Source organism: Myotis nattereri (assembly GCF_964212035.1).
Source record: "Myotis nattereri genome assembly, chromosome: 3".
Taxonomy (NCBI): domain Eukaryota; kingdom Metazoa; phylum Chordata; class Mammalia; order Chiroptera; family Vespertilionidae; genus Myotis; species Myotis nattereri.
This window is the reverse complement of record NC_138077.1, coordinates 149,410,076-149,482,164: the sequence shown is the minus strand read 5'-3', so window position 1 is coordinate 149,482,164 and position 72,089 is coordinate 149,410,076. Positions and strand designations below refer to the sequence as shown.

The window sequence follows — 72,089 nt, the reverse complement described above, 5'->3', positions numbered from 1 at the left end:
TTATTTGTCCTTTTCTATCTTTTTTCACCCACAAAACCTGATTAATAAAATCTCTTAGAAATGTGTGTCATCTGGAATGTACCACAGTAATAGTAGATTTGCACTTTTCAAAGCTGAAACTAGGTGGATGTTATTCCACCTTCCTTTAGTCTTAACAGCGAGAGTAATGACAGGGAAGTGGACTCACGGGGTCCATTGACCTGGATGCCTCCTGAAAGAGTTTTGACTTTGGACTTGCTAAAGATGTAGGAACAGAAGTTAGCAGCTTGTTGCACGAATTCGGGGTCCAGCTGATCATCATGCATTGTCTCCAGTAGGCGTAGCTTCCTCCAATCAGTGGGCTGACAAAAGATAAAGCATTTCTTCTTTGGGAAGAACTTTCGGATACAAAGTCGGGGCAGGTTAAAATTTTTATCTTTGGGACTGGTACCTGGAAAAAGATAAAAAAGGGCTTTGCTTAATATAGGGGCTTGGAAACTTTTTCTGTAAATGGTCAATTGGTAAGTATATTAAGCTTTGCAGGGCAGGTGGTTTCTTTTCCAAGTATTCAATTCTGCTATTAAAGCATGAAAGCAGCCATGGACAGTCTACATAGTATTCATCCAGTAAAGCCTATTTGTAAGACAGCTGGCAGGCTGCATTGGCCATCATTTGCCTGTGGGCCATAGTTTGCAAACCCCTGGCTTAGCGCATTGTTAAGCTTTAATCTATTTTCTTTAAATAAATGCCCATTCTACTCCATATTATTTGGCTAATTACAGCATCACAAGCCCTAACCAGGGAGGTAAAAATCAATCAGATCACAGTGCAGGGAAAGGTGAAAGAAAAAGAAACTTGTTCTTAGAAGAGAGGAGAAGATAATTGAATATCAAATCTATGAACTTAAATATTAAACAAGCATTAATTCTTAGAACTAGTCAGCTGAGAAGAAGTAGAAAACTATACATGTAAAAACATTAAATCTATACTAATAAAAGGGTAATATGTTAATTAGACTGGGAGACCTTCCGGGAGACCAGCCAGGAAGGGCCAATGAGGGCCATGAGGCCAGCAGGGCAGGGCAGCTGGGGGCCATGAGGCTGGCCAGGAGGGTATTTGGGGCCATGTGACTGGCAGGGGAGGGCAGTTAAGGGCCATCAGGCTGGCAGGGGAGGATAGTTGGGGGCCATAAGGCCAGCAGGGAAGGGAAGTTGGAGGCAAGTAGGCTGGCAGAGGGGGGCAGTGGGGGTCAAGTAGGCCAGTATGGCGGTGCAGTTGAGGGCAAACAGGCCAGAATGTAGAGTGGTTAGGGGCAAACAGTAGGCAGGCAGGTGAGAGGTTAAAAGCCAGCAGTCCCGGATTGCGAGAGTTATGTCTGACTGCCGGTTTAGGCCCAATCCAACAGGGCCTAAACCGGCAGTCGGATATACCCTGAGGGATCCTAGATTAGAGAGGGTACAGGCCAGGCTGAGGGACACCCCTCCACCCCTCCCCCATGCATGAATTTCGTGCATCGGGCCAGTAGTAGAAAAATAAAAGATGATGGATTCTAATGGCTTGTGATTCCCAATAATCAGTTCTCAGTCCCCTTTACCTTGCTTGAGTTTGAGTGAAATCTGCAGGTACTCATCTGCCAAGATGGGTTGCCCATCTACTTTCAAATCTAGGGAAAAATCCCTCAGTGTCCACACAAAATCTGGAAAAAAGCTCACAAAGTTAGCTGAATCCTCAACCTCATTTGCATCAGGTGAAGATTTTGCCCTTATTTTATTTGTCAGCTCTGTCACATAGCTGAGTAGCAAACTAAGGAAAAATGGTGTAAAAGTACAGTGCCTCTCATCCCATATTAGTCCCACATATTCCAAACCTTTGTTTTGGCTTTGCTTCTAACTCAAGTGTTAATTATTCCTGTCCTTTAATTATTTTTCATACTTTCTATTTTTGTGCTTGATTCACCAGGATTAACATTCAGGAAGTTGGTATTTAGGTACTGTCTCCCCTCTGATTTTGATGCTGTTCTGGACCACAGAAAGGATACTGCAGTTGGTCCATGGCCTGCTGGTTTATGGTCCCCATGCTATTGTAGACAAAGGTGCTGCTCAGCAGTATTGCCAGGGCAAAGATCCAGGAGTCATTTTGGTTGTCACCCTGGAAATCAGAACACATTTGGGCCAGGATTATGTTTTATTCTCATGGCACTTTCCAGATCAGCAGTAGCAAACAGATGCTCATTTAGTTGAGTGGCTTTTTTTAGATTAACATCTTATAAGAGGAAAACAAATCCAAATGAAAATGGTTGTTAGTAGGACTTGGACTTTGAATAGTCTTCTGATTAGAATTTGGTTACACTGATTCTCACTAGGTCCTCTTATGACCATTGACAGATAATTGCAAAACAAACAGTCCAGATTGGTGGGCACTCTAAAGCCTTAAATGTAATTTAATTTTCTCTATGTTTTCACAGCAAAATTGACTTATGTAAGAGTAATAATGCTTACAGCTATTTTATCTAGTCATTATTATTCACCTAACACTTTCCGTTCTTATTAAACAGTCAAAACAACACTATGAGTGACATATAGATCGTTTGCATCGGTTTTACAGTTCAGAAAGCTGAGGTTAAAAGAAGTGAAATAATTTGCTAAGGCCACTGTGTTAATAACAGAGTTTAAATTAAAACTTCAGTTTAGGAACTCTGAACATTAATCCTTAACTAAAGTTCTCTGCAGGATAGGACTCATCGCTGATTTTGTTTGTGGTACCTTTATGCATCAGTGTTAACTGGCTTAGCTTATAGCCTCTTGTTAACAATTAGAATACTACCTAATGACCACTATGCTCTTCTAGGATTCTGCCTTATGTTTTCATGATCCCTGATTGCAAAACTTGGTCTCTTAGCACATAAACAGAAATGAAAAAAAAACTTAAGGTTTACTGCCAGCTCTTATTTGAATAAAAATTAAAATATTAATAATAAAATTTTTAAAAAATAAAAATAAAAAGTATTAAATAGTGTATACAATACTCAGAAATGAAGGGATAGTCTCCAAATTGAATCTTCAATACTTACCTTCTCTACATCTCCCAGCCCCTCAGTGTCAAGCAGAACTAGGGTGTAGTTTGGTTCCTTAGGGTGAGGCACACACCACATCCAGATGCCTTTGGTGTGAGACTGAACCGTAGAGCCCATAGAAAAGCCTTCGGGGCGAGAGGAGAGAGAGAGGGAGTGGAGTTTTCATAGCAGATGTGTCTTAAAATGGAGATAAACATAAACATAATCAAGGTTAGGGGAGACCACAGGAGTAGCTTGTCTGGTGTGGCTCAGAGGTTGAGCATCGACCTAAGAACCAGGAAGTCATGGTTTAACTATGGGGCAGGGCACATGCCCTGGTTATGGGCTCCATCCCCAGTGTGGGATGTGCAGGAGGCAGCCAATCAATGATTCTCTCTCATCAGAGCTGTTTCTAACTCTCTCTTCCTCTCCCTTCCTCTCTGAAATCAATAAAAATACATTTAAAAAAAAAACCCAACTACAATCAGTATTGATTTTACAGAGAAACAGGGAAATTCCAATATCCAATACATAAAGACATTCAACACCTTTTATTATAAAAACATTAACAAATTAGGACTAGAAGTAAACTAACTCAATGTAATAAAAGCCATATATGAAAATCCTTCATCCAGCATCACACTCAATGGTGCAAGATAGAAAGCTTTTCTTCTACAATGTTATTCAAATGAGTTAAAAGACCTACATGTAAAAGCTAAAACTATAAAATTCATAGAAGAAAACATAGGGGGAAAGCTTCATAATATTGAATTTGGAATGATTTCTTGGATATGACACCAAAAGCATAAACAACGAAAGAAAAACAGATAAGTTGGATTCAAAATTAAAACTTTTGTGGGTCAAAGGATACTATCAACAGAGTTTCATAGGAATCCTATGGAATGGGAAAAAATTTTTCTCGGTTAAGGGATTGATATCCAGAATATATAAAGAAGTCCTGCAATGCAACCCCAGAATACAAAAAACCCAACTTCTACTAAAAATTGAGCCAAGGACTTGAACAGACATTTCCTTAAAGAAATATGCAAATAACCAATAAACACATAACAAAATAATTGACAGCACTAGCTATCCAGTAAATACAAATCAAAACCAAAATGATACACTATTTCACACCCATTAGGATGATCACTATCAAAAAATCAAAATAACAGCCTGGCCAGTGTGGCTGGTGGTTGAGTACTGACCTATGAACCAGGAGATCACAGTTCAATTTTCAGCCTGGTTTGCAGCAAGCTTGATCCCCAGTGTGGGGTGTGCAGGAGGCAGACAATCAATGATTCTCTCACATTATTAATCTCTCTCTCTCTCTCTCTCTCTCTCTCTCTCTCACCCCCCTTGTCTGAATTCAATTAAAACAAACAAACAACAACAAAAATCACCACACACACAACAAAATAACAGGTATTGGCAAGAATGTGGAGAAATTAGAATCCTGGAAAATGGTAGAGTTGCTGTGGGAAATGATATGGCGATTCTTTAAAAAATTAAACATAGAATTCTAGGAAAAGAATATAAATTATGCTTTTAAAAGGGAAATTAAGGAAAGTGGGAAGAGACAGTGAGTTGACTCTTTGAGACCACAGTAAGGTAAGAGCATGACGGTAGATTAAAAGCTTGCTTTCAAAATTCCTCCCCACCTCTACCCTGCTCTTCCTGTAGCACCATACTCAAAGCTGGGAGTGTGGGTAGACAAAAGGGATCTGGCAGAGCTTAGCTGGTGCCCCTCACCTTTTTGCTGCCCTGCCAGCTTGTTCATCAGGTAGGATTTGCCTGTGCGGTAGAGACCCACAATGGCCACCACCACAACAGGCTGTGTAATGGCAGACAGGATCTTCAAAGCTTCTGGATTAACCACTAGTTGGGTGTTAGTGTTCTCAATGAGGCACACCGGGCCTGGCATGTGGATGTCTGAGGCCATGTCCAGGGTGTCACCTTATCTGCAAGCGAGGAGATGGGATGGATTAGAATTTCCATTCTAAGCAGATCAAGAACTTTCACCAGGTTATTTTGATCCAGAAGGTAGAGTCATAAAATTCCCCGTGGCAAAAAGTTCTGTCAGTAGTGAGATGGATGAGGGAAAGATTTGGATTCTTTTAGCAAATGATAGAAGTGCAATTGAAGGAGTCCATTAAAAAACTATTGGTATGACAAGGACATCAACATTTAACCACTTTCATGAACAAAATTTTTAATTTACCATAGAAAACTTCTTTTTAGATTCTCATTAAAATTTTCACACTAGAACACGGTTGGTGTGACTCCATGGTTGAGCGAGGGCCTATGAACCAGTAGGTCAGAGCTCAATTCCAGGTGAGGGTACATGCCTGGGTTGCAGGCTTGATCCTCAGTATGGGATCCATAGGAGGCAGCCAATCAATGTTTCTCTCTCATTATTGATGTTAGCATCTCTCCGTCTCCCTCCCTCTCTCTAAAAATCAATGAAAATATATAAAAAGATTTATTTTCTGTACATTAAATATAAAATAGAATAGGGTTTAGAGAGTAGTTTACATCCAGCCATGTATAAGAAATTTAATATTTATTTGTTAATTAATTCTACTATGAATACCAACTTTTGGGAATAAATGTTTCATCATTAGATGTATGCTCTTTGGATAATTTTCATAGTTTTTGTTGTTGTTGTTGTTAATCCTCACTGGAGGATATTTTCCATTGATTTTTAGGGAGAGTGGTGTTGGTGGTGGTGGGGGAGGTGAGACAAAGAGAGAGAAACATCTATGTGAAACAGATACTCGGACTGGGCCTCCTGCACATGCCCCCACCACAACCATTCAATCCACCCTTCATCCAAGGGTCGACACTCTAACTGCTGTGCAAAAACAGGCAGGGCATTTTTCACAGATTTGAAATGTGTGTTTTTCTACTAGTTGTGCTTATTTTGCAGAAGTGAGGGTTCACAGAACTGTTTATACTGCTATTCTGGAAGCGAAACCAATATAACGCACATTTACAAATTTGATAAAAATGAATGACGGCATGAAAAATGTGAGTAGGGACCTGCCCACAGCCTTGATATGGGCTTGTGCGAGCAAGGGGCCCAATACTTCAACTTCATTAGCTTCACAAAAAATTAGCCTTCAACTAAAAGGGGGTAAGACCGCACAACTACAAATACTGAATGTTGCCAAAAACCATGTTTGTGTATATATGTGTGTGGTGTAAGGGAACAAAAGACTATGAAATATGGATTAAAAGATCAGGAGGCAGAGCAGGAGAGCCCAAGTTGTTCGGTGAAAATATATTTCCAGTCATACACTTGTAGGTTTTCTGTTTTGTTTTGTTTTTCCATTCGGTTGAGGAGAAGGAGAAGCAGGAAGAAGACAGGAGGGGAGAAAACTGGGGAGAAAGAGGGAGAGGAAGAGTTGTAAAGAGAGAGAGAGAGGGAGGGTTGTCAGAGAAGCAGGTGATGAGTAAAGTTCATGCCAAGCCAAGGAATTCAGAAGTAGTTTCCAGAAAGCAAGAATAAACCCGCTTGAGAGCACAGAGAGGTCAGGTACACAAAATGTTGGCTTTAGCAATGCAGGTTTCTTAAAAAGAAAACTTTTTAGTACAGTAGTGGGGCCAAATTCTACTTGTAAGGGGTAAGAAAGAGGTTGGCCCTAAGAAATTGGATCTGGTTGATTGGAGCTATTTTTTATTTTATTTTATTTAAAAAAATTGTTATTTTAAAATTACAGTTGACAATTAATATTATATGAGTTTCAGTGCACTACATAATTGTTAGACATTTGTATACCTTAAAAGGATCCCTTCTATGGGTCTACATGTCAGCATACGTAATTATAACAATACCTGAGGCCTGGTGCACGAATTTGTCCATGGGTGGGGTCCTTCAGCCTTGCAGGCAATTGGGACCAATCAGAGAGTCTTGCCCAGTCCTGATTGAGGCCAATTGGGGCTGGCAGGTCCAGATAGGGGCCTGGAAGGTTGGCCAGATTGGGAAACTGCAGGAGGTTGGCTGGCTGGGGGAGGGGTCATGGGAGGTTGACTGGATGGGGGTGGGGGGCTGTAGGATGTTGGCCACCCAGCTGGGAGAGGGGGGGACAGGAGGTTGGTAAGTTGCGGGAGGTTGGCTGGGGGAGCACATTGACCACCAGAGGGCAGCTCCTGCATTGAACCTCTGCCCTCTGGTGGTCAGAGCACATCATAGCGACCAGTTGTTCTGGTTGTTCTGCTGTAATGGTTGCTTAGGCTTTCATTATGTGGACTAGTGGCCCAGTGCATGAAATTATTGCACATAAAAAAGGGGATTAACTGGAGGAAATATTTTAATACTGCTATTTGCCCTTTATCTATAATAGAAGTGTCAGAGATGAAAGAAAATTAGTAAAATGTATATGAAAATCTTCCTCCTATCAGAGTACGGGGCGTGCCGCCAGACCCAGAGCCAAGTCCCCGCCAATCTGCGGCACCTCAAAATTGTGTGAGAAAAAGACCCAGCCAGCCCCACACCCCTTGGGCAAAATCCAGACCCGGCTAACCCCACCCTTGTCAAAGCTAGATGAGGGGCGCAGCCTCAGGTCCCCTGGCCCAGCACTGGGCCGGGGGGTGCAGCCTCAGGTCCCCCGTCAAGCCTAGTCAGGTGGAGAATGCATCCTCAGGGCCCCTGTCAAGCCCTGTACCATGAAGGCACAGCCTCAAGTCCCCCATCAAGCCCTGCTGGGCAGGAGGAGAACCTCAGGTCTTCCAGCACACCCTCAGGTCCCCCGGCCTGGCGCTGGGATGGTGGGCATGGCCTGAGATCCCTTGGTCCAGTGCCAGAGAGGGAGGCACAGCCTGAGATCCCCCATGAAGCCCCTGGTGGTGGGCATGGCCTGAGGTCCCCCGTCAAGCCCCACAGTGTGGGGGCTGCAGCCTGATGTCCCCTGTCAAGCCCTTCCAGGTGGGGGCATGGCCTCAGGTCCCCCGGCCTGACCCTGGGTCAGGTGGCACAGCCTGAGGTCCCCTGTCATGCTTCACCAGATGGGGGAGGTGCAGCCTCAAGTTTGTTACGGGAATGCAGGCTCCACTGTGGGTACAGCTATCTTGTGTTACAGAAACCCCGCCTCCGCTGTGGGCACCCCCATCTTTGTGATGGCATGATGGTCAATTTGTGTATTCCCTCTTTATTAGCTGGGATTATTGACTATATTCCCTAGACTTTAATTTACATCCCTGTGACTGTTTTGTAACTGCCAATTTGTGTTTCTTAATCCCTTCCCCATTTTCACCCAGCCCCTATCCTTCCTCACATCTGGAAATCAGAACCTGAGTTACTTTTAAGTGAGTAATCCACTTTGAAACAAAGCTCATCTATATGGCTAAAATGTATGGTGTTTTTGTGAATCTTCATTTTTCACTCTGAGTTTCAGGTTTTTCTTCTTTTTTAACAGTGACAGGTGGCTATTTATGCTGCATCTCATTTTCTAAGCTTCTTTCTCATGAAAATAACATATCTGTAGCACATTCAGAGTGTCAGCTGCAGTCAGACCAGAACTGAGCAAGTTCCATCAAGACAATGGTAATTTAACTGTGTCTGCAGCCAACACAGTGTTGGCAAAAAGAAAGACAATTGTAATGCATTTCAAACTCTGAGCTTAGCCCCCTGTCTGCTGCTGCCTAATTACTCCAAGCACAGTAGTGACACTTAGGGATGAGGTGCCACCAGATATCACGGGGATTGCACCTCACTGCCTGTCCCACGCGGGCTCTGCTGCAACTTATCCTCATGCTCATCTTTCCTTGGAAAATGAACTGACCCTTATACATACCTCCCACCTGCCCCAACCTTACCCTGGACTCCCTTCTCAGAGTACAGTCCTTTAGAGGTGGAGAGTAAGCTGCTTTGATGAGAAAATAAAGTTCTTACCTGTTTTTTCCCCCCTTAGTGTAGGCTGGAGTGGTTTGTTACTTCTCTGCCTTTCACTGGATGGTTGGGCTTTTATTTAAACTCCGATGTGACATGGCTGTCCTGACCTCCTAAAGTACTGGATTAGAAATGAAGGATTTAGAGGAATGTGAAACTGAAAGCACTGAGTAAAAAGCAGTGACTCAACAACCATGAGAGGAATCTCTGCAGGCTATGCAAACGGGAGGGTACATGGATTTTACAGGATTTCGTAACTAGTCATGACAGGCCAGCAGAGGACATTTGGCTCAGGCGGACTAACGAGAAATCCCAAAGGAGAAAGTGGCCGCAGCCGCATTTCATGGAACAACATGCGGTCACCCTATCCGGCTCAACAGGAGGGACTCACACCCAGGGCGAGACAGCAGGCCAAAAAATAACAAAGGCAGCTTACAGCCCACAGCCTCAAGGGCCAGCACTAATCCGGTTGAAGGACAACAGACTCTAGCTAATCAGACTAGAGCTCTTATATCCCCCAGCCTCTGCACCTTGCAGTTGTGCACATAAAATTCAACCCTGAGGATAGCGGAGACTGCCTGCTAACCTTCCCTGGTTGTGGCTCCATTCCCCCATTCCCTCTAATAAACTTCCCTCCTGCTTGCTTGCTGTGTCTGCCTAATTCCTTGAGTGCCTCTCATCTTACAGTTCAATTTGACAAAAGCTCCACTGCTGGTTCCTGGTGAGTGTGGTCCACAAGATGTGGCTCCCTCTTCCCTCTTTCAAGCAGGGTAAGGTATGTCGCTGGGAGAGGCAGGCACCAGTATTTCTCATCCCCTGCAACACTGAGTTGCAGACACTGGAGGCTGGGGTTCCTAACCAGCACCCAGCCCCACACACAGAGTGAAGGCTCTAGCTGATGCACAGCAGGCTGAGATTGCCTGGCCTGCTCACCCTCCCTCTGGCTGACTTGTAGGAAGGAGTTTCCCAGCTGGGAGAGGCAAGTGGGGAAGACCAGAGGCTACCACCCCTGTCCAGGGGAGGAGCAGTGGCTCAGAGATATTTGTCCAGGGAGAGAGGCAGTGCATAGTCACAGAGATCTCTGAAGTTCTCCCCCAAAGAACTGATTTTATTGAAACATTGCGGGGATTTGAGGAAATTTTATTTCTAGCAAATTGACTTTACAAACAACACAAAAGGAGGTTTTTAGGGAGGAAACAAGTGACTTCAGATGGTAACACAAATCCATGTAGAAAAACAAAGAGAAACACTAAGGGAATTGTGTAATGATAAAAGACAGTATAAATGCAGGTTTATTTTCTTTTCTCCTCTTAACTGGTTTAAAAAGCAATTGTATACAACAATTGTATTACAGGCCCATGACATACTTAAATGTAATATATTTCCCAATATGACACCTGATAGTAAGGTGAACTCATAGGAATAAAGAGAACCAGAAATTGTAAGTCAGAAAGTTAATATAACAAGCCCTATACATTTATTCTTTCTCCTTCAGCTTCTTTCAAGGCATAAAATTATATAAGTTAATAACTTTCAAAATATATTGTTGAGGCTATTCCATATATAGATGTAATTTGTAATACATATGTAAAAATAGGATTAAAGGGGTAAGAGGGAATAGAGCTACAGGAGTAATAGTTCTGTATCTCACTGGAATTAATTTAGCATATATTCAAGGTATATTCTTCTTCCTTTTAATTTTATTGAATTTATTGGGGTGACATTGGTAAATAAGATCATATAGGTTTCAAGTGTACAATTCTGTAATACATCATCTGGATATTGTATTGTATATTTACTACCCAAAGTCAAGTCTCCTGCCGTCACCATTTAGCCCCCTTTATCCCCTTCTACCTTTCCATACCACTTTACCTCTAGTTATCATAATACTGTTGCCTGTATATATGAGTTTTTTTCTTCTTAATTTCACCTTTCTCACTCAATCTCTAAATCTCCCGCCCTCTGAGAACCTGAGAGTATTATGCTAAGTGAAATAAGCCACTCAGAGGAAAACAAATACCATATGATTTTACTTACATGTGGAATCTAATGAACAAAAAAACTAACAAACAAAATGAAACAGAGTCATAGATTCAGAGAACAGACTGAAATGTATATATATCTATCTATATCTATATCTATATCTATCTATCTATCTATCTATCTATCTATCTATCTATCTATCATCTATCTATCTATGTATTTACATATATACACTGAATGGCCAGATTATTATGACCACCTCAGGTTTGTAGGCAAATTAGCCGTAGACTGCATCATATGGGATATGGAAGCCGAAGCCCTGTGTGAACACCTTTGCTGTTTGCTGTTACCAAGATAAAACGTCTCCAATTCACACAGGAACACAAAGATTGGACAGTCGAGCATTGGAAAAAAGTCATGTGGTCCGATAAATCACGTTTCCAGTTGCATCATGCAGATGGCAGAGTGAGAATTTGGCAAAAACAGCATCAAAGCATGCACCCCAAATGCATGAGTACAACCCTTCATGCTGGTGGAGGCAGTGTTATGGTTTGGGGCATATTTTCTTGGCATGATTTGGGCCCTTTAATTTAATTCATGTGGAACAACGTCTGAATAGCACAACATACCTAAGTATCGTTGCTGATCAAGTTCATCCTATCATGTTGATGGCATATCCCAATGGAGATGGCTTCTTCCAACAAGACAATGTGCCATGCCATGGTGCTCGTATTGTGCAGGAGTGGTTTCAAGAACATGAGGGAGACTTCACCTTGCTTAGGTGGCCCCCACAATCACCAGATCTCAATCCAATTGAGTATTTGTGGGACGAAGTTAAAAGAGCCTTCAGGCAGCTGGTTCCACAACCATCAAATCTCACAGAATTGGACAGTGGTATTCATCAGGCATAGTGTCAGATTCCTCACATCACCTTTCAACACCTTGTGGAGTCAATGCCAAGAAGAATTGCCTCAGTATTGAAGGCAAAAGGTGGCCCAACGAAGTACTGATGGGGTGGTCATAATAATCTGGCCACTACTCAGAAAACAATAGATCTCAATTAATATCCTTTCACCTTAGGACACTGTAAAATAAGAACAAATTAAATCCAAAGAAGGCAAAAGGAAAAAATAGAGATTTATGTAAATGATATTAATGAAATAGATAATTGGAAAATACAGAAAAAAATCAGTGAAAGCAAAAGCTGGTTCTTTGAAAACACCAGCAATTTTGACAAACTTTTAGCTAAACTGGCCACGAAGAAAAGACAGGAGACTCAAATTACTAAAATCAGGACTGAAAAAGAGGACAGTACTATTGACATTACAGAAATAAAAAAGATTATAAGGCAATACTATGAACAACGGTATGCCAACAAATTAGATTAAAAAATGGACAAATTCCTAGAAAGACATAAACTACTGAAACTCTCTCAAGAGGAAATAGCTCATCTGAATAGACTTGTAATAAGTAAAGAGGTTGGAAACTACCACCAAGAAAGCTCAGGCCCAAATGGCTTCACTGGTGATTTCTACCAAACCTTGAAAGTAGAATTAATATCCATTCCTCACAGACTTGGCCAAAAATACAAAATTCCCTTAATGTTATTTTACCACAAAGTTTCTTTCTCTATCTGAACGACTTGAGAGTTAGAGACAGAATGCCTCAATAATCCACGGTATATTTCTTTAAAAAATTACCTGGAAGCATAATTTTTTTTTTAAGAAAATTCTTCTTCTGCTTCTAATTACATAGTCCATTTCCTTCTATATTAGCCATCTGCTGATGTCCTTGTAGATGCTTGTCTTTTTGGTTGTGTGAAGAGTGTGTTTGTGATGGACAAGTTATTTGTCTCACAGAACTTCATAAGCTGTTTTACTGCTTTGTGTCTGACCCCCAGGCCAAATTTACCAATGACATTTGGTTCTGATATTTGATTTTCTACTTGTGCATTCTTGTTTTGATTTGTGGTCATTTTATCAGCATGTCTTGTTTTGATTTGTGGTCATTTTCTTCTTCATTCATTTTATTCAGCTCAGTAAAGTGAAAAAGGAAGAGAAAAAGAATAGAAAAACACAGCAATGGTTTGCCATGTCCTTTTGCTGTGCAGTGTGTGGGGCCAAACCCCACGTGTGCTGGTTCCCTGTTGTCACAATCATCAAACACTGCTGTGGTTCTAAACTCTTTATAGGCGTTATTAACTAAATTCAATTTATTCTTCAACATACATATAATGTAGATAGTGTTTGCATTTTACACAGCAGTAAACACAGTTTAAAGATATTTAATGTTTTTGTTTGTTTGCTTGTTTGTTTTTGATTTTTAGAGAGAGAGGAAGGGAGATGGAGAAAGAAAGAAACATTGATGTAAAGCAAAACATCCTTCCACATGCCCCAGACCGGGGATCAAGCGCACATCCTGGGCAAGTGTACTGACCTGGAATTGAACCTGCAACCTTTTGCTGCACAGGACAACACCTGACCAACCGAGCCACAGTGGCCAGGGCTAGTGGTTTGTTGATAGTGTTAGTGTCAGTGTCGCTGAAGGAGGAACACATGGGGTCAAAAGGGGTAAAGAATTATGAATTTACTAGAGGCCCAGTCCACAAATTCATGCACAGGTGGGGTCTCTTGTCCTGGCCGGGTATCGGGGCCAATTGAGACTGTCTCACCCAGTCCTGATCAGGGCCAATCAGGGCCTGCAGGCTGGGGAAGGATCCGTGGGACGTTGGTTGGATGCGGGAAGTTGGCTGTGGGAGTGCACTAATCACCAGGGGGCAACTTCTGCCCCCTTGTGGTCAGTGCGTGTCATAGCGACTGATTAACTGGTCATTAGGTTGACAGGTTGTAATCTTCACTTAGGCATTGATATATATAGACTAGAGGCCCAGTGCACGAAAATACATGCACTGGGGCGTGGGGGGTGGGGGGGGAGTCCTTCAGCCTGGCCTGCATCCTCTCACAGTCAGGGAGTCATAGGGGATGTCCTACTTTTGGCTCTAAGGGAGGCCACCTGGCAGTTTGATCAGGATCAGGGGATGGCACCATACCCATCACCCGGCCATTCTCTGTGAGATCAGTATGGCGCCACCCCTGTCACCCCGCTGAAGATACTGCCAGGCCTTTCTCTGCAGGTTAAGCCTAGAGCCACCCCCATCACCCCACCACAGCCATGCTGGTGGCCTCCCTCTGTGGGAGGTGACTGGGTGGGCCCGCCCCGCACCGCCCCGCCCCGCCGCGCCCAATCGTTCCTCTTCCAGGGCTGCTTGCTGCCACTCCCCCCACTCCTCTGCCCCCATCCTCTTCACATTGCCGTTCCCTCCCTCTACCTGCTGGCAAGTGCTTTGGCTGGCCTGGCGCAGCCTGCTCGCTGGCCTCACCACCCACCGACTGGTCGTTTTGCCATTCAGTCAATTTGCATATTATGCTTTTATTATATAGGATTAGGTCATCTGGATACCAAATGGGCTAAGCCACAAAATGGAGCCAGCAACCAAAGAGTCAGAGGTTTCTAAAGGACTCTTGGCAGGCTTTTTCTGGGTGGAGAATTCTCTGTGCAGGTCCAGATTCTGGGAAAGTCCAGAGGGAGAGATAATGGTCTTAGGAAGTGGAATGTCCATTGTGAAGTGGCTGAAGGTCAGTTACCAGGTTAGGAGGTATTGATTCAATTATTTGATCAGACTTAACAGATAACAAGGCCCAGGTGATTTATTTGGGATTTCCTCAAATGATGAGTCAGTGTGTTAAAAGGAAGGTCAGAAGACATAAAGAAGGCCAAGAGACATATGCAAACATGCTCAGACACTAATCATCTGAGATATGCTAATCAAAACGACAATGACATACCATCTCACACCTGTCAGAATGGCTATCATCAACAAACGAACAACGACAAATGCTGGTGAGGATGCAGAGAAAAGGGAACCCTCGTGCACTGCTGGTAGTAATGCAGACTGGTGCAATCACTGTGGGAAACAGTATGGAGTTTCCTCAAAATATTAAAAATGGAACTTCCATTTTACCCAGTAATCCCATTTCTAGGACTATATACCAATTAATCAGAAACACCAATCAGAAAGAATATATATGCCTTCCTGTGTTCATAGCAGCACAATTTACAATAGCTAAGATTTGGAAACAGCCTGGGTGCCCATCAGCAGATGAGTAGATTAGGAAACTGTGGTACATCTACACAATGGAATACCACACCATTGTAAAAAAGAAGGAACTCTTTTCATTTGCAACAGCATGGATGGACCTGGAGAAAATCATGCTAAGCAAAATAAGCCAGTTGGAGAAAGATAAATATCACATGATATCACTCATTTTTGGAAGATATTGACCAACATAAACTAACAAACAAAAATAGAGCCAGAGGAAAAACAATTTTTTTTTCAAATATAATAGAAGCAATCCTGTTATTTGCAGATTTTTAACATTTCCTACAACTTCTGTGATATCATACTATGTTAGTACAGTTTTGGTAATATTGTTATTCTTAAAATCCTTTTTTTTTTTTTTGTGGATAAATGAAAAAGGAAGGTCAAATGAGGTTCATCCATGGCTCCGTGTTTACAAATGTGGACTGAAATACTGATGCTGTGTGTCTCCCTTTATCCTCACTGCCTAGGACAGTCCGATCAGCCCTTTTATTAATTCAAAGTCTCTGCCCCATGTTTTTCTCACGAGTGAGGAATATCTTGTGTTCATTAAGGACAAATAGAAGCATTTGTATTGATCACACATCCTTTGTAAGTGGAAGCAAGAACTAGGATGTACTCGTAGTTTCTCAGAAACAGACTAGATGTCAAGACAACAGCTCTTTCGTGTTTAGTACAATGAAGTCCGTGCAGTTTTTGTTATGGGGGGGTTCTCTCTTCCCGCGACCAGTGCAGAGAGAGAGAACACGGGGGTTGATGAATCTTGATTAGAACGAGATGAGGTTTAAGGAAAAATGAATAAAACAAGACTGAGACAGAAATAGAGGGAAAGCTGGGACCGTGTGTGGCGTCTGTCCTCTGATGGAGGGACAGACAGACCGCCAGAACCAGAAGTAAATTTAATATATATTCGATGTAACAGTGGGCCTTGAGTTCCTGGCAACATAATAGAACCCCCCCCACCCCCCCTGCAACTTAGCACCTGGGTGGGAAAGTCAGATTGAGTGGCATCCCAGCCTCTTGACTAGGACTGCCCTCAGGGCATGGCTCTACCTCCGCCCTCAGTTCAGTTGACACAATCTAAAATATGCCTGAATATGCTAGCCACCAGCCCTCCACATTTGTGTCTTTTGTTTTCATGTGAGGCTGTTTGAAAAACACTCTAGGGACTTTTTCTTTTAAATGCTGGGTAGAGAAAGGTAAGTTTCCTCTCTTCCCAGTGTACTTGCAGTTGCAGTCTCTAGAATACTTGTATTATTCTAAAAGATAGTCACAGATCCAATTAATTTGCATGTTAGTATTATTACATTAAAATTCATGAGTATTTATGTGCTTAGGGATGTCAAAGGCTGTTCAGACAGACTCTGAATTTCAGGTGTCAGATGTTTTCACACAAAGCTGCTTTTCACATGACGCCCTCCATGCGGGATGGTCTGGGCACTCAGCAGCAGGAAGTCATTGCTTCACCTGGGGTCCCTGAGTCTCACAGACAATGGAGGCAGGACCAATAGTCAGCAGCATGTGCGTATAGAGAGTGTATGTGCTGTGTGCACAGCTCTTTGCTAGGTGCTCAGGGTTGTAGGAAAATTAATTACACATAGCCATTGCCCTAAAAACTACTTAATCTGGTGTGTGACACTGACTTGCACCTGAAAAGGGATGAATGAGAGAGGGAAGGAGGAGCCCTGCTTACTGAAGTAGCAAGTCTCAATTCCTCAAATTGGAAGCTTTGAAATTTACCCAAGAGAAATTTATTTTGATGTCAGTCATAGGAAATAGATTGAAATTTAGTTTATTTTTAAATGACCTGTTGTTCTTATTCATATTTAAATTTACTCCTTAATTATCTATTCTTTTCTGTGGTCTATTTATCCTAGTAAACTCAGCACCACATTTTAAATGACTATTATTTATATTTTGTTTTAGTAATAAAGAGTCCATTATTTTCCAGTGCATTGTTTTGGCTCCCCTTACCAACCAGTTCTTCTGAGTAAAAATCAGGGGCACTTCATGAAGTTCCTCCAGAACTGGGATTATATTGGATACTAGAGGCCTGGTGCACAAAATTCGTGCACGTGGGGGGAGAGGGGGTCCCCTCAGCCCAGCCTGCACCCTCTCTAATCCGGGACCCCTGGGAGAATGTTCGACTTACTAGGCTCGATCTTCAGCAGTCAGACATCCCTTTCACAATCCTGGACCGTTGGCTCGTAATCGCTCACCTGCCTGCCTGCCTGATTGTGCCTCCTGCCAGCTTAGTCACCCGTTACTCACCCTCCTGCTGGCCTGGTCACTCCCAACTTCCCCACTCTGCTGGCCTGGTCGCTCCAAGTTCCTCTCCCTGCTGCCAGCCTAGTCGCCCCTCACTGCCCCCCTGCCAAACTAATAGCTCCCAATTGCCCCCCAACTGCACCCTCCTGCCAACCTGGTTGCCCTTAACTGCCCCCCCCCCCCCCACACAGGCCTGCTCGCCAACTGCTCCCCACTGCCGGCCTGGTAACCCCTCACAGCCACCCTGCCAGCCTGTTAGCCCTACACAGCCTGCTGTTCACTCATTTGGTCATCCCTCACTAACCTAACTGTCGGCCTGGTCATAGGCAGCCATCTTATGAGGGGATGAGGTTAAATGTCATATTACCTCTTCATTATCTACACTAATAAAAGACAAAGATGCTAATGGACTGTATGGAATTGCGAAGGTACAGTCATGCCCATCAGCCATGCCCATCAGCCAATCAGAGTTACTATATGCAAATTAACACAACCAAGATGGCGGGCGGCAGGCATAGAGCTGGAGCAAGCAGGAGGCTTGGTTGCCTGGGCGATGGAGGAAGCCAACCTTCCCACTAGCCCTGACAGCAGAATGACTGTGAACGACTGGTAACTATGACACAAACTGACCACCAGGGGGCAAGATGCTCAATGCAGGAGCTTCCCCCTGGAGGTCAGTGCATTCCCACGGGGGGAGCTCTGCTCAGCAACAAGTGAGGCTGATGGCTGCCAGTACAGTGGTGGTGGTGGGAGCCTTTCCTGCCTCCTCAGTAGCACTAAGGATGTCCGAATGCAGTTTAGACCTGCTTCCCGCTGGCAAGTGGACATCCCACGAGGGCTTCTGGGCTGCCAGAGGGATGTCTGACTGCCATCTTAGGCCCAATCCCCTGGGGAGCAGGCCTAAGCCAACAGGTGTTCATCCCCCAAGGGGTCCCAGACTGTGAGAGGGGACAGGCCAGGCTGAGGGAGCTCCCTGAATGCACAAATTTTTGTGCACTGGGCCTCTAGTATAGGATAACAGGCAAATATAAACAGATTTGTAGATACCATTTTTAGCGAATTCCTTTCATTTTTGAGTATGGATTATTGCTCTACTTATTTAAAACCCTATTTAGGGTTTTATTTGTTTAGCATATTACTGCATTATTATTACCTTTTATTTTGTTATAAAATCTGGGTTACCAGTAATTTTCCCAACAGTTCAAAAATATTCGGACCTTATATTGTTGAAAACCTCATTAATTATGAATTCCTGCTTTTTAAAGAATGTATCATTTGTCTTTGGCTGCTTTTGACATCATATTGTTTACTTTGTTTCACTATGATGTATCTAGGAATAAATTTCTTTTCATTTGTTTTGTTTAGGATTCAGTAATTTTTTAAGCCAAATAACCATATCATTTGTCAATTCTGGAACATTCCAGTTATCACTTCCTTGAATACTGTGCCTCTCTCTTTCTCTTGGAATGCTTTTTCTTAGTTACGATATCTTTGTCTTGTTATGCTACATATTTGATTATTTATTCAGAACTATCTTCACAATTGCTTTTTCCAGAATTATGTTATTTTCTGTCAAGGTTCATTATATGATCCATTCAAGAAAAACCTTTTTTTATTTTTATTTTTTTACATACCACAAAGATCAATTTATTTATATGCACTAAGAAATACAACTTTCACACAAACTGTGAAGATTTGAGTCAACATGGTTGGCTCATTGGCTCCCAGTGACCCAACTATGGGGCCATGCAGTAAGCGAAGTTTGTTTTATGGATTTATTGTCAGATATTACAGCAACAAGGACCAAAAACAGAAAAGGAAACATGTTTTGGTGAGCATGAAATCAAAATAAGGGAGTTAGATGAACTGAATGTTTAATGGCAACAGGTGAGAATACCTATTGTTCATTGTCACAATAGAGTTGGACTTTCCATTCAGATCAAAAAGCTTTGAGGGATCCTTGGCTTCAAAGCTAATGGTCAGCTTTGCCAGTGGGAAATCAATAACTTCCACTCCAAAGACTAGGGTCCCCTTTTAAGTTCATAATTGTTATCATTTGCCCAGGATATGCCTTCTCTTCTTGCATCTTTATGGTTAGCTGATACCTCTTCTGTGTGGCCCCTTTTATTTCTTTAAATATATAAATATTCCAACCAGGAGACATCTGGTCTGTCATAAGTCTGCTCATCTGTTATCTAATATGATTTATCATTTATCTCCTAAAGAGCTAATTATTTCCTTCATTGTCAGCATTCCTAGTGGGCTCTTCATTGTAGCCCCTTAATACAAAAACAAAACACAGAACAAGGACACTCGAATGTGCAGTCAATAACTATTAGATAAACATACCTATGCATTCAGGTTTAAAATATAAATGGACATTTTTGATAATTTAATGATGGATCTCCACAGATGACTTGTTTTTTAAAATGTATTTTCATTGGTTTCAGAGAGGAAGGGAGAGGGAGAGAGAGACAGAAACATCAGTGATGAGAGAGAATCATTGATCAGCTGCCTCCTGCATACCCCTTAGTAGGGATTGAGCTGGCAACGTGGGTATGTGCCCTGACTACGAATTAAACTGCAATCTCCTGGTTCGTAGGTTCACGTTCAACCGTTGAGCCATACCAGCCAGGCAACCAGTTTGTTTTGAACTGCATTAAATGTATATGATTTTGTTAACTTAAGAACATTCAAACCTGTAAAGAATTTCTGTGAGTTTATTTGAACCAGACTGTTGACAATTGCCAGGAATCAGAATTCCAATATATTGGGATAATGCTCCAGGGAATGGCAGTTTTTTACCTTGTTCTATACATTACAATCAAAGGAGGAGACATAAGTGGGTTACATGAAATCTACTGGTGATAGATTAGGGAGGAGGGAGAAAGCAAAGTGGGGAAACCTCTGGGATTGGACAAAAAGTAAAATGATGGACACATACTTCTTTTACTTAGGTGGGTATGTGATAGTAAACAGTCAACAATTAACATGATAACTATAACAATGAAGGTTATTGTTATATTATAAAGGTTAATTATATTATCCATTCAGGAAAAACATTTTTGCTTAAAACATTTTTCTTTTCAAAATCTGCCTTATAGTATTTTATGACATCTTATCTCTTGAAATATTCTTATCTTATTAGACAGTGTAAACATTTTATTTTATAACCTGAGCTCAAAATTACAGTGTCTGGAATCCTAGTGGGTCTTTTTGACATTTCTTTGTTATTTTTTACCTCTTGTGTGGAATTGAACCCTTTTCTGAGTTTGTGTTTTGGCCCCATGTTTCTCTGAACTATTCTGTGGGAATCCTCTGAGTCCAAGTTGAACACAGCCTTACAAAAAGGACTTGCTGCTGCCAGGTGCCCTTGGGCCTCATCAATGCCAGCCCATTATAAGTAGTTTCTAAAACCACACATGCAATGTAGGTAAGTTCATTCCAATGTTCAAGTCAGGGAAAGGTTTCATTTTTAAACTAGAGGCCTGGTGCACGAAATTTGTGCACTAGCGCAGGGAAGTTTTCCCTCAGCCCAGCCTGCACCCTCTTGCAGTTTGGGACCCCTTGCTCCTTATTGCCTGCCTGCTCACTGCTCCTTAGTGTTGCTGTGGAGGCAGGAGAGGCTCCCACTATAGCAGCTGTGCTCACCAACTGTGAGCCCAGCTTCAGGCTGAACAGCGCTCCCCCTGTGGGAGTGCACTGACCACCAGGGAGAAAATCCTGTGTTGAGCATCTGCCCCCTGGTGGTCAGTGTGCATCACAGTTACCAGTCATTCTGGTCATTCTGCCATAAGGGTCGCTTAGGCTTTTATTATATAGACTAGAGGCCTGGTGCACAAAAGTTTGTGCACTCGAGGGGTCCCTCAGCCTGGCCTGTGCCAGCTCGCAGTCTGGGATGCCTCAATTGATGTCCACCTGCTGGCTTAGGCCCACTACTCGGGCGTTTGTGCCTAAGCTGGCACTCAGACATCCCTCTGGCAGCCCAGAAGCCCATGGGGGATGTCCACATGCCAGCAGGGAGCAGGCCTAAGCTGCAGTCAGACATCCTTAGTGATACTGAGGAGGTGGGAGAGGCTCCCGCCACCACCGCTTGCTGGAAGCCATCAGCATGGCTTGTGGCTGAGCAGAGCTCCCCTGTGGGAGCACACTGACCACCAGGAGGCATCTCCTGCACTGAACGTCTGCCCCCTGGTGATCAATTTGTGTCATAGTGACCAGTCATTCCCAGGTGTTCTGCTGTTAGAGTCAATTTGCATATTACCTTTTCTTATGTAGTATAGAGGCCTGGTGCACGGGTGGGGCCCAGCTGGTTTGCCCTGAAGGGTGTCCCGGATCAGGGTGGGGGTCCCACTGGGGTGCCTGGCCACTCTGGGTGAGGGCCTGAGGGCCATTTTCAGACTGGCCACTTCCCCTTCAGCATGGGGGTCCCTACTGGGGTGCCTGGACAGTCTGCGTGAGGGGCTGATGGCTGTTTGCAGGCTGCTCAAGCCCCCCAGTGGGGACCCTCAACCCATGGGAGTGTGGCCACCCTGGATGAGGGGTTGAGTTTCGTTTTCTGGCTGCCCACACCCCCTTCAGGGTGGGGGGGTTCCCACTGGGGTGTCTGGCCAGCCTGTATGAGAGGCTAATGGCCATTTTCAGGCTGGCCACACCCATGGGCTGGAAGCAGGTATCTGGGATTTATTTAACTTCTATAATTGAAACTTTGTAGTGTTGGACCAGCTGGAAGCCTGGGTTGCCCCTGGCAACTGAGGCTCCCAGCCCCCCATTTCCTGGGGGGCCACGCTTGCTGGAAGCATGCTGGGGTCCTGCCCCAGCAGGTCCAGGGGTCCCCAAAGGTGTGGACGGAGTCGGCGAAGAAGGAATGACACGGAGACAGCATTCAGTTGATCAGCAGCCTAGCCAGGATCTCTAGCCAGGATCTCCAGCCAAGTTCTGGTCTGGATCTCCAGAGAGGTTCTGCTTAGGTTCTCCAGCCAGGTTCTGTGTCCATGTTCTCATGCTAGGTTCTCCAACCAGGTTCTCCAGGTTCTCCAGCCAGGTTCTGTAGCCATGTTCTCTCGCTAGGTTCTCCAGCCAGGTTCTGTCCAGATTCTCCAGCCAGGTTCAGTCACCAGGTTCTAGTCAGGTTCCCTTGCCATGTTCTATCCAGGTTCTTCAGCCAGGATCTCTCGCTAGGTTCTGTCTCTAGGTTCTGTTGCCAGTTTCTGTCCAGGATCTTTTGCCATGTTCTCTCCAGCGAAGTTCTTCTGTCTCTAGGTTCTGTGTAGGTTCTGTCTTCTAAGTTCTGTCTTCTAAGTTCTGTCTTCTAAGTTCTGTGTTGTTACATCTGTATTTATACCAGTTGATTCCAATCCTATCAATCTCTATTCCAAAGGTTACGGCGTTTCTTATCTCCATTCCAGGGAGTAAAGATTATGTAGCTTAAGCATGATTGTTCATAGTTAAAGTGATTAATTACCCACCTGGAACTTAGTTAAGGGGTTTTATTCCCTCCCTAATTTCAGGGGGAAATCCCTACCTGGGGAAACAACCTTTCTCAGAGACCTTGGTTAAAACACATAGTACCAAGAAGGTGAGCAAACATATTAAGAACAGTATGCCATATATGCCAGGTCCCTTGAAACAGCAAGCATGGACCCGCTCCCGGCAGAAGCAGGTATCTGGGACTTATTTATCTTCTATAATTAAAAATTTGTAGCCTTTAGCAGAGCCCAGGTCTGGCCAGGGCAGGCGGGAAGTTTGGCTTCCTTCATCGCGGGGGGCTACCCAAGCCTCCTGTTCTCTCCAGCTCCATGGCCACTGCCATCTTTGTGATGGAGTGGCGAAGTGACAGTTAATTTGCATATTACTCTTTTATTAGATAGGATTCTAACGCAGGTCAGTCAGGTAATTTTTCCTTTGTTATAAGCAGATACTTATTAGCTTATTCTTTCCTGGGAGAATTTCCAGTTCATTCTAAGTTTCCAATTAGTATAACCTACCAACCTAAGCACCAAGACTTCCTCCTCTGCTCTTATTATGGTCATTAAGAGTCACAGATGGGCACATGCTTCAGAATGGTCACAGCTTCAGCTTCCAGGTACTACCATTATTTTCTTCTCATTTTTCTATATTTGATTCCTTCAATTTTATTTTCTTGCAAACACACCAATATATTTCAAAATGTTAGTAATATTTCTTTTGGCATTTATAGGTGTTTCGTAGGAATAAGTTTCCCCCCCATATCTAGCCTGCCATAATTTAAAGTCTCATTATTAAATGCATGTAGACAGAATAATTTGAAGGGGAAAAAAAAGGAGGGTAAGAAAGATAGTTTCTTAGTTATACCATTGTATAGAAAAGAAATCATCTCTTAATCCCTTGGGTTTGGACGAAAAGTAATGCACCTGACTAAGTACACTCTTTCTATTAGAGTGGACACAGTACCGCAAGGGGTTTTCACAGGTGAATAAAATTTGCATACAGCACCAGTCCCATTCGTTTTGCTCAGTTCACCAGAGATTCTGATTGAACCCACCATGGACTTCAGGGATGAGACTTACACTGTGCATGCAGGGGTGTGCTAATGTTGTCTATAGTGATGACATCTAGAAGATGACCTTAGATCAGCAGAATATATTAAAGGGTTGTTGAGTTATACAAAGGGAGGACAGAAACTTGGTTTGGAATAATGGACTAGTTACCTGGTCACCTATATTGCTGTGCTTAATAAGTGAATAGTAATTGGGAATTAGAGATAGATTAAAAAGAAAAATAGTCTTAGGGGAAAAAAAGGAGGCTTCGGAAGATGGCAAGTCACAATTCACAAATTCAAAAGGTCCAGTTCAATGATTTTATATATATTTGTGTAACCATTGCTATAATCAAGGATAAATTTTCACTATCCCCTCCCCCTTTCAAAAAATACTCCTCAGTATCCACTAGAGCAGTGGTTCTCAACCTGTGGGTCTCGACCCCTTTAGGGGTCGAACGACCCTTTCACAGGGGTTGCCTAAGACCATCAGAAAACACATATATAATTACATATTGTTTTTGTGATTAATCACTATGCTTTAATTATGTTTAATTTGTAACAATGAAAATACATCCTGCATATCAGATATTTACATTACAATTCATAACAGTAGCAAAATTACAGTTATGAAGTAGCAAAGAAAATAATTTTATGGTTGAGGGTCACCACAACATGAGGGACTGTATTAAAGGGTCAAGGAATTAGGAAGGTTGAGAACCACTGCACTAGAGGTATGTATTTCTCCTCAACCCTCAGCCCTAGGCAGCCCTAATTGGCTTTCAGTTTCTATGGATGTGCCTACTCTGGACATTTAATATTAATAGAATTATATAGCAATAGGTCTTTTGTGACTGGCTTCATTTTTCAAGGGGATATACCTAGAAATAGAATTGCTCAGTTATGGTGCCTCTTACACTCTTTTGTTTTAAACTTTTAATGAACTACCAGACTGGTTTCCAAAGCAACTGGACCATCTTACATTTCTACCACCAAAAGTGTAGGAGGGTTTCAATTTCCTCACACCGTTGTCAACGCTTGTTTTCACTCATCTGGGTTTTTTTGGTGAGCAGGGTGCAAGGGTGATTTCTTTCCTGGCTTCTTGTCCATATGGATTTGAGGAATGAAACCATGGACAAAAGTTGGAGGGGGTGAAGTACAGAAACTTCATTGCAAGCAGATACTATCTCTAAAGCTCTAATTCTCAGTTTCTATTTAGGGGTCCCCTAAAGAGGGGGGCCACTGCTCTCTCTGTCTTGAGGTATGTATTCTAGAGACCCTTCCCTTAATCTAGGACCCCCGTGCTTTCCTCAGTGGTCACTCTGCTACACAGTATTTGTTTCAAAGACCAAAGCTCAAGTGGCTCTCCCTCTTTCTTCTTCTTATTTTGCAACATTCCTCTATCCTCTGTGAAAATATGTCGTTCTCCCTCATTATCCTGTGGCATTTCTCTGTCCTTCACTTATCCATCTTGTCTGTTGAGGTTGGAACTGCTTTTGCTCTACCTAGTGGTTGCTTTAATACCTAGCAACCATATCTTGCCAAGCCTTGAGAATGAAACCTTTGGCTTCTCTACTTAAAGAGTAAAACAGCCTCTTTTTTCCTGGCCAGAGATGTTTTATTACCCCTATGGCTCTCCCAGCTGCCCAGGTCAAGGCTGCTTTCCATGTAACTTATGGCTGCTTTAATTGTTCAGGCCAAGATACCTCTATCCTTTCTGGACCTCCTCCCTTCCTGTCTGCATAATTAAGCTAGCTAGCTAGCTACCCTTTTCATTACCTGCTGTTTTGTTTATAGCCATCTTAGTGTGCATGAAATGCTATTTCATTGTGGTTTGATTTAAATTTCCCCCTTGAGTAGTGATTTTGAACATTTTTTTATATGTTCTTACTGGCATTTATACATTTCCATTGGAATAATCTCTATTCAGATCCCACACTCATTTTTAACTTGGGTTATTTCTATTTTATTAACTTGTAGGAGTTCTTTTTTTTTTTTTAAACGTATTTTACATAAAAGTATCAAAGGAGACTGCTGGATGCAAATTCCAGTAGGGCATAATAAAATGCAAGAAGTTCATCAAAAGGTTGATGAACCTTAGGGCTTCAGCAGGGCTGAAGATCTGCATATATTATTGCCTGTTGCCAGACAGCTGAAGGCAGTTCCCCTAACCTGACTGTTTACCAAACTCTACATTTGATATGTATATCTGCTTTGCTATAGAGAATAATGTGTAAATAAAAAGCCCTGGGTTCAGAGATTCAGGGAGCTTAGTTACTAAAGCTAAGCTTCCCCTGGCTCTCCCAAAATGCCTCCCAAATTTGTATTTCATGTCTAGTTTATTAACTTACGTCACAGCCCCTTCTCCAGATTCCTGAACCCTAGTAGATGCTGAGAAAGACCCTGGCAGGAGACTTGGAAGATCGAAGTAGAGACAGTACAGTTAATCGTTGGCAATTGTAGCTTCGTTCACTGTGGGGTCAGATTTGATGATTCAGCAGATGTCTCCAGGATCAGTTTTGTTATGCCCATATTTCAGGATCCCCAAAAGACCACTCCAGGGAGCCAGCTGAGTCCGATGCAAAAGCAGAGAGTCTTTTATTATTACAAACCCGGGTCTGGCTCCCCTACCCTCCTTACTGACACAGCAGCAGGTGGCAGAGAGAGGGCTAGCCCGGTGGTAAGAGAAGTTTTATAGGGGGGTGGAGTAAGGGGAGGAGAGGGGACAGTGGGCCCTGCCGATTGGCCAGGCGCAAGTCGGTGTCTCGTTACACAGGATGTGGTCATATCTATGGCGTGCACTCCCCTTGATTGTCATTGGTTAGTTTAGAGAAATCCTGGGTGTGGCTAGCAGAGGCTTGGGCTTCCGGGAAGAAGCCTTGCCGAGCACATGGCTCTGCCCAAAAATGGAGGACCCAGGGTAAGATGGAGGGCGTAGTCCTCGCCCTTACAGTTTTACAACAGAAAACACTATATTCAGACTTCTATAGCTTTTCTTCTCTCAGCAATTCTTCTGGCTGTAGTGATTAGTAATGACTTCTTTATCCTCCCTCAATCTCCCTTTCTCCAAATCTTTATAAGCTAGCATCTCTTTCTTATTTAAGTTACTGAATAAAACACATTCTTTCTGCTATGCTTTGTTGTGACTGTTTTCCTGACTAATCACCCAATATTGTATGAGGATAAAATTCTAACAGAAGATGATTTCAACATTTTTACTGTGGTCATTGCTATGTGGCCCCAGACTGTCACACAGCCATGTTCAAACAGATAGGTGACTTGTCTGTTTTTGTCATTGTTATGCCCAGATTTCAAAATCCCCTAAGACAGGCCACTAGGGAGCCGAGTCCAATGCAAAAGCATAGAGTCTTTTATTCAAGCCTGGTCTTGGTCCCCCTCTGCCTCCATTACTGGATGCGAGAGAGAGAGCCCCAAGTTCCAAGAGAACAAAGGTTATATAGGGCTAATCACTTGGGTGGGCTTAGGTAAGTGACGTGAGTTACAGAGATTGTTCACTCTGGTCAGGGTTTTACAGCACAAAGGTCAGGAAGTGACCAACACATTCTGAGGTTTGAGCCGTCCCCCACTATAGCCTTATTAGGACCTTAGCTGCGTTCCTGGAGCTTCATTGGTCCACTCAGGTGGTGGCTGGGGGAGTTAGGATACTACTGGCATTCCTGTGGTCACTCTCAGAAAGGGGAGGGGGTTTAGGCTGAGGGCCCAGCCCTACAAGATAACGTGGAGGAGAGTTCGTTTCTGCTTTGTCCTTTCAGTCAGTCATGAGCATTGGACAGTAACAGACAAGTCATTTGGTTAGAATATGGTAGGTAAAAAGCCATGGGCCTAACAATATTTATTTAAACTATTTTTATTTAACAGAGAAGTAAAGCTCTATAGTCAGAGCACTGTATATACTATAATCCTAACTATACATTTTACAAGTTTGTATGAATGATGAAAACAGAAATAAAGCTAAGAATTAATAATAATAACATAAAGGCTTATACATTAAAAATATTGTATTCTTAAAGCAATACCAGGAGGAGGATATTGAGAAAATGTCTTTGTTATTTAATTATTAATTAAAAGAGGTACTGATGAAATGGGAAAATTGGACTGGAACATGTGGTGTTCCCCTGGGTAGAATGGTTTCCCGGGATCTTTGTCCCATTGGGGTCGAAGAATGAAACCATGGCTGGCAGATGGTATAGGAAAGGTGGAAATTTACTGAGAAACAAGCACAGTCTCCCACATGGGGAGGGGGAAAGAATCCCACAGCACAGACGCCCACGTGGGGAGAGGGAAGAGTCCCACTGATTACTTTTTTCAAAGGTTTTTAAAGGCTGCAGTTTTTGCGCCTGGATATACCCTCTGGTTGGTCACTATTCCCCTTTGATTTGGTCACTATAGCAACTCCTGAGCTCAAGCCTCATGTGAAGTATGTGAGGTGCCCTCCTTCTTTTCCCTTATTGTTTCCCCATTCCCTCTGGGCTTTCTTCCTCCCTCTTTGAATGAGGGACTTCGTTCCCTTTATTCTGTAAATGTGTACCTTTTGCCACTCCCAGCTCCCTTATGTTATGGAAATGTGCCCTTTGTAGCTCTGTAGCCCCCTGCTTCTTCCATGGATCCCTGGATTTTTAAAATTTCCTAAACCTGCCCATTTCACCTCTAAAAACTCCTTTCACTGTTTTTTTTTTTTTTTACATTCTAATGATGACCACAACAATGTGATAAGACTTTTATATACATTTATCTCAAATAACTCTCACAAATCATTATTCATTGGGTATTAATATACCACTGAGAAGATCGTGGAATAATATGCAGAGATCTTTGAAGCCCATAGTACCAGGATGGGTTTATGTTCTTGGTATGCCAGCACTGCCCTCAACTGTTTTTTCTCTACACTGTCAGAAGTGAGGTAGATTAAATGCCCTTTTTGCTCTTCATTGTGGCTTCCTGATAATTAATCTTCCTTCTTTAACCTCTCAATCCCTGTCCGTAAAACAACACAAAATAACAATAACAAAGCACATAAAGTGTCTTGAAAGCACATGTCATAGGACTGTACTACAAATTACTCCTTATTTCAGGCATCCTGCATCTTCCAATTTCTTCATTCACTGAAGATTTAAGGACATGGCTATTCTCTCTTCACCTCTACTATTATAGTAAATACTTGGGCCATTAAATGCAGTACACAATCATCTGATACTTTGACCTATCAGTTCCTTGACTTCCTCATATTCTATTGTTAATGTAAAAAAAACGATTGAAACCTGTAAAGAATTTTTGTGAGTTTATTTGAGCCAAACTGTTGACATATGCCAGGAAGCAGAACCTCAAAGAATTGAGATAATGCTCTGGAGAATGGTGGGGTTACATTTTTATTTACACATTTCAATCAAAGGAGGAACATAGGTAGGTTACATGAAATTCATTGGTGATAGATTAAGGAGGAGGGATAAAGCAAAGCGAGGAAACCCCTGGGATTGGATAAAAAGTAAAATGATGGACACATACTTAGGTGGGTACAGGAACAATTAACATGATAAAGGAAGGAATCTGTGGTATCTGTCCTGGACCCAGCACACCTGGCTGTGCCCCAGGGGCTCCATAAAAAGGGAAGTCACAAGTTACCCAAACATTTCAAGAGTATATTATCAGAGATGCTAAAAGACAGATAGGCTCAGTTAAGGTAATGGTTGACCTTGTCAGTGAAGATACTGGCCTAGGATGTAATTGCCCACCATAACTGCTTTTATTTTATTTTATTTTTATTTTTTAAAATATATCTTTATTGATTTCAGAGAAGAAGGGAGAGGGAAAGAGAGATAGAAACATCAATGATGAGAGAGAATCATTGATTGGCTGCCTCTTGCACGTCCTCTACTGGGGATCAAGCCCACAACCTAGGCATGTGCCCTTGACCAGAATCGAACCTGGGACCCTTCAGTCTGCAGGCTGACACTCTATCCACTGAGCCAAACCAGCTAAGGCCATAACTGCCTTTAGTTAAAGTTTAATTTCAGACCATCCTTTGTGGTTACTTTAGGTCTCTGAGTCTGCAAAACTGCTATGCAGGCCTCCCCTGAGCTTGTCAGGTCAGCATGTGGCCCCTTTCGTCCACACTACAGTCTTTTTTCCTCCTATCATTTCATCTCAGCCTGAACCATTTTCTTTACCAGTAATGACAACTCTCCCATAATCTCAGTATCAGGCATTCCACACAACTAATCCCTCTCCAGACCTCCTCCACATTGCCACATCAAATGTTCAGTTTTCACGGCCTTGCCTTACTTTATGTTTCAGCAACATCTGACTAATATTCACTTCCTTCTTGATGCATCTTTTTTGTCTGGCTGCTTTTCTCTTATACACTCTGTTTTTCTCTATCTCACTAGACATTCTTTTTCAGTATTCTTTTCTGGATTTTCCCTATTTCTTTCTTTTTAAAAAATTTGATTTCAGACAGGAAAGGAGACAGAGAAAGATAGAAACATCAATGATGACAGAGAATCATTGATCAGCTGCCTCCTACATGTCCTACACTGGGGATCAAGCCCACAACCCCTGTTATGCCCAGATTTCAAGATCCCCAATAAAACCACACCAGGGAGCCAGTCAGTCCGATGCAAAAGCAGAGGGTCCTTTTATACAAGCTCGCTTGGTCCCCCCCTTGTCTCCATTACTGGATGCAAGAGAGAGCCCCGAGTCCCAAGAGAACAAAGAATTTATAGGGCTTGCGGTGGGGGGGGGGGGGGGGATGGGGCAGGGTGCAGCTAGGGTCCGGTTACACAAAGACAGGGGGGGTGGCCAGCATACTTTTGGCCTTGGGCTAGTTTCCCCCGCTTTCCCATTGGCCGAGATAAGGGCAGGCTGAGTGACTGATACACCCTGCGGCTTTTTCTTGGAAGAGGGGTTAAGGACACAGCCATCAGTCCTGCTCTGTCCTTTCACCCCGACACATGCTCCAGCCGGGAATCAAACCGTGACCACACCAACCAGGCTGCCCTACTTCTTAATAACCAAATATTGTGACTCTTCTGTGTTGAGCCCCCCCTTTTTTTCACTTAATCCAGCCCTCCAGTACATGGATGCAGTAAATCTATAATAATGACTCTGGAATTTATATTTCCAGCTCTAAGTTCCCTCCTGCATTTCAAGCTTTTAAATTCAATTCCCTGCTTGATATCTCCACATCTTGTCCTATAATTATCTTAAGCTTGACATAGCCAAACTAAAACTTTTGCTGATCTCCTGTAGTCCTGAATCTAATCCTCCCACAGTCTCCTCCATCTTGGTGAATAAGAAGTAGTTAATTCATTCTTGATTCCAATTTTTCTCTGGAATGTTTGAAATTCAGTTCATCAGTAAGTTCTGTAAATTCTAAATGTGGCACACATCTAGAGTAATATGTAATCTCAACATCTCTTCCCCAAGTCCATATCATCATTCACCTAGAATTACTTAAAAAAAATATTTTATTGATTTTTTACAGAGAGAAAAGGAAGAGATTAGAGAGTTAGAAACATCGATGAGAGAGAAACATCAATTAGCTGCCTCCTGCACGCTCCTTAGTAGGAATATGCCTGCAACCAAGGTACATGACCTTGACCGGAATCAAACCTGGACCCTTCAGTCCGTAGGCCGATGCTCTATCCATTGAGCCAAACCAGTTAGGGCCATTCATCTGGAATTCTATGCTAGACTCCTAACTTGCCAACTATGTTCACACTTAGCCTCTTAGGTCTTATCTAGTATTAGTGATTTTTGTTTTAAAAAAGTTAATCAAAGTTTCACATTCATAAAGAAAAAGAACTAAATTATAATATTACAATAGATAATTTTTAAAAAGTACACATGTCCCTGTGCCATAACATAAGTTAAGGAAGAAGATTTTACAAATACTCCAGAAGCTTAGTCATAGCACATTCCAGACTTCGACTCCTTCATTCTCCCATAACAAAACTGTAGTAGGCAATTTCTGACACTCTTTTTCAATGATCCCTGCCTCCTATTATTCATACCCTTGAGCAGCTGCCTTGAGTGTGAACAGCTAGTGAGTTGCTTCTAATAAACATCAACATTATGATACACTAGAGGCCCGGTGCATGAAATTCGTGCACTTGGGGGTGGGGTTCCCTCAGCCCAGCCTGCCCCTCAGTCCCGGAGCCCTCAGTGGATGTCCTACTGATGGCCACAGTCTAGCAGCAGAAGCTCGGAGCAGGCGTCCCATGTGTGTGTATGTGTGTGTGTGTGTGTGTCTGCTGGGGGCCTGTCCCCAGCCACACCATGGAGCCTTGGAGCAGGCACCCCTCTCTGTTGATCTCTCAGGCTCCTGGCCTCCACTTTGTGTTGTACTCTCCCTTGAACTGTGGCCAGGGTGGGGTGCTGCCTGCAGGCCGCGTTTTCCTGCTCTGGGATTGCCATGGTGACCCAGCAGCAGGCGCACACAGGGGCTACCTGCAGGCCACCCTTTCCTGCTCACCGATTGCCATGGGGTCCCGGCTGGGGGCGGGGCTGCACACAGGGCCCGGATGGCGGCTCGTGCTGTCCCGCCCTGCCTGCAGTATGCAAATTAGCCGCCATATTTGTTGGTAGCTAATTTGCATATCTCACTGATTAGCCAATGGGAGGCATAGCGAAGTTACGGTCAATTACCATCTTTGTCTATTATTAGATAGGATTATTTCTATGACTAGGTAGCATTCTAGTTACGAAAATGATTTCCATCTTGATAACACACTCTCTTGCTCTCTCTTTTTTTCTCTTCCCCCAACTTCCTTTCTCTTCCCTCCCTCTCTCTCTCCCTCTCCTTCTTTCCTTCTCTCTCTCTCAACCCCCTCCTTTCCCCTTTTCTTGGCTTATTTACATGGATGGAGCAAGTTACAGGATGGTCTTCAGAGAATTCAGACCTTCCTTTCAACTGCCCATAATGAAATGAACTGTGTGAACAACCACATTAGTGACGGTGAGAAGTGGATCCTTCCCCAGTTGAGCCTTGAGAGGACCACAGGACACTTTGAAACATTATTTAGGGTTAATATATGTAAGATTAAAAGTGAAAGTAGGGCAGGGCTACTTTGAAATAGGATTAATGCTAGGATAATCAGCTGCTTATTCTCCTGACTAGTGATGTATATTGTTTATGTCAGGGAATCAAAAGTGTAAGGATAAGAAAAATGCCTCTTTTTTTTTTTTTTTGCTGTAACTTTCTGTAAGCTATGAGAAGCACCTGGCAATTAAACCCCAAGATTATTAGGTCCTCTGATGCAAACAGCCCTTCTGTTCAAACAGCAGGACAAGATAAGTTACTCTCAAAGCTACATTTTTGCATACCCCTCCTTCCTGTTGTTTTCAGAACTCAGGGATAAGTCTCACCAAGGCATCTCTAGTTAGAAGAAAGTTCCCTTTCCTCCTCTCCTTCAAAGAAGCCTCTTTTGAACTCTTCATAATTTTTGCTCTAAGCATGTTTTATAGGCTTAGGAAAAATATTGATAAGGCACTTCCCTAGGACATCTGCCTGGACTGTCTCCTGAAAAACAAACAAACTAGCCCTGGCTGCTTTGGCTTAGTGGATAGAGCATTGGCTTGCTGACTGAAGGGCCCCAGGTTTGATTCTGGTCAAAGGCACCTAGATTACAGGCTCCTCCCCGGCCTGGGCCTGGTCAGGGCTCATGCAGGAGGCAACCAATCGATGTGTCTCTCTCACATTGATGTTCCTCTCTGTCTCTCTCTCCCCCTCTCTCTAAAAAAAAAAGTTAAAAATAAACAAACTACAACCCCCCTGATGTCTGTTCCACTTTTCCTCCCTTCCTTGTCACCTAGCAATAACAGCCCTTTAAAAGGAAAGCCACCTTTTGTTTCTTGCCCATGTATTGATTAGCAATACACCAGGCCTTTCCTTTTCTGGAAAGTAAAATAAATTTCATCTCTGCGCCTTTTCTTTTAGTTGTGAATTCTTTCACAGCCCAGGTCACAGGTCAAACCCTAACAAAAAGTGATTCTGGGACAGTTGAATTTTTGTGTGAATTGTGTATAATGTAAGAGTAAATTAAGATGAATTGTTTATATGTAAAAGCTGATAAAAGCCCATTTCCTATTTCCTTTATAGAGTGCTTCTTTGGAACAAGTGGGCAAGAGTTTTACCTCTAAAATAATGAATGTCAGTAAAACTCTACAGGGGCTAAATAATACCATTGGCAGCTTTACAACCCAGAGTTGTCTCCCAGTCTCTGGGCTCCATTCTTTTTTTTTTCTTTTTTACTCAGCATATTCTTTTTTTATTCAAGTTTTGGGTATGGAGTACAAGGTTTAGTTGTGGAATGAAGCAAACTAACATTTATCTGGTACATAAGGCTCTGAAAGCTTGATTCAAAACGTAAATGTGTATCAATAAAAATACACATTCACATTTAACAGCATGGTCCCTGCTTTATTAAAAAATGTTCCAGTAACTGGGTTTATACTTTAACCTTTCAGTTCAAACACATGGCAAATTCATGTTGCTTCAAGTGTACTGCTATATAAACAGGACTCAAATAATTCTTTGTGTCTAATCTTCCTCTATCTTGTTTTGCTGTCCACTCCTAGTTGCACTGCAGACAACATAATGACATATTTTTGGAATATACTGCAGTGCTTTTAGCACTGCTCTGCCTACATAAAAACAAATAACAGGAGCCTCTGGGATTGGATGGGAAACGCCTCCAACAGTCAGACTGGTTGTTCTATGAGTCAATCAAATTATTCTTGGCAGAAAGCCAAGTAAATAGAAAACGGACTGAAAGAAGCTAATCTACAATTCTATGGCCATACCTTCTTAAAAATGTTCTGTATTTGACCAATCTTTACACTCGTCTCTATGTCTCTGCCCTCTGCTAAAAATAAAAAATAAATTATGCTACAAAAAACAAAAGGATTTTTTTATGTTCATAGCAGCACAATTCACCATAGCTAAGATCTGGAAACAGCCTAAGTGCCCATCAGTAGATGAATGGATTAGAAAACTGTGGTACATATACACGATGGAATACTATGCTGCTCTAAAAAGGAAGGAACTCTTACCATTTGCAACGTCATGGATGGAACTGGAGACCATTATGCTAAGTGAAATAAGCCAGTCAATGAAGGAAAAATACCACATGATCTCACTCATTCATGGATAATAGAGACCATTATAAACTTTTGAACAATAATAGATACAGAGGCAGAGTTGCCTCAAACAGATTGTCAAACTGCAGCGGGAAGGCCGGGGAGGGTTGGGGGGCAGGAGGTAGGGGGGTAAGAGATCAACTAAAGGACTTGTATGCATGCATATAAGCATAACCAATGGACATAAGACACTGGGGGATAGGGGAGGCTAGGGGACTGTCTAGGGTGGGGGGGGGGGTAAAATGGACACATATGTAATACCCTTTGTAATACTTTAAGCAATAAATTAAAAAAAAAAAAGAATAAATGTATCTACATAACAAAAAAACAAAAAAAACAAAAGGATTTTTTTAAAATGATATAAGTAGTTTTCCTAAAAAAGATTCACACCACTCATTCACAGCAATGTTAAAGCAACTATGACTCTGTATGATATAATAATCATACAAGAGACACTGGTTGCTTTAGAAAATATTCAAAGCTCAGTTAAAACTACAACTAGATCGAACTTTAGATATTAAGGTCTCTATTTCCTTTTAGCACAGCAGTAAATTCCCGTTATCTTCTGCTACTTTGACAGGCTATTACAACTTACAAGGACTTTTAAGTAGGGACTGTTGAGAACTATCTGACAGCATACAGCTAAAGTCCAACTACCCCCCAAACTGTATTGTATTTTTCCAAAGCCTTGGCAGAATTTAACGTGGGGACAGTTTACTATGTAACAATGCATTCCGCTCTTTTGTTTTTCATCAGCAGTCCAAGCATAAAGATCCTAAAAGCATTTTATGGTCAGCCAAACCGAATTCCTTTGAAGCGACTGGATGTTTACATTTTAGCCTTCCTAAAACAGCCCACAGTTTACTCCAATTTTCCAGCGACTTGGGGTCAATCAGGAGAACTGACCCCCTGAGAGGAGGCAGCTGACAGGGACAAGTCCTTCATGAGCTAAGTAAGGGCAGATCCTACAGGAGTACATACCCTAACTTTAGTCATCTCCCTTGTCCATGGCGTGGCCCAGATAGCGACTGGTCTTCAGTTGATCTTTTGGCCAAAATCCGGAGTCAGGTTTCAAACACGTTTTCGCCAGCTGCCAACAAAAGTGAATGCTTCCCTAGGATCCTAGAGAGTGGAAACCAGCGAGGATCAGGTGCGGGGAGACAGCAACCCTTTCCCAAGGCCGCTTTGTTTGCCGGACCTACACACCGGAAAGTGCTGTCAGACCAGGAGCCTTCACGTCCACACATGTCCACTTCGCTCGGGGCCGCGCGGGGCTGGTGCCATAAATGCCCCCACTGCCTGCAGAAGAGGCGGCGCCCACACAAACCAGGGGTACCACCCAGTTTCTCCCACGGGTCCAGGTGCCAGGCGAGGACGCCCTTGGGGGTGGCAGCGCAAACCTTCGCGGCTGGGACGAGGGGAGTCCCTTTTGCTTCTCCATGAAACCCCACAAGCGCTCCCGGGCAAACAGTGCCGCCTCCTTCCCGCCAAGCCCATCGCACATGCAAAAAAGGCCACCGGGGAGCGGAGGAGGCAGCAGCCACCGGGAGCCAGTGAAGCCCCCGCCTTCGGGGCAGGGTCGCCAGCCTCTCGAGCGGCCGCCGCCGGGCCTGTCCCGGAGACCTCGCCGCCAGGAAGAGCCGGCTGCGGGGCGATGGCTGCGAGGGCGACCGCTGAGCGAGGGCTTGTCTTCAGCGGTCGGCTCGGGCTCCACCAGATGACAGTGACGTCCTCCATGTATTCCTCCCGCCCTGGTCCGGGAAAATGCTCACGCCCAGCGAGTCCAGCCCGCCATGGCCGCCTGCTGGCGGGGAAGCCGCTCCCAGTCCATGGAATCCGCGATCCCGCCCTTGGTGCTGAAAGAGGAGGGGGCCGCCCCTTCAGGAGCAGGGCGCGCCCCCAGGGCTTGTCCCTGAGCGCTGGGCAGGAGCCTCTCTGGGCTCCATTCTTCATGAAATGGGAGCTCCCGCCAAGCTAGAAGTCCAGGCTCCCGGACCCCACAGGAGCTTACACTCAGTTCTATCCTGGCTGTAACCATTTCTTCTCAGGAGGATGAAAGACATTTGATTTTTCTTTCAGATGAAGGCAACTAACCAAACAACCGCCACCTCAGTTTCCAAGTGAGCAAGAGTGAACTCTGTGAAGGAAGTGACAGAAAGTTCAGGATGTAACAGGAAATTGTGCTGCACAGGCATGTTATGGGAAAACAGAAAACATATCATCTACCTGCAAAAAGGTGTGCATTGTAAAAGAATCGCATCTGCTTTGATATTGAAGCAGAATTTTTTTAAAATATATTTTAATGATTTTTTTTTTCAGAGAGGAAGGGAGAAGGATAGAGAGTTAGAAACATCAATGAGAGAGAACCATTGATCAGCTGCCTCCCGCACACCCCCCTACCGGGGATGTGCCCTTGACCTGAATCAAACCTGGGACCCTTCAGTCTGCAGGTGGACACTCTTATCTACTGAGACAAACCAGCTAGGGCTGAAGCAGAATTTTTGGACTGGGCAGGATGTCCCAGAGCTGAATAATGAATCCACAGACAGACGGTGGTATAGCCAAGATGGAAATTTATTAGAGGCCCGGTGCACAAAAATTTGTATACTGGCGGGGGGGACAGGGAGGGTGTCCCTCAGCCCCACATGTGTCCTCTCATAGTCTGGGACCCCTCGGGAGATAATGACCTGCTGGCTTAGGCCCGGTCCTGGGTGGCAGAGGGCAGGCCAAATACCTAGATGCAGCCCCTGGTCGGACTCAGAGCAGGGCGGATTGGGGAGTTGGGGCTCTGCCCCCTGTCATGCACAGAGCAGGGTGGATCGGGAGGTTGCGATGCCACCCCCAGTCATGCTCAGGGTAGGGCCGATTGGGGGGTTGGGCGCCGCCGCCTGTCACACTCAAGGCAGGTTCGATGGGGAGGTTAAGGTGCCATGCCCTGTCATGCACAGAGCAGGGAAGATCAGGGGGTTGGGGCGCTGTCCCATGTCACGCGCAGAGCAGGGCCCATCAGGGAGTTAGGGCTTTGTACCCTGTCACACACAGAGCAGGGCCGATCAGCGGGTTGGGGAGCTCCCCCCTGTCATGCACAGAGTAGGGCCAATAGGGAAGTTGGGGCACTGCCCCCTGTCACACACAGAGAAGGGCCGATCAGGGGGTTGGGGCACTCCCCCCTGTCACATGCAGGGCAGGGCCGATGGGGAGGTTGTGGTTCCACCCCATCACACACAGAGCAGGGCCCATGGGGGAGTTGGGGCACCGCACCCTGTCACACACAGAGCAGGGCCAATCAGGGTGTTGGGGAGCTCCCCCCTATAAGGCACAGAGCAGGGCCGATAAGGGGGTTTGGGCGCCTTCCCCTGTCATGAACAGAGCAGGGCAGATAGGGAGGTTGTGGCCCTGCCCCCTGTCACACACAGAGCCGCAGGACGATCAGGGGGTTTGGGCACTGCCCCCTGACACGCTGCTCCAGGGGCCAGGAGGCCTCACGGCTCCATTGATCCAGGTGCTAGGAGGCCTTGCGGCTTCACTGATCCCAGTGCTGGGAGGCCTTGCTGCTCCGCTGATCCTGGTGCTCGGAGGCTCCGCTGATCTGGGTGTCAGGAGGCCTGGAGGCTCCATTGAACCCAGTGCCCGGAGGCATATTACCCTTTTACTATATAGGATAGAGGCCTGTTGCACAGGTGGGGGCTGGCTGGTTTGCCCTGAAGGGTTCCAACCTCTCCTTTTTTTTTTTTTTTATTCTGGGATTTATTTACCTTCTATAGCTGTCACTGGAGCTGAGAGCCAGCTTTAGCTCTGAAGCCAGCTCCAGCTTGAGGCCTCGGCTGCTGAAAGCAGGAATCTAGGGTTTGTTTCGGTTCTATAATTGCAACATTGTTTCGGTCATGCTCGCTCCAGCTCTGACGGCTGAAAGCAGGTATCTGGGATTTTTTTAGCTTCTATAATTGCAAAATTGTTTCTTAGAGAGCAGCTCAGAGGCTGGCAAGTCAGGCGGGGAACCTGGGCTTCCTCCATCACTGGAGCAAGCAAGCCTCCTGTTCGCTTCAGCTGCCTGGCTGCGGGCTGCCATCTTGGCTGGCAGTTAATTTGCATATTGCCCTGATTAGCCAATGGTAAGGGTGTCAGAGGTATGGTTAATTACCATGTTTGTCTATTATTAGATAGGACAAGTACAGACTCCCAAGAGGGGACGGGGAAGAGTCCCACTGAGTTCCTTTCCCTACAGCTTATAAAGGCTGTAGATCTTTGTGCCTTGATATCCCCTCTGATTGGTCACTATTCCCTTGGACTGGTTACTATAGTAACTCCTGAGCTCAAAGGTCCAACCTCACAAGGGACATGGGAGGTTTTTCCTCCCCCACCCCTTTCTGTTTTCCTATTCCCTTTGGGCTTTCTGCTTCTCCTTTGGGATGAAGGGCTTCCTTCTCTTTATTTTGTAAATATGGACCTTTTGCTGTTTTCAGCTCCCTTATTCTATGGAAATATACCTTCTGCTGCTCTGCAGCCCTGTGTTTCTTCCATAGTCCCCTTAATTTCTAAAATTTCCTAAAACCTGTCTTTTTCACCCCTAAAAATTCCTGTTTCAATATTTAAATAATGTGAAATTTTATCTAACTTCCTAGACACTTTCAGTCTAGTTGGAGGGACATACTCAGTATTGTTTACTCACTAGTAAAAGAGATTTCTTTCTTTTTTACATTGCTATGGAGAGGAATTTCTTTGTTGATAAGACTTTTAATTCACCAAGAACACGAGAACATAAATTTCCTGCCTACACTCTGAACACCTTTGCAGATGAAGAAAAACGATTGTCTATAGATAGATTTGGACATGTATCTAGAGAATAATTCAATTTGTGATAGGCATAATATTGGTCTATTTATGTGAACAACAAACTGATCAGAGTCTTGAACATTATGTACTCTGATATTAACAGCATTTCTAATTCATTGATCTTATTTATTTATTTTCTATTTTCTACTACATGTCCGGTGGAATGACTATGTATTGTGAACCTTTTTAATGATTGTGAATTATCCTATCTAATAAAAGAGAAACATGGTAATTAGCTGTACCTCTGACATGCTTCCCAGTGGCTAATCAGGGCAATATGCAAATTAACTGCCAGCCAAGATGGCGGCCAGCAGCCAGGCACTGATGCGAACAGGAGGCTTGCTTGCTCCAGTGACGGAGGAAGCCAACGTTCTCCGCCTGCCGCTGCTGAGCTCTGATCTGCACTCTAAGAAACAATGTTGCAGATATAGAAGCTAAACAAAACCGCAGAAACCTGCTTTCAGTCAGCCGGGATCTCAGAGCTGGAGTCGCAACAAAGTTTCAAATACGGAAGGTAAACAAAGGCCAGAAACCTGCTTTCAGTAGCCAAGGTCTGAGCTAAAGCCAGCTCTCAGCTCCAGTGACAGCCATAGAAGGTAAATAAATCCCAGAATTAAAAAAAAAGAAAAAAAGGAGAGGTTGGGAGCTTCAGTCACCCGCCAGCCTGAAAACGGCCCTCAGCCCCTCACCAAGACTGGCCAGGCACCCCAGTGGGGACCCTCACCCTGAACGGGGTGTGACCACCTGCAAACAGCCATCATCCCCTCACCCAGGCTGGCCAGGAACCCAAGCAGGACCCCCACCCTGATCCAGGACACCCTTCAGGACAAACCAGCCAGCCCCACCCATGCACCAAGCCTCTATCCTAAATAGTAAAAGCGTAATATGCCTCCCAGCACCAGGATCAGTGGAGCAGTGAGGCCTCCCAGCACCAGGATCAGCAGAGCAGCGAGACCTCCAGCACTGGGATCAGCGGAGACACAAGACCTCCTGACCCCTGGAACAGCATGACAGGAGGCAGTGCCCAAACCCCCTGATCGCACTGCGGCTCTGTGTGTGACAGGGGGTGGGACCACAACTTCCCTATCCGCCCTGCTCTGTTCATAACAGGGGAAGGCGACCCAACCCCCTGATTGGCCCTGCTCTGTGCCTTATAGGGGGGAGCTCCCCAACCCCCTGATTGGCTCTGCTCTGTGTGTGACAGGGTGCAGTGTCCCAACTCCCCCATGGGCCCTGCTCTGTGTGTGACATGGTGGAGCTGCAATCTCCCCATTGGCCCTGCCCTGAGTGTGACGGGGGGAGTCCCCCAACCCCCTGATCAGCCCTGCTCTGTGTGTGACAGGGGGCGGTGCCCCAACCTCTCCATCGACCCTGCCTTGATTGTGACAGGGGGCGGTGCCCCAACCCCCCAATTGGCCCTACCCTGAGCATGACTGAGGGTGGCATCACAACCCCCTGATCGTCCGTGCTCTGTGTGTGACAGGGTACGGAGCCCCAACCCCCTGATCGGCCGGCTCTATATGTGACAGGGGTGGCACCACAACCCCATGAATCGCCCTGCTCTGTGCATGACAGGGGGTGGTGCCGCAACCTCCCCATCGACCCTGCCTTGAGTGTGACAGGGGGCGGTGCCCCAAACCCCCAATCGGCCCTACCCTGAGCATGACTGAGGGTGGTATTGCAACCTCCTGATCCACCCTGCTCTGAGCATGACAGGGGGCGGCGCTCCAACTCCCCAATTGGCCCTGCTCTGAGCCTGACCAGGAGCTGCGGGGCAGGCACCTAGGCATTGGGCCTGCCCTCTGCCACCCAGAAGCTGGCCTAAACCAGCAGGTCGTTATCTCCCGAGGGGTCCCAGACTGTGAGAGGGCACAAGTGGGGCTGAGGGACAACCCCCCCCCCCCCGCCAGTGCAGAAATTTTGTGTACCGGGCCTCTAGTTTTAAGATAATAGAAAAACAAGTACACTAAGTAAAGTAGTTTATCTTTTAAAACACAAAAGTTATTTATCAGGAAACATTTTCTGTTACATATTGTATACTGTCATTTATTATTCATTCATTTTTTTTGTCAAGTATTTGGTAATTAATGATGACATAGAAAGTCTGTCATATATTAATGTGCCAATGTGCACAGATGAGTTATTAAAGTATAACAGATAGGAAAGGAGGCTTGAAATAAGAAATTTTACTAGTCTTCTTGGTGTGGGCAGAAAGTAAGGGCAATTGGTAAAGATGCAGTGTCCAATAAAAGTGTTTTATCCTGGAGAGCAAATAAGGAGACAAGGCTCAGGAGAATAGCAGTATGGAGCTGGAGAAAATTATTTTATCCAGGAAGTAGTTACATTTAAAATAATGCAGGAAAGACACTGTGCTGTGTATGTTTGCATGCTGACTCTAGTTGCAGCCCCGCGTGAATAGGTATATGAAATGACCACATCTAGAATAGCACCTTGCACTTGGTGATTTAGTACAGGGGGAATTATGTTCTAAATTAATAACAAAGACCTTGTTAATTGGCATAAGAATCAATTGAAATAATGAAGTCAGTGGGGCTTAGGCTATGTGATGGGTTAGGAGAATGATCTGTTCCTAATACCTTAGTATGAAGAAGACATACTTATGGCAGGCCCCATAGCTCCTGCCAGCTGTGCATGTTCCAGAGCTTACATGTGTTGTCCTGCTTCTCTGTGCTTCAGAGAGGACCTCACCCCTGATATAATAAGTTCAAGGCCAGAGAACCTGCCATGGAAGCTCCTACATCCACCATGAGTGACCCTTTGTTTTACTGAGAGGAACATCCCCAGGCTGCAGACATTGTTTACATGATCTTGCTCTTAGTTATATCCAATCCTATATAATAAAAGCATAATATGCAAGTAGACCGAAAGGTAGAATGACTGGTCGCTGTGACACGCACTGACCACCAGGAGGCAGATGCTCAACGCAGGAGCTGCCTCCTGGGGGTCAGTGTGCTCCCACAGGGGGAGTGCCACTCTGCTGACTGGGATGAGTAGCGCTCCCTCAGTGGCCTATCCCTGCAGGCCACGCCCCCCAACAGTGCATTAATCCTGTGCACCAGGCCTCTAGTATAGTCATAATTGGCAGCATTTAACCTGAGACTACACAATGAAAAGGAAGGCATCTGGCACTGTTCTGTCAGTCCTCCTGCTTTGATAAGCTTTTTCCTATATTGTAGGAGAAAAGTCTCTTCTATTATTATTATTATTTTTTGTATTTCTAAAGAGTTCCTGCATCTTATCCCCTCTGTACCACTGAAGAATTACCATAATAAATAAATGCTGTGAGGACTGGACAACAGCAGTAGGAGATGAGATCACTAGTGAGGCAGGCTATAGCCACATGTGAGGAATTAGTGAAAGGAATGTAGAAATGTACAAAGTGGCTCACTTCTCACAATGTAAAGCATGGCTGCGAACTGCCTTCCCCCCAAAATTGCTGAAAACATACTTGTATGGATCTTTTGATTTCTGATCAAGTGGGGGCTCCTCTTCCCCACTGGGTGTTGCAGGAGGTAGAGTTCTTAAGATATACAGAGAAAAAGAATTTTCTGAGACTTGCAAAGAACAAGGGATTATGGTTTGCTTGGAATTAAATCCATGTGTTTCTAAAGTCCCATTTCCCTTAGTCCAGTCAGAAGTGTACCTGGGGTTTCAGTACATCATCAGGCTAGAAGCAAAGCCAGTGTCCAGAGTTTCTGTTCCATGTTGGAGCAGGGCCCAGTACAGCATCAGGCTAGCTGCAGTCCATTAGTCCACTGTGTGTGTGGGTTCACATGGCCGTGGGGCATGTGAGCAGATATCAGGAAGCCAAGCATAAGCCGTGAGCCAAGTGTGCCAGGAGCAACCAAGAGGAAATGAGAGAGAGAGAACTCCTTTGTTTAGGGCAGTGGTTCTCAACCTTCCTAATGCCGCGACCCTTTAATACAGTTCCTCATGTTGTGGTGACCCCCAACCATAAAATTATTTTCGTTCCTACTTCACAACTGTAATTTTGCTACTGTTATGAATCCTAATGTAAATATCTGATATGCAGGATGTATTTAGGCGGTCCCTGTGAAAGGGTCGTTCCAGCCCCAAAGGGATCGCGGCCCACAGGATGAGAACTGCTGGTTTAGGGGGCTATGTGTCCCAAATCTTCACGCCCTTGTAACAACCACATCCATTCTGGCCAATGACTTTTGTTCCCAAGTGTGACGACAGATAAGTACCTTTCCTATGCCATCCTAACTTCACTGGACATGTGTCCATTTTCCCTTTGTTCAGTCACCTTCCCCGAATGTTTTGCTGGGAACATACCTATAATATCTGGCCTTCCCTTTGCTCCTTTTCTATTATTAATAACTAGTTAATTACAATGGTATCACTTTGACCTTTTCAATAACTTAACACTTACTTATTAATTTTCAAGTATGGCAGAGGCCTTTCCCTGAAGCCTATTCTTAAGATTTGTGTAAACTTATTCCAAGGTATGCCTATTTCTGACTAAAGCTTAAAGATTTCGTCTTCTCTGCTTTTGTTGTCCTTCATCTCATTTCTGATCCTTCCTTTTTCTAAGTAGGATTATTTCATATCACAATTCTCCTGTTAACTGTTTACAATTTGTGTTGTTGGTCATGTGTGTTGGGGAGATTTGATCAGGAAGCAGAACTCATCACTGCCCCTCATCCTTTTACCCACCATCCAGATGTGCAGCATTCAGAGCGTTCCTTTGGTGACACCAATATGTCTGGGGGCTGGATCCAGTGCAGGGCGTCTGATTCCAGTGGCTTTGAATAGGGGAAATGAAAGGCTACTGAGCACGATCTCACAACCCTCAAGAAAGCAGAGTTATGCTTGTAGATTACACCCCTCTGTCAGCTGCGGGCATCATATTCAATGAGAAATTGGTCTTCATAGCAAAAGCATAGTTTTGTTTCAACAGAAGCACCTTAAAGGCACACAGGAATTATGGTGCAAATGAGAATACAAAATACTGCCTCTTTCTTTACTCTTTTAGATAGCAAAACTGCACTTTGAGCCAAAGGTGGTGACCTCATTGCTGGGTAATTGTCATGGGAGAGAAGCTTGAAGAAACCAGAACCCAGAAAGAGCAGGGCAGCAGGTTCAGATGGGTGTACATATCCTTTCTGCCTCATTAAGTCCATACTTCACTAGTTCTTAAAGCTGTGTCCTTTATTCTGAGAACCTAGAGAGCAGTAAATATAGTAAGAAAATGCTAGTTGGGGCCCTGTTGGATGGCAGCTCATAGAATCACCCCTATTTTTTGAACACCTGGTGTGTATGTGGTGGGAGCCAAATATACAATGACGAAGATTATCAAGTAGATGAGATCATGAGGTAGTAGCGGAGACAGCTGTAAACAGGTCATTTTAATTTTGAAATTATATGAAAGTGCTGTGGTAGCTGGGAGATCAGTACAATGTTTAGCCCAAGGAAGAAACCTGATGCAATCTCGGGAAACCAGGACATAGCAGTGGTGAGGAGGTACAGAGGCTGGCAAATGAAGGGAACAGGATGAGCAGCTGGTTCTTTAAGAAGCCTGTGTCCTGTGTCCAGAGTCAATAGACTACACACAGCGTGTACAGGTACAAGCAGTCCATTCTAACCACAAAGGTCTTAAGACCTACACGGCTGAAAAGAATTCTTAAAGTGTTGAGCTGACCCTGAAAAATTTTTTCCTTCTAATTCACCATCTTTATAAATGTGGGGCAGAAACTTGGAGATGATTCCAATGGACATCCCAGTAGACTTTATATCTGAACATAAATTAGGGAGAAATTCCAGGACCTATTGAGAGGCCCAAAGGACAAAAAAGTTAAGATGCACATCTTGTAACTTCTGTTTCTTGCTGTAATAAGTACACTCTTTCTGTTGAGCACTTAAAATTTTGATGTGTATTTGCCACGGTTTGCATGGTCCCTAGCAAATAGGAGAGACCGCTAGGTTCCTGAAACCTTTGCCAACCTAATGTCCTATCAAATGTCCTTCTGACAGATGAAACCAGTACCTTCTACTTTTACTTCGCATATCTTTATAATCAGTAAGGTTAAATGTTTTATCTCTTACACTTTAGCCCATTTAAAAAATATCTTTGTTGCTCTTTGCTCTCACATTCATAAGGATCATTATAGCTGAAGAAATAAAAGAAATAATAATTATACAGATTGCCAATATTTTCCTCATCATACCATTTGTCTTTCTGCCTTACTTAAACATTTACTATGAATAAATCATCTTTTAACTTGTTTTTCATTAATTAATTCAATCAAAAGTGAGCTTGTTTTATTTTGTACATCAGACCCTGGTATTTTTTGATAATCACTCTTTATTGTTAAACTTTTCTTGGGCAAAACTACCATGGCACACATACTAATAAAATGAGCCACAGTGTTATGCTATTATAACATAAGGAGCCCTGTACAATATCTCTCCTAAACATTCTCAGCCTGTCTAAAAAAGAAAACTGGCCCATTTTCTTCATTGTACCAGGGAGTGCTCGAGTAGTACGCTGGCTGCCATATAAAAGAGCTCTACAAATATTGAAGGCCAGATGTTTTCAGTTTCTTGAATCTCTTCTTTTAATTGATTTATCTCTTTCCTCATCTTCTCAGATTCGTTTTCAAATCCCTCAATAAGTAGTTCTTCTTGAATCTGTAGAAGAGGAGAGAATTCCCTTTTGAAAATACCAATTAGCAGCACTTTGTATTTAACAACTGTAACAGCTAAGCACATGTTCTATTTTTCTACTAACTTAGATGCTCTTTGATACATTTGACCAAAAATTTCCAAATATTTGGGCCTCATAGTGGGAGTATCCATTCTTTAAGCCTTTCTAAGATCCCTCAAGGTGATTTCACTGGTGGTGGGGAAGAGCTGGGTTGTTGGGTCAGGCCTGACAACTATGCTTGAATCTGTTCAAGCACTGAGGATGTTCTTTGGGAAGGTTGGAAGTTCAATTCAAATGATTTCTTGATTCCACTGAAGTAGGATGACTACATGCATGTAACACATGCAACACATAATGGGAATTTCTGACTCTCTATAGTACACTGGTTATCAAACTCCATATTAGGACAGAGTACACATTTTACTCTGGGTGCAGAGGATAAATCAGGCAGATCTGGAAACGAATGCAGCAAACATTAGAGCTTTCTGCATCCTATCTAGCATATCAGGCACAATCTGACATCTTCCACCAGATGGATCTACATGAAGTCTCTTTGATGGTTGTAGCAAACATCCTAAGGCCTACAGGACTAAGGTCCTATTCACTCGGGGGCACAATGAGCCAGTTCAGGAGTCTGGAACATGTCATTTGCACCCTGCAGACTCTAATGCCACAGAAGATGCCGAATCATAGACTTAGGGCTTTAGAATGACCCGATTAATTTGGCATTTCCCTGACTCATATGCCTTTGGGTTTCCTTCAGGGTTTATGACTTCAGTTAAATGTTTTGTCCTCCCCTTCACGAGGACCCAGGTTATTGAATGTCCTCTATCCACTGCCCAGACCGCACCCGGACTTACCTTCTGCTTGTGCTCCAGCATCCTTTCCTGCTCCTTCAGGCGGCTTTCGCTTTGTCTCCTAATCTTCTCCTTCAGTTGGACTAGGTGTTCCTGGAAGCTTTTATCTTGAGCATTCATTTTTTCCTGCTGTTCCTTCTGTTTCTGTCTTAGCAGCTCCTGTTCCTTCTCAGCTTCCCAATTCTTGGCATGCTCAGCTGTTCCCCAAGGGTTTCACAGAGGAAAGAAAATAATTTATGCTCAGCTGTACCCTCCTAAGCTCAGAGATTAAAGGAATTTTAAAATGGTAAGGAGAATGTGATGGAAAGGCATTAATTGGCCGATTGAGCTACCAGAACCCCCAGGTTAGTTTCAGTTTAGTTGACTTGTTTAACAGGACCAGAAGCACCTTGTTACAGGAGGGTTTTGCTCTCACACGTGTTGAGGCACTGCAGGAACCTCCCCTCCCCTCTGTGATCAGAGCCCTGTCCTATACCTGCTAGAGCCTTCTCCCCATCAGTGAGAGCTTTGTCTGCCTGCAGGATGGATTCCTTTGTTGCAGCCTGTGACTGTATAAAACTCTGGAGGGCCTCATGTGCCTGAAAAAAAAAAAAAAAAAAAAAGGAGGAGCAAGGAGTCTTGTTCAATAAAACTACAAACTTGACCCTGTAAATTCTTCATCATTCTTAGGATCCCACAGTGGTTCCCTTTCTTCCACAATCACAATAAAAAACCCAACCCTGGCCCATATGGTTCAGTTGTTTGGAGCTTTGGCTCTTACTCCAAATGGTTGTGGGGTTGATTCCCAGTCAGTACACATACCCAGGTTGTGGGTTCTATCCCCAGTCCGTGCATGTGTGGGAGGAAACCAACTGATGTCTCTCTCTCTTAAATTTTAAAAAAAAAGCCATTAAAAAAATCAAACCTCTTTAGTTAGAATAAAACCCTCAATAGCAACCTCTTCCCTATCTCTCCAGCTTCCTATCCTAATATTGCAGCCACCATCCACCCCAGGTTACAGACATCCAGGCTACGTACAGTTCTACACTCATCCTGCATTGTTTGCAATAAGTGCACATTCTTTTTCTTCTGACTGAATGCTCAGCTACCCTTTCTTTACTCAGGTAGCATGTATTGATACTTCAACTTGTAGCTTCTCCCTCCTCTTCCAGGAAGCTTTGCTAAACTTCCTTCTGAGGTTTGAATGGCTGCCAGGTACACAGACCTGGTCTACCAGCTCTACCACTTGCTGTCTGTCTGCTCTTGGATAACTTACTAGCTTCTCAGTGCATCTCATTCCTCAAGTGTATAATGGAGACGATATTATTCTAATAAATTGATAATCCAAACATAGCACCCAAGATGATATGTGTAATAGAAAGTGAGTGCTCAATATATGTTAGGCGTCACTATCATCATCAGCAGCAGCAGCATCAGCATCACTATCAGTATATACTTGTATGATGACCATATCCATCATATCCAATTGAATATTTATATGTCCCTTTTCAGTAAGGTCATAAGGTTTTTGAGAATGTTGTTTCTTTAATTATATATCTCCTATCCTTAGTACAAAACTATTACACTGTTTATTAAATAAAACAAATGTTTTATTTCATCTAGATTTGGGATAATAATAAATCCCATATTTAGGAAGAAATATTTCTGGTTTATGTAAAAGCCTCTAACTTATTATGGATATAAAAGACAAAAATGTAGGTTTGCCATGCTCTGCTTTTTCTCCATAAATGGTGTGGTGTGGTCTTAGATTTTAAGAAGCATCCACAAAGACCCTCTGACCCCAATACCCTATCCTTCTCCCCTCTTTTTATATCTCACCTTCACTCCTTTCCTGGGCACCATGTTATAGGACTGTTCAAGCTTGTCCATTGCTTCTAAGTAGAGCTTGTATCCATCAGGCACAGAGAAAGCTCCTCTTGAAATACTTTCCATCAAGGGCTCTGAAAGCTCCTTAAGCTGGGCCTGGCAATATTTGCCAGATGCCTCTTCATTCTGCAGCAAGAAATACTCCTTCTTCATGGCTATGGTTTCCTGGCAGGGAAACGTGGAGAAACCCAAAGGAGAGAAGTTGTTAGAAGGGAAGGTCCAACTGTGATCTTCTTGTAAGAAGCTGTCTTACTTGAGGTCAAGATAGTGAAGTAGGTAACTGCTGTGCTCATCTCCTCCAGGACCACATTAAATTTACAACTAAATCATAGAACAACCATCAAGAACCATCTGTAGACTAGCTTAAAAGAAGCCCTGTAATGAAAAATATAAAGACACCACAATAAAACTGGCAGGAGGCACAGAGATGTGGAACCCGCAGGTCTCACACTTAGGTGTGGCAATTAAGAATAGGAGGGATATCTCAGTGGCTGAGAGTCCTCCTGTGGAATGATGAGTCCCAGACCACACTCTGTGTCCCACTTCAAGAAAACAGTACCAGAAAGAGAAATTCCTCCAATGTCTGTGAAAACCTGGAGGGATTGTGAATGAATGAGGAGGGCTTCGGGAGTCACAGGTGTTCCCTTTGAGGGGCTTAGGAAATGACTCACTTGCCCTAGTCTTGCAAGGGCAGCAGTTTGAAAGGCTCCAGGGCTATACAGGGGAGAAATGTAATTGACTAGTGTCAGGGCTATTGTGCAGGGGCAGAGGTCAAGGTGGCCCTCTCTGGGGAGAAGAGGGGGCAGGTTCCCATGGCTCCTTTGATAAGCACTCTACCCACCCAGCTGGCAGGCACAAATGGGAACCAAATTTGAGCTCTCTAATAACATGGCTAACATAATTTATACTAGAGGCCTGGTGCACAAATTTGTGCACAGGTGGGATTCCTCAGCCTGGCCGGCAATCCAGGCCTATCAAGGGGCTGGCCCTGGGCGGAGGGACCCCAGGAGGTTGGCCAGCCAAGGGAAGGGGCTGCCTGCCTGGTCCCTGATTGGGTTGGGGGTGGGGGCAGTCAAAGGTGGGGCCAGACAGCCCTACCCCTAATCGGTGATGAGGGGCTGATCAGGGGCAGAGTGGCCAGGGAGAGTGGCCACAGGCAGTTGGGGAGGCTGATCAGGTCCTAGATTGGGCCAGTTGGCTGCTGCAGTAGAACTCATAGCGACTAGTCGTTCAGGTCATTATGGTCATTCTACTCTTTAGTCACTGAGCTTTTATATATGTAGATTACAATGGAAATTTCTTGAGACACTACTCCAGTTTTTACCTGGTCCAATTGCTTCCAGTAGGTTTTCCACACAAGTGGCCAGTCTTAGCTCACACTGACACTGTCTTAAAATCTTTGAAAGGCCTAGAAACCCCCACAAAGCAATGGTTGGCCTTGGCATTCCCTGTACCTCTTGCTAAGCAACTCTAAGTCTGGTAGAAGCAGTGACCTGAATAGGCAAAGCAATCTTAAGAAAGAAGAACAAAAGTTTCATATCATGCTACTTGATATGAAACTATACAGTAAATTATAGTAACCCAAACAGCATGGTACAGGCATAAAAACAGACACATAAGGTCAATGGAAGAGAATAGAGATACCAGATATAAACCTCCCCCTATATGGGTCAATTAATGTATGACAAAGGAAGCAAGAATAAGCAATGGGGTAAAGACAGTATCTTCAGTAAATAGTATTAAGAAAACTGAACAGATCCATACAAAAAAAATGAACACAAAAAGGACTACAGACTAAAATGTAAGATATGAAACCTAAAAGAAATCATAGGCAGTAAAGTCTTTGACATCACGCTTAGTAATATATATATATTTGCGTATGTCTCTTTAAGCAAGGGAAACAAAAGAAAAAAAATAAATGTGTCTACATCAAACTAAATTATTTGAAGCCATCTACAAAAACGAAAAAACACCCCAGTGAACAGGAGAAGGTATTCGCCAATAACACATGATAGATCTGATAAGGGGTCAATGCACAAAATTTTGAAGGAACTCATAAAATTTCACACACACACACACACACACACACAATTAATATATCGAAAGGGGACCTGAATAGACACTTTTCCAAAGAGGACATACAGAGGACCAAAAGACATAAAAAGATGCTTAATATCACTAGTCATCAGGAAAATGCAAATTAGAACCACAATGACCTATCACCTCACACCAGTCAGAATGGCTATCATCAATGAATTAACAAACAACAAGTGTTGGCAAGGATGTGGAAAAAAGGGAACCATCATGCACTGTTGGTGGGATTTTAAGTTGGTGCATCTACCATGGAAAACAGTGAGGAGACTCCTCAAACAATTAAAAATAGAACTCCTCAAGCAATTCCACAGCTGGGTATTTATCTGAAGAAATCCAGAACACTAACTTGAAAAGATATATGCACCCCACATTATTGCAGGATTATTTACAGTAGCCTAGATATTAAAGCAACTTAAGTGTCCATCAATAGGTAATTGGCAAATAAATGGTACATATATACAATGGCTATTATTCAGCCATATAAAAGAATGAAATGTTGCCATCTGTGACAACATGGATGGACTGAGAGGGTATTATACTAAATGAAAGAAGGCAGACAGAGAAAGACAAATACCATATGATCTCACTTTATGCGGAATCTAAAAAAACAAAGGAAATGTAAAAACAAAATGGAAACAAACTTATAAATATAGAGAGCAAGTTGGTGATTTCCAGATGGGAAGCAGTTTGGGGTAATGGGGGAAACAGGAAAGGAGATTATGAAGTACAAATTATCAGTTATAAAAACAGTCACAGGGATTTAAAGTACAGCATTGGGAATAAAGCCAATAATACTGTAATAACTTTGGTGCTAGAAAGGTACTATACTTATTGGGGTGATAACTCTGTCAGTTATATAAATTTCTAATCACTGTATTGTATACCTGAAACTAATATAATGTATGTCAACTGTAATTGAAAAAATTAAAAAGAAAACTAAAAGAAGCAGTGTGATGGCATCAAGGTGGACTGGGAATTGGAATGCCAGGCATCATATGGAAAGTCCCTTATTCACTTTGGCTCAGGTACAACCCCTGTGAAATTATGAAGTCAGTAGACATGGTGGCTTCCGCCCAAATTGATATATAATTGACACATGACATTATAATAGTTTTAGGTATGCAACTTAGTGAATCATTATTTGTATACATTGTGAAGTGATCACCACAATAAGTCATTAACATCCTTGCTTTATCTATCTATATAAAAGGCTAATATGCTAAGTGTCCATCCAGGTTACGACATCACTTAGCAATACCCGGCTTCCTATCCCTAGCAACGACTAATCTCCATGCAGTTTCTTCAGCCCAGGCTTTACAGCTAGGTGGAAACATTTTACACTTTAACGAAATGTCTGTGAAGTGTTTTCCCATGCTTTATTTAATTTGATCCACCCAGAAGTCCTGTAGTAGGTAGATAGGAGACTTGGTGGAATCCTATTTTCTTTTCATTAGCCAGAAAATGGAGATTTAGAAAGCTTAGTAACTTGACCCAACTGAAAAGAAGTAAGAAATGGTGGACCTTGAAAATGACTTCAGGTTTTCTCACTGCACAGAACACTGCTGCAGTTAAATCATTTCTTTACCCTCTGTTCTCCCTGCAAAATCTACAACAATAATCTACTTCATGTTGATATTTACTGCTGTGTTCCTGACAATTACCTGAAAGAGAAGTTGGGGTGCTTCACTGGGCTGGAAAAAATTTAGCTACATCAGAAAGCAGGTCTAATTAAACACTATATATATATATATATATATATATATATATATATATATATATATATGGTCAAGTTGACTTGTGCATGTGCGATACATATAAAGCTCTTGCTGGTGCCAATCAATCACATGTGTGTGTTTTGCTCTGTCACTGTTGATCATGAATTTGGTTGACACATCTATTATAGAGAAAGGGAGAATACTGATTTATTTCTTCTAATTAATTTTCTTTCAATGTGCACAAATTCATGCACTGGGCCAGTAGTATAGTTATAAACATTTATTTTTCTTTGGATGTGAAGTTGTAGGATTTACTCCCTATTATCGTTCAAATATGCACCCCAGTTTTATGTATGGTTCCTTTATCAGTAGTAGGGTTGACCAACAATGAGCAATGGAGAGTTCAATATGACTTTCCTCTACAAACTTGGGTTGCTATGGATAAAATATATACAACGCAAATAAATTGCCCACTAATGAGTTCAAAAGTCTCTGAACAGAGTTTTAAGCAACTCAAAATTTTTTTCAATGAGGGTTTGATCGTACAAAAATATAGAAAGAAAATGTATTTGCTGGACTTTGACATTTTAAAGAAGTTGGTTTTATTCTATATGAACTGAGAGATTTTTGTAACCTATAAAATAGTCAAAGGCACACTCAAAGACAAACTTTCAGTGAAGGTTCTGATAGTGAGTAGAATTTTGATGTCTTCTAAGAGTTCTCTCCCCTGGTGTCCACTCCCTACATACTCCTTGGACCCATGGGTATGGTGAGTATTAATCCTATGATTAGATTATGTTATACAGCCCAGCTTGACTTTAAGATGGAAAATTTCTGGTGGGCATTACCTAACTACATGAGCCCTTTAAAAGAAGATTTCTCCAGTTGATGTCAGAGTAGGTAGTCACAGAAATTAGAAACAATACAAAAAGATATGATGAATCATTGCTGGCTTGAAGATGGGGGAGAGTTTCCCAGAACCTTCATTTGATCATATAAACCCATTTGAACCTTGTTTTCAGCATGTGGTACACTGAGCAGGGCACCCATATCTTGTTCTGGAATCTGACCTGAAGAATTATGTGTTTTGCAACAATAGAACATAAAAAAAGAATTTTTAAGAAAAAGCATGTACAGTATTCTATATAGAGGTCAGTCACTCACAACAATCCAGGCTTATTCTACAGTTAGAAACATGTGAACTCGGGAGTCACAAAAAGGGAATGTAGGCATCATTATAGAAGGTCAGTTTTCAGGGAGGATGTATGCTAAGATATCTTACCATAAGCTTCTTCTGGAACACCTGGTTGTCATCCTTGAAGGAGTGCTCCATGAAGATTGCAATGGCTTCCCTCTCAGAGGTTGTGTGCAGGTCCAGCAGCTCCTGCAGCGTGTCTGTGGGGAAGCTCACTCTCTGGGCCATCTGCTCACTGTAGTGGTCGGTTGCCATCTGTAGAGCCACTGAGTTCTCTTGCTCAGCCAGAGTTGTCACTGTGTTCTCCAAACAAGGCACTGCTCCACTGTTGATGGCATCCACATAGGCTTTTGCCAGAGTCCCCAGCCCTGAATGACACATTATATTTAAGAAATTAAAATGAATTCTCACTCACTGTTTTACAAGCGTTCAAGATCAGCATTCTAAAAATCCCAGCAATTTTATTGAGATGAAGGGTTCTTTTTTCTTTTTCTCTCCCCATATTCCTCCTTTTACTTTTATGTGTCTACTTTCTAATAATGACATTATTGTTTATTCTATTCACTCTTTTTTTGATTTGTGGATTCATCGCATTCTAGTATGAAAATAATCTCATCCAACACATTCAAGAATTTTCTAGAATAATTTCCCATTGAAGTTATAAAATGAGTTTATCTTATAGGTAAGTAAAGGGCACTATTTCAAACTGAATGTGGGGCCCCTTTAAAAAAAAATCAAGAATTTCAGGACAGTGACACAAACATTAAACCAAGCCTGGGACCATCTCAGCATAGGGCACTGTGTGTCTGCCCAATTGGCATATCTGTGAATCTAGCCTGCACATAGGCTATAGTAAAAATTTCACCTCAAACACTAATGAGATTTCAGAGGCTTATGCTCTGTTATATATTTTTTCTTACTGGTGTAAATTCTCAAAATATCTTGTGTATCCTCAACAAGACACACCCATCTCATTGGTCTTATCATCATCATGCAGAGTCCTGCCCTTAACAGCAGCTTGTGCTTATGTCATTAGGGTATTAATTCCATGAGATACAGTAGGCTTTAATAATCCCCCATATAGGGTAACTTTAATGAAAAGACATGCATGTCTATATGTGGCATAAATGTCTGGTTTTCCACATCACATAGAGAAGGAAACAAAATTACCAACAAATTCAAAGTACAATCACACACACTGAACTGCTGAGAAACTTGCTGTAACAACCTACTCACCGATTCCAGTGACAATGATTTCTTCTCTTAGAGTCTTTGTTTTTGCATGTGTAAGGATATATTGACAGAAATTTTTGGATTGCTCCTGAAAATTCCATTCTAGTTGGCTTTCTAACATCTCCTCCATATAGTGTAATACTTTTTTGTCATTTGTAGGCTGGTCAAAGACAAAGCACTTCCGCCTTGGAAAGAACTTCCTGATATACTCTCTAGGCATGTTGGATTTCTGGGTTTGGGGATCCTCGCCTAAAAAATGAAAAACACTAATCACTGATGAGGCAGTCTTCAGGCAAGGTGGTTGAAGACATTCATTTCCAGGGATATTTGCATCACTGTAACACTGGTTCCTGTAAGTCTCCTTTTATTTAATCATGCAAATCACCCTAATGCTAATAATCTACCAAAGCATAGAAATTTTACATTTATTTATTATTTATTTACTTATTTATTTATTTGTTTGTTTGTTTATTTATTATTTCCAGAGCCAGGAGCATAGAAAGTACTTCTGGAGAAGACAGGAGGAAGGCATCTATCCCAAGTGAAGAAACTTAAGGTTATTTTCCTTAGCCCTTCCATGGTGTCCAATGGTTTAACTGTTTATTGTTTTTGAATGATAGATTAATCTCCTAAATGGTCAGAAATACTTTTGGTATTATAGTCCTCATGCCAGAAATAAAATGTGGGCTCAAAAGTAACAGTGAATTGTTTTCTGGTAGAAATAAGGATATTTATGATACTTCTGGGAAAAGTTTCATGTGAAGGACAGACAATACTCAGAACAGTAAAGAAAAACTCCTAAAAATAAGAGTTAAAAAATACAAGCAATATAAATACATTCATAGATTTTTTAGCAGACATCATCAAAAAGTAATGTTAACCTAATGCCACTTGGAGACCTCACCTGTTTCCTATATCAGTTTATATTGAATGTGACAATGTCACACAGTATGTTTCTAGGCATATATCAGCTATTTAATAAATGATCCTTGAATGGATAAATAAATTATTAAATAAGCAAAAATGAATCTGTTCTTAAGTACTACCTATTATTCTCCCTACTAAATGTACTCAGTGTTAGGAGTTTAATATTTCAAAATATTGTATGAGGCTATAGAATGAAGAGAGCGATGTTATGAAAAACAAATAACAAAGGATTTGAAAGTCTTATAGAAATGATATGTCAATGATTTTTTTTTTGGGGGGGGGACATTCATATAAATATCCTTTATATGGAGAATGTAATCATGCAAGCTATTAAAATACACAACATGAAATGTATTTCAAAAATAAAGTCATCTGATATGTTTGTGATTCTGTGTTTATAATCTTTTATACTAATGAGCATTTTTTGCTAAATAGAAATACTATTAGATGAACTTTGAACGTAGTAAGTAACACAAATATTTTAGCCTTAAAAAGTTTTGACACCGGTTATAATCCTCTGAGTTATTTTTCATGGTGTCAATTTTTCTAAAATCATTTTGTCCAACAATGTATTCTACACTTTCTCAGCCAGCTTAAATTCTGGTCACTTGAGTTTTTTTCAGTAATAATAACAACTGAAACCATACCCACCTGTCATACACATACAACCATTAGCACGGGCTTCAATTGATAAAAAATAAAGATTGACCTTAAGTGCTGAGAAACACGACTCAGTTTATCACTTCCCACTGAACCCTCTGCCACGCAGACCATCCTCTGGTACCTGGAACCAACTTCAGGGCATTCTCCAGGTACTCATCTTCACTGATGGTGTGACCGTCTAACTTCAGCTCCAGTGTGAAATCCCGGACAACCCAAACAAAGTCCGGGAAGAAACTCACAAACTCGGCTGAGTCATCTCCTTCACCAGAGCTGGGAGATGACTTTGTCCTGATTAGCTTTGTTAGTTCAGTCACATAGCTGGGATCTTAGTTAAGGAATGAGAAATGCTCCCCACCAAAATTTCCAGATCTTACCCGGAAACAATTATTATTAACATTCCTATTCACCCTGTGTTCTTTTTACTTCAACCATGATGATTGACATGAGGAAACCACAAGGTCAAAAATAGTCTCAGTTATTTTCCCATAGCCTCCATGGCACATGGAGGTTTGGTTCCTGGAAGGATACTGCAGCTGCTCCAGGGCCTGGTGGTTGATGCTGCCCATGCTGTTGTAGACAAACATGCTGCTAAGAAGCACGGCCAAGGCAAAGATCCACAAGTCATTCTTAGGGTCGCCCTAGAAAGTGCATTATAGTAGGGGACTTAGGTGTCTATTGTTTTTGTTTGTTTTGATTTTCAAAAAATAAAATGAAAAGTAAAAATTAAAAAAGTACTTTTTTTTTGGCTAATGCTCACTTGAGGATATTTTTCCCATTGATTTTTTAGAGAGAGTGGAATGAGTGAAATGGAGGGAGGGAAGGAGGGAGAGAGAAAGAGAAGAGAGAGAGAGAGAGAGAGACATAGATGTGAGAGAGACAGAGCCATTGGATGCCACCCGCTCCCACCTTAATCAGGGTTGGGATTGAATTTGCAGCCGAGGTACGTGCCCTTGACAGGAAATTGAAACCTCAACCCTTCAGTGTGCAGGCCAATGCTCTAACCACTGAGTCACAACAGCCAGGGCAAAAAATTACCATTTTAATCAAACTTTTACATTAAAGACGTAAAAATAAATGAAAATGTTAAAGAGTTTTTTCTTTTAAAAAATACACTTACTATAAACTTAATGAAAGAAACATTCTCAAAGCCAAACTGTAAATGATTCCTGTATTCTAAGATGGAAACACAGTAATGAAAAGTTTAAGTGTATAAATGCACTGATCTTTCCCTCAACAGGCACATTTTCCCAACTTATCTCTCATCTTACAATATAATCCATCATTAACATACAAATTACACCTAAACTGGCTAAATCTAGACTTACTTAGGTTTTAGTCTGCTTGGTGTGTTTTCCCCCCCCACAAAACAAGCTTGATAGCTATAAGATGAGCTAATATTAAATTGTGTATTATGGCTCAAGTCAAATTACAGGATTATGTTTTTCATCACATAAACAACAACGAAAATAAAACCAGAAGGGAGCCCAGTGTAATAAGTGATCTAAAACAAGTGGAGCAATGGCGGGAAATGAAACCTTAAGCTACAGAAGCTGACTCGTGTTTCAGTCGGAAACCATGAAGCCTTCTCAGGCCTGCGATGTACGAATTGTACTCTCTCCGCAACAGTCTTAGTGTTCCAAACACTAGGAACTAGTGAAAACTTTAAGTTTGAGGAACTCCAATGTGGAAAAGCTACTCCAAGCATTTCACCTCAAGTAACTGAGCAGGTACTTAAAAAAATAACTGCATGAAAAACCTGAGAGCATGAGACATCCTTTAAGAAAGGGACCTTTAAATGAACTGCTAACTCTGGAGGGCCTCTACCCTTCACTTCTAATTAAGCATGGAAGAAAAACAGAGACTGGCTAATTTTTTTTAATCCAAATAAAATGCTAACTTAATGGAATCCTTAGTTATTCAAAGTCATAGGTGAACCACACAATACTAGTTACACAGTAAGCCAAGGATAACAATCCAGATCTGTTGTTAAAAGTACAAGTTCATGTACAGAATTATCATAATGCCATCCTATATAATAAAAGGGACAGTGGAATGACGGGTCCCTATGATGCACGCTAACCACCAGGGAGGAAGACGCTCAACGCAGGAGCTGCCCCCGGTGATCAGTGCACTCCAACAGGGGGAGCGCTGCTCAGCCAGTAGCTGGGCTCATGGCTGGTGAGCGCAGCAGCGGTGGCAGGAGCCTTCCCGCCTCCACAGCAGCACTAAGGATGCCTGACTCCCAGCTTAGGCTCACTTCTGGGCCGAAGCTGTCAGTTGGACATCCCCCAAGGGCTCCCAGACTGCAAGAGGGTGCAGGCCAGGCTGAGGAACACCACCCCGCCCCCACCCCTCCCACCCAAGTGTATATATTTCATGCACCAGGCCTCTAGTTTTAAATATTATCTACTTTTTAAAAAACCACAAATCTTCATCATTTAGGTATAAAACAAATTTCATGTTTCTTCAAAGAGATGTCAATGCTAAATGTGATTAAAACATTTGAGTAAAACCTTTTGTCATTTTTTTCCTTGACCTACTGAATATTTTCCAGTACCATTTTGTAGTTTCATTGGATTACTTTGGGAAAATAACATGGCAAATATTGTTGTTTTATAATACAAAGGAGGGCTCTCATTTATAAGCAAACCTGGAACATAGAAGGTCATAAGAAATACGTCAGTGAAGAGCTTGTTTAAAAACGATTCAGCATTTAGTATGTGGAGAATTGGAATGCACAATGGAAAACTGTCGTTCTTGAAGAAGTGTGATAAAACCTCATTTATCAAAAGACCTTGGTGTCTAAGAGTGCCCTTTCACCCTCTTCTAACTCTGTAGTAATACATCAGATTTGGATTTCCCTAGGTCTACTACTTCCTTTAAAAAAAAAACAGAACAAGGGTATTGAGCTACAACTACAACTGACTAGTTCAAAAACTGTTTTAAAAGTTAGGTTTGTATATTACAAATTGTACACTCAAAACCATCTCTTACAGTCCAAAGTTAGTAACCCAGCCAGCTTAAATCAAAGGTTTTTCTCACCTAGGTCCCAGTACATGGATGACAGACTCAAGTACTTATTATACTGGGAAGTAGAGATCAAGAAAGTATTTATTGGTCAAAGCTTCAGTTACACAGGATGTGTCCTTGAATCAGATCCCTCTTCAACTCAAGCACTCCTTTACTGACAGCACTTTGTAAATCACACCAAGAAAATCACCCCAGATGGCAAGAGCTAACACATTTGAAATGCGGTCACTGTAGCTTTTTACCTGAACTGCAGAAGCCATCATGAAAGATGGACTGGATCAAGCCTTCCCCAATGTTGTAGGACTGAGCGAGTCAGTGAGCTCACCAATAAAATTATAGTAAATTAGAAATATGCTTATGTAAACCAAAGAGGCAGGACTGTTAGCCCTTGAGGAAATAAAACTATCCACAGAACTAGAGGCTTTTTAAATTTAGATTTTCTAAATTCATTCTCCCTCCACATCTTTTTTTTTTTCCTTCTCAGTAATGGAAACCAAAGGTGCATTAGTGCTACTTTCAACTTTGACTCATGCTAACATAAATAAGGAGAAAATATTGAATTGCAAGCAACACTATAAATACAAAATACTTACATTATCCCATAATAGTGCTTTCGGTAGGTCTAATTCATGTTTTTAGAGAAGTCAGTGCAAAATTCATCTTTAACAAATACATATTCCTGGTAGCTGAAGCTTTTCTGGAGATTTTTAAGTAGATTATTTCACTGTAATCCATTTTCATGGGTCCTACCTCCAACCCCATTAATATCTTACAACTTAACTGGTAGGTCCCATGGACTATAGTTTCCTCTGGGAATGACTGGGTTAGGATCCCAATTTTTATATTCCCTGATAACACTGCATATTACTTAATTCTCAACTATGGTCTTGGTTTTGCTTCATTCACTGCCATATCTGTAGTACCTAACACAAACCCCTGAATGCAGCTGTCCAATAAGTATTTAACTTGTACTTGTTGCCCCAGTGTAAAAATAAAAAGATCTATTCTTAATCAAAGTATTGAGTTTACCAAGAAAGTAAGTTCTACAAAATAGAAGTTTGCTTCATTATTCCTAATTGAATTTGTAGCTTAAAGAAATACATCGTGAAAGTTGAGGTGGCAAATTAAAATGTAAGTGGAGTATCAAGAACAAAAAATTCTTTGACTTACCTTTTCCACATGGCCCAGGCCCTCAGTGTCCAGAAGGACCAGAGTGTGGTTGGGCTTGGAGGGGTGGGGTACACACCACATCCAGATGCCTTTGGTTTCAGACTGCACTGTGGAGCCCAGAGGAAAACCTGCAAAGAAAGAGGAGAAAGCGTATAGAGTAACAACAGATAGTCCAGGCTGCCCATAGGTTACATTGGTTAAACTTGTCAGAATGTGAGTGCCAGGCTGGGAGAAAGGTTGCTTTCATTTCATCAAGAACAGCCTATCCAAATCTTTATACATATTAAGGACCTTCTCAAGAAACACTTTATGTCCTCTATTTACCTCATACTATCAGTAATAGTTCAAGCTATGTCACATTACAGAATTAATATAACCTCTACTGATAAACATATTCCTCATCCGAGGACATGTTTATTGATTTTAGAGAGTGGAAGCGAGATAGATAGGCAGGTAGATAGATTGAGAGATAAAATTTGACATGAGAGAGGGAAACATTGATTTGCTGCCCCTTGTATACGCTCCAACCTGGGACTGAACCTGCAACCTAGGTATGTGCCCTCACCCAGAATCAAACCTGTGACCTTTTGGTGTACAGGACAATGCTCCAACCAACTGAGCCCCCCAGTCATGGCTTGACCTTTCTATTCTTTTCTGACACTGAAGAGCTCCCTTGTCCTTCAGGTTCTGGTGGAGTTCACCCAGTGGGAGGCATCAAAAGGAGATCAGAGGTCAGACCTGTGTTCTCCTCACTTTCCTCCTAGTGAGCCATGGTGTCCTAGTACCTCTGTTCCTTTACCTTCAGTCACAACCTCTTCCATGCCATATCTCTGGTCTTTGCCACATTCTGTTATCCACTTTTGCTTGCCTCATCTGCTATAGTAGTTATAGAGTCTACCTGGCCATTGCTATTGCCACTCTCTGATGCATCCTCATCCCACATTGGTTCTTTGTGCTGTGGTTATGCCCTTGTAAATCATCCCCCATTAAATGCTCATCAGTACCCCCAAGTAAGTCATCTGAGTCCTGCCAGGACTTGGATAATACAGCAGCTTTTGTTGGATTTTTTTCCTCCCCTTTATCCCTGTATTTCCCTCAATTTTTTTTTCTCTTCTAAAAAATGATGAGTTCTTTGCTCACTGCTTCACTTGGTGACAAAATGGAGGGGAAAATAGAAAGAACCTGTGAGATTTCCTAGATCCTCTTTCCAAAGGCAGAAATTAAACACACAGTGGGAGAGGGTGTGAGGTATATGCCAAGGAACCTACTGATGACATATCTTGTCCCACAGTCCAGGAATTTGACCCTCTGCTATCTTCCAATGTCTCCTTCAATGAAGAATGGAAATAAACTTGATAAAATACCTAGGGGAGGTTGAGTCAGCATGCCTGAAGCCATTCAATTTCTACATCCAGATTATATTCCACAAATAGGATATAAAGCCCGCGATGGACTGCACTCTTCTACATGTGATAGTGTTTGATTGCTTTCTGACTAATCCATAGTAATCTGAAGTTCCCATTACCCTAGCAAAGAAAGGCAGGGTATAATTGGAGGTCATTGGTCTCAGCATTGGGAGGTAAAATGAGTTATCGAGAGAGAGAGAGAGAGAGAGAGAGAGAGAGAGAGAGAGAGAGAGAATTCATCAAAGTTTTGCTATGAAATGAAGCAAACAATTGGATGGTAGCCCCATTGAAATATGGGAATACAGAATACACTACTATTTGTTTACTTCCTATCCCTTTTTTAAAAAAAGCAACTACTGAACAATATTTGTATGCTAGAGTTTAGAGCAGAAGTAATGTAGGAGAAAGGAAGGGAATACTTTCTGGAGCTGAGCTGACTAATGGGTGGATCTTTGATAGGGAACTCTTTATTACTGAAGAAACGAGTGACATTTTGTGGACAGATGTGGTTGAAGTTATAAATCTAGCAATTAAACTTAAACGTTTTCTTTACTGGGAGGAATGAGGCCTTTTTTAAGGGTGACCACGAGAGAGGCATGATCATCCTCTGTTATCACTGTCTCCAAGCAAATGGCCCCGCCCCAGAACAATACTCACCCTGGTTCTTTCCTGCCAGGCGGTTCATCAGGTAGGATTTTCCTGTCCGATACAGACCTGCAATAGCCACCACCACCACAGGCTGAGAGATCTTGTCTAGAATCTCCAGTGCTGTTGGGTTTACTGTCAGCTGATTATTCTGATTTTCCAACAGACAGATGGGGTCCATCAGGGTACATTCAGAGGCCATGGTGAGCTGTAACCCAGAGGAACAACTCAGTACAACACAAGATCCTGAAGTCATTATCGAATGGTTACAGAGGTCATTTACATATCAGCTTTACACTCCTGGAGAGTATATATCAGATTCCTACATTTTGTATGTTTCTAAAAGATAAGTATTTAGCCTAGTGTGTCAAGGCCTGCTACAGATTCCTTATGTACATTATTATATTGATCTATAAATGAACCTTAAAACAACCTTGCCCATGTGATGCATAAGAGGATTATAATGAGAAAAACAAACAAACCACTAATGATGGAGCCTTGAGAAGGTTAACATACTGGGGGCAAGTTGAGGCAGAATGGGACATGCAGGAGATGAGGAGTGACCAGAGAAGATACCCGGAGCTCCAGAGTGATTTGTTTTCTTGTTAACTGCATATATTCTCTGAGTACCTACCATGTGCTGGACACTGGTCTATGTGCTCAGTATCAAGCGGTGAACAAAATGGATACCAATTCCTGCCTCATGAAACTCTATCCTAGTGGGAGGAGACAGACAATACAGAAAGAAAATAAGCAGCATGCATAGTATATGTATATTAGATGAGTTTATATAGAGGGTGGTCAGGGAAGGCCTGCCTCTCAGAGAAAGAGAAATAACTGTGATCTTTGACCTTGAGGAGGACAGGTTTAGTGAATCTCAGAGCAGGAGAGGGCTGGAAGAGGGGAGACATTGAAAGGAAGAGGAAGAGATGAAGAATGTGGCTCCTTCTCAAAATACAATGGGACAACCCTAGCCAGTTTGGCACAGTAAATAGAGCATCAGCCTGCAGACTGAAGGGTCCTGGGTTTGATTCCAGTCAAGGTCACATGCCTGGGTTATGGGCTTAATCCCTAGTGGGGGCATGCAGGAAGCACCGATCAATATTCTCTCTCATCATTGATGTTTTTATCTCTCCTTCTCCTTTCCTATCTGAAATCAATAAAAATATATTTTAAAAGCACACAATATGACAGAGAAAGACAAGTATCACATGACCTCACTCATATTTGGAATCTAAAGAACATAATAAACTGATGAACAAAATATATCCAGAAACATGTAAACAGAATAAACTATAGAATATCAGAGGAAGGTGGGGGTGGGTGGATGGGAAGGGATTGACCAAATAACTTGTCTGCATGTATGTGTAACCAGTAGACATAGACAGTAGTGTGGTGAAAGGCCTGGGTGAGGGGGAGGTGCAGGCTAGAAGGGATCAATGGGGAAAAAGAGGGACCTATGTAATACTTTCAACAATAAAGATTAAAAAACACACAATAGGCCAAAGCATTACAGAAGCCAGATAAATTAATGGGTGCATGAATTCATTTAATTGGAATCAAAGGACATTATTCTTTACTTTTAGGCTGACAAGGAAGAGAGGCAGTAGCCAGCATGTTTTAGGGTGTGTCAAAATCTGCCACAGTCCCACAGCTGGTGAGGCCCTACTTTACTGTTTTCATCATAGTGGGTATAAGCAGGAAGAATTACAGAATTTATTTCTTGAACTGAATATTTAAAAAATTGGTCACAATAGATCACTTCATAAAAAAAATTTTTTTAAATGCAAGTAAACTGGAATACCCAATCCAAAAGCTGGTAAGTTCAAATAAAGAAGTAAAATGAAATAGGTCTCCTGTGTGGCATTAGATGGTTTCCAAAGTTTATTCCTCAGGAGAGTCAGTCACCTGAAGTGATGGTGTAAACTACCCCAAATCTTGCCTTCTCAGCAAGTGTGACAGGATATTGTGAGATGGTTCTTGTATGGACCACATGTTAGAAACAGTGCCTGGTAAACAAGCACTATTAGATCTTATAGGTATTTCTAACAGTTGATCAGTGAGCATGACATTGAATTATTCTATATAACAGAGCTTTGTGCTACCTTTGGGATATTAAGTATTGCTAATACAAAAAGAATCTGTGTCAATCTCTTAAGATTTAAATTGTCTGTAAATTAAGGACCACCATTTCTCTCAGTTTCTCCAATGCCTGGAGGTGGGGAATGAGCAGAGGAGCGGGGAGGTGGTCAGGGACAGTCTGAGCAGCGACAGGGAGATGGATGTAGAGAGACTCCACTAGGAGCCTCTGCAAGTGGATGGGATTTACTCCATCCATCCCAGGAAGGATTTAACCCCTTTTCACATTTGAGGGAGGATGCTTTCCTGCCCCTCTTTTTCCCCCATGGATGACTGTTTGTGTAGCTCTGGGAGGGTGCCAGTGGGGCAGCTCACCCTGGAGACAAGGTGGATGGGTGCTGGTCGCTTCACAGAGAGGCCTCTGATCCAAACAGAGACCCTGAGGTGCTGGTAGCCAGGCCCAGTACTAGCCTCCCACTGTCCCCAGCCCTTCAGTGCCAAGCCCGGGATGCCTGTGTGGGGTGTGCGTCTAGGCACCTGTTGTTGATATTAAGGAATATGGGCCTGGAAGAGCAAGTCTAGGGGTGAACTTACTTGTCTCCGTGACTCCTGTGCAGCAGACAGGGGACAAGTTCTCAGCTGTCCTAGCTCTTTCCTTGCGTGTTCCTCCTGCATCTGGCTCCTCCAGATACTGACTGTTCTCTTTAAAAGCTGAAAGTCATGCCAGATATTACAGCCAAGAAGCTATGGGTTGGGTTGATAAGAACCCAAATCTAAAGGCCATGTGCTTCTTTGAGAACTGAATCATTGGGTCTCCCCCGGCCCTCCCTGCCCTCACCCTCTTTTTTTTTTTTTTTTTTTTTTTTTTTAACTGAGGCAGGAGAGCAGGTGACCTGAGAAGAAAGTTGAGGTTCCTCCACAGCTGTCCTCAGAATTCCAGGTTGGTCTCCCTTCAGGTGGCTTGTGTTTCCTGAACCCACAAGGAATACAGAACAGCAAGCTGAATGTGAGCCAAGGGACAGCAGGGGTAGTTTTGTGAGGAAAGAGGCTTGTTTTTTAATCTCTTTTTCTTAAAATATTTCTCTTGTTCAATTATTTTTGTTCAACATAATTTTGTTTCATTAGCAAGACAACAACAACAACAACAACAAGCAAAAACATAAAAAACACTGTGTATAAAATTTTTGATTTTATAACCCAGACGAGCTAACTATTCTCCTGTTACATATAGTTGGTTTTTTGCTTATACAAGGGTGAATCCAGATTTGGTGGGGGAGGGAGTGAGGACAGTATAATTTTGAGAGTCTGTTTCAAATAAAGCAACAGAAAAACACAAATGAAAAGGAAATATTCAGTCTGGCCAGCAGCCCAGTGTTTGGACCCAAGCACCTAGAGGTCACTTGTTAGATTCCAGGTCAGGGCACATACTTGGATTGCCTGTCAGTAGGGGGAGTGCAGGAGGCAGCCAATAATGTTTTTCTCTCATTGATGTTTCTTTCGCTCCCTTTCTCTCTCTCTAACAAACAATAAAAACATATTTAAAAAACAACAAAAAAATCCAAAAAACGACCAGAAGGATGCATTAATATTTTTATAAAGCTGACAAATGTTACAAACATTTAGTCTCATCGGGTTGTTCCTTTCGGTTAAGCTACTCTTGTCATATTTGAATTTCGGTGTGAGCTAGAATGCTGGCTTATATATTTTAGTTGTATATCAGGGAAATTTTCATTTACCTTTTAAAAAAAGCATTCCATTGTACTGAACTATAGAACAAAAATTGTATCAATTCTTTGAGTGTCAATTTCATTTTAGCCAATATATTTCTATGAAATGGTCTCTTTGATAAAAACAGTGATAAATAAAAAAAAACAGATTATGGAGACTTAATTTTTACAACACTAACAAAAATAGATTTATATTATGCTACATAAAGAAGATTGTTAAATAAAATAACATCAGAAAGTGAAATTTCATTTTGAAAACTTTGAATCCTCCTTTCTTCCTTTGATATGTGACCTGATACTACCAATCACACTTTAATCAGAAAGTTGTTTTTGACAAATTTATAACTTAAATGTTAAAATTGACTCTGCAAAAACTTACAGTGAAATTAAATGATCAATTTTTTATTCATTCTTACTATTTATGTTGTCTGTTTTCTTTAAAAATATTGAACTTATTGACATGACATCTACACTAATAAAAGAGAAAGATGCAAATTAAACATCACCCCATCACTCCACTACACCACAAGCCACGCCCCCAGCCAATCAGGAGCGAGTATGCAAATTAACCCAACTAAGATGGCTGCAGCCAAGGAGCTGGAGTAAGCAGGAGGCTTGGGTTGCCCTTGGCGATGGAGGAAACCAAGCTTCCCACCTGCCCTGGCCAGCCCTGGGCTCTGTTCAAGGCTATAAAGTTTCATTTATAAAAGATAATTAATTCCAGATACCTGCTTTCAGCCTGGCCTGGCCTCCACTAAAGTAGGCTCTGAAAAAAAAAAGGAAAAAAGAAAAAAAAGGAGAGGCTGGGAGCTTGGGTCACCAGGGGGTATGGCCAGCCTGAAAAAGGCCCTAAGCCCCTCACCCAGGCTGGCCACACCCCCATGGGGTGAGGGTCCCTGATGGGAGGCTTGGCCAGCCTGAAAACAGCCATCAGCCCCTCACACAAGCTGGCCAGGCACCCCAGCAGCACCCCGCCCTGTTCCAGGATACCCTTCAGGGCAAACCAGCCGGCCCCCACCCATGCACCAGGCCTCTATCCTATATAATAAAAGGGTAATATGCAAATTGACCCTAACAGCAGAACAACTGGGAATAACTGGTCACTATGACACACACTGACCACCAGGGGGCAGACACTCAATGCAGGAGATGCCCCCTGGTGGTCAGTGCACTCCCACAGGGGGAGCTCTGCTCAGCCACAAGCCAGGCTACCAGCTGCCAGTAGAGCGGTGGTGGCGGGAGACTCTCCCGCATCCTCATCAGTGCTAAGGATGTTCAACTGCAGCTTAGGCCTGCTCCCTGCTGTCAAGTGGATGTCCCCCGAGTGCTCCCAGGCTGCCAGAGGGATGTCTGACTGCCAGCTTAGGCACGTTCCCCCAGGGAGCGGGCCTAAGCCAGCAGATGGACATCTCCCGAGCAGCCCCAGACTGCGAGAGGGCACAGGCTGGGCTGAGGGACCTCCCCGAGTGCACAAATTTTTGTGCACCAGGCCTCTAGTTTAGTGGTCGGCAAAGTCACGAGCCACATGCGGCTCTTTGGCCCCTTGAGTGTGGCTCTTCCACAAAATACCAACTTCTGTGCATGGGCCACGAAGTTTCAATAGCACTGTACATGCGTACCCACACGTAGTATTTTGTGGAAGAGCCACACTCAAGGGGCCAAAGAGCCACATGTGGCTCGCGAGCTGTAGTTTGCCGACCACTGCTCTAGTTGGTTAATTAAATTATATATGTTTCAAATGTATAGCTCTATAAGACATCATCTGTATATTGTAATGTGTGTTCACTACCCAAGGTCAAGTCTCCTTCCATCACCATTTATTCCCCCTTTACCATCTTCTTCCTTCCCCCACTCCCCTTTGCCTCTAGAAATTACCATTCTGTTGTCTATGTCTGTGAGCTTGTTTTTTGGGGGCTGAATCCCTTCACCTTTTTCACGCAGCCCCAATCCCCCCTCCCCACTGTCCACTCTCAGTCTATTCTCTGTATCTATGAGTCTGTTTTGATTTGCTTGTTTGTTTATTTTGTTCATTAGATTCCACATATAAGTGAAATCATATATTATTTGTCTTTCTCTGACTAGCTTATTTCATTTAACATAATACTCTCAGGTCCATCCATGTTTCTTTATTTTTGATGGCCTAGTAGTATTGCATTGTGTAAATATACCACTGCTTTTTTATCCACTCATTTACTTATGAGCATTTGGGATGCTTCCAACTCTTGGCTATTATAAATAACTGCAATGAACACAGGGCTGCCTATATTATTTTGATTCAGTGTTTCAGATTTCTTCAGGTATATTCCCAGAGGTGGGATTCCTGGGCCAAAGGACAGTTCCATTTTTAAGTTTTTGAGGAAACTCTATACTGTTCTCCACAGTGGCTGCACCAATCAGCATTCCCACCAACAGTGCATGAGGGTTTCCTTTTCTCCACATCCTGGCCAGCATTTGTTGTTTGTTGATTTATTGAGGATAATGATTCTGAGAAGTATGATGTGATAACTCATTATGGTTTTAATTTACACTTCACTGATGATTAGTGATGTTGAGAATATTTTCATATGTCTATTGGCCATCTGAATATCCTCTTTGGAGAAGCGTCTGTTCATATCTTTGCCCAATGTTTGTTTGTTTTTGGTGTTGAGTTGTATAAGTTCTTCATAAATTTTTGGATAGTAACTCTTTATCAGATTTATCATTGTTGAATATATTCTCCCATTCAGAGTGTTGTTTGTCTCTTAATTTTGTTGATGGTTTCCTTTTCTGTGCAAAATTTGTTTAGTTTGATGTAGTCCCATTTGTTTTTCCTTCTATTTATCTTGTCCAAGGAGATTTATCTGAAACTTATTGCTATAAGAAATGTCAAAGATTTTACTGCATATGTTTTCCTCTAGGATTTTTATGGTTTTGAGTCTTACATTTAAGCCTATAATCCATTTTGTGTTTATTCTTGTGTATGGTACAAGAAAGTGGTCCAGTTTCTTTTTTTTTTTTTTGCATTATCTGTCCAATGATTCCAATACCATGTGTTGAATAGACTTTTCTTACTCCCCTCTATATCCCTACTTTCTTTGTCAAATATTAATTGACTATAAAGGTGTAGATTTATTTCAAGGCTCTCTATTCTATTCCACTGATCTGTATTTCTGTTTCTATGCTTATTTCTGTATTTCTATTTGTATGCATGCTGTTTTGATTACTATGGCCTTGTAGTATAGTTTAATATTAGGTACTGTGATACCACCAACTTTGTTCTTCTTTCTCAAGATTGCTGTGGGTATTTTGGTTCTTTTGTGGTTTCCTATAAATTTTTGCAATATTTATTCTAGTTCAGTGAAATATGCCATTGATATCTTAATAGGAATTGCATTAAATATATAGATTGCTTTGCATAGTATGGGCTTTTTAATTATCTCAATTCTTCCTATCTATGAACACGATAAATGCTTCCACTTATTTGTATCTTCTTCAGTTTTTTTCTTTAGTTTCTTATAATTTTCTGAGTACAGATCTTTTACCTCCTTGGTTACATTTCTTCCTAGATTTTTTCCCTCCTATTTACTTTGGGTTTTGTTTGTTGTTCTTTTTCTAATTCATTTAAGTGTAAGGTTGGATTATATATTAGAAATGTTTCTTGCTTCTTGAGACAGGCCTATATTGCTATGAATTTCTCTTTCAGGATTGCTTTTGCTATGGCCCAAAGAGTATGGGTTGTTGAGTGTCCATTTTCATTTGTTTCAAGGTAAATTTATATTTCTTCCTTGATATCATTGTTGACCCATTTATTGTTTAACAATATGTTACTTAACTTCCATGTGTTTGTGTTTTTCAAGTTTTTTCTTTCATTGATTTCTAATTTTCTGCCATTGTGGTTGGGAAATGTGCTTCTTATGATTTCAATCTCCTTGAATTTGTAAAGACGTGTTTTGTGTCCTAACATGTGGTCAATCCTAGAGAATGTTCCAAGTGTACTTGAAAATAATGTATATTTTGCTGCTTTGGCTGAAATGCTCTGAAAATATCAAATGCAGTGTGTCATTTAAGAGCACTGTTTCCTTGTTGGCACTGAGACCTCAAATCTTCATCACAGTGTCTATGTGGATGCTGCCTCAGGCAAAAGGCAGTGAGTGTCCCATGTCAGCCATTTCTGCTGACAGGGTTTCAGCCTCCCAACTCACTCATAACACAAGCCATGGGGCCCTGTGTGATAGCACGGAGTTGATGGCAGTATACCCAGTGCCACCAGGTGCTTTTCCAGTGCCATTTTCATCACAGGCTGTAAAATGCCCACAGGCAGCCTGGAATGCTGCACCCAGTCTTCAGCTTTGCCGTTAAAATGTGTGACCTCAGTCATATGACTGCCTTCCTTGGCCTCATTTCCTTTTTATGCTTTGAAGGCCCCACAGCTGCTCTCTAAGGTCATTTGGGTTTGGGCACACCGTGCGTGGAAACTCTTGTGGGTAGAAGTTACCATGGTCTGCCTGCCCTGCTCTCAATAGCTTATTTGCTCAGGGCTTGGGACAAGAGCTCCTTGCGGATGAGGCCATGTCAGCCATTTCTAATCTGATTTCTAGAAATTATGTACCATGGCCTGGAGCACAGTATCAATTGGCTGGAGCCTCCTAGGAAAGTTTGAGACTTTCCAGCTTAGTAAGAAAAGCCAGAAAAGGGTTTACTGGCTCCACCTATCTAGTGAGGCTGCTGTGATTATATTCCCACACTACCCACCTGTGGGAGCACTGGCTCCTCAAACCTGCACATACTTCTGAATCCTGCTCACAGGGCCAAGTGTCAGAGCAAGTTCCTCCTTGAACCCTGCTCTCTGTACTAACTGTTGAGAACTTACTTCCTCCTTTATCCTCTTCCCACTGCATCATTGTTGGAAGCCCAGGTCCTAATTCTGCCCTACCAACTCTTGGGTCCAAGCTCCTCTACCAGGCGCTGGACCTTCTT

At 42.6% G+C, this 72,089-nt stretch overlaps 2 protein-coding genes across 4 annotated transcripts in view; both read right to left on the bottom strand.

Moving 5' to 3' along the window:
- The window catches only part of LOC308516728 (guanylate-binding protein 2-like), a 14,741-nt gene extending 5,699 nt beyond the window's left edge, over positions 1-9,042 (bottom strand). The window contains exons 1-6 of one of the 3 annotated variants that reach the window (XM_081087796.1): positions 8,925-9,042; positions 4,784-4,992; positions 3,050-3,177; positions 2,018-2,127; positions 1,574-1,770; positions 188-430 (exon numbers count right to left, since the gene is read on the bottom strand). In XM_081087796.1, coding sequence (XP_080943922.1) covers positions 188-430; positions 1,574-1,770; positions 2,018-2,127; positions 3,050-3,177; positions 4,784-4,973 — 868 coding nt within the window. In that variant the 5' untranslated portion in view covers positions 4,974-4,992; positions 8,925-9,042. Of the gene's footprint in view, positions 1-187; positions 431-1,573; positions 1,771-2,017; positions 2,128-3,049; positions 3,230-4,783; positions 4,993-8,924 lie in introns of all 3 variants that reach the window. The other 2 variants (XM_081087798.1, XM_081087797.1) reach the window with 2 other exon arrangements.
- A 36,156-nt stretch (positions 9,043-45,198) lies between these two features.
- Positions 45,199-66,083, bottom strand: LOC308516715 (guanylate-binding protein 7-like). Its single transcript, XM_081087774.1, has 11 exons — positions 66,001-66,083; positions 63,340-63,535; positions 61,277-61,404; positions 57,605-57,714; positions 57,198-57,394; positions 55,490-55,735; positions 54,341-54,621; positions 49,202-49,414; positions 47,859-47,961; positions 47,387-47,580; positions 45,199-46,510 (listed from the first exon to the last, which is right to left on the bottom strand). Exons 1-11 carry the CDS (start codon positions 66,079-66,081, stop codon positions 46,337-46,339), a joined length of 1,923 nt encoding a protein of 640 aa, XP_080943900.1. The 5' UTR covers positions 66,082-66,083; the 3' UTR covers positions 45,199-46,336.
- Positions 66,084-72,089: the final 6,006 nt, after the last annotated feature.

Bases quoted from the DNA above. Each gene is read 5' to 3' on its own strand.
- LOC308516715 (XM_081087774.1), bottom strand. From the start codon at position 66,081: ATGCAGGAGGAACACGCAAGGAAAGAGCTAGGACAGCTGAGAACTTGT. The intron at 57,395-57,604 runs GTATCCTTCCAG...CTAAGATCCCAG, and splicing joins CAGGCCCTGGAGCAGCTGCA to CTATGTGACTGAACTAACAA. The intron at 47,581-47,858 runs GTATAGGACAGG...CTTGGGGAACAG, and splicing joins TGGGGAGAAGGCTCTAGCAG to CTGAGCATGCCAAGAATTGG.